We start from the raw sequence: 72,089 nt of genomic DNA, 5'->3' as shown, positions 1-72,089 counted from the left end.
CAAGAGATGAATACACTAAACAGACTCAGAAGGATGTAGGGTGCAGTAGCTACTTGGAGATGATGAAGCTTGCACAGGATAGAGTATGATGGAGAGCTGCATCAAACCAGTCTCTGGACTGAAGACCACAACAATAACAACATTTATTTTGTGAAAGCCAAGATCGCTTGATTTTGAGTAGAATGGATTAAAGGTCTTAAAATCAAGCGATCTTGGCTTCCACAAAAAATATATAAATAATATACCTGACAGCGATTTAATACCCATTCAGCTGAATGATGCCTCACAGCTGCCTACTCTCGCGCAGGCAACCTCACCAAAGAAATGTCGAGGGGGCAAAATCAACGCACCGAGGTAAGGATTGGTTTCATTGGCGCCTATTACTGCACCTTCTGGGGATTTTTCCTGTCGATTCGGAGCGGGTATGTCTGAAATGTTTTCCTCGGCCACCGCAAGGACAACTGCTTGATTTCGACGCTGAACATCACGGTTCTGACCTCCATCGCAGTGGCGTCAAAAGAGGGGTTAAACTGTGGGTAAGAGGGGGTGTGACGATCTTCCCATCGCGTGACACGTCCACTGTGGCATTGGTCAGATTTGTGGTGAAATTTGGTTCCAATATGACAGCATTAATCCACCTTACACCTCACGTGAACTTTTGAGCTGTAACATTTTTATTCCATGTTCGACACCTTGCCGTTTGAAGCGTCGCTGAGCCCGAGGATGATGTCGCAGGACGGAACGCTTTTTTACCATTACGGAGTTACAGAGATAGGTTGTACACACTTTTGGGACAAATTTCAATCTACTGCGCCGCAACGGGAGGCAGTTACGGGGTTTCGAAAAAGTGATACTTTTTCTTGCACAATGTATATGGTGATTAAACCAGAAATATGATTTGCTACCATATATCGTTTGCGTGGCTGGAAAAACGTCTGTTTGTATGCCTACGTATGAGCTTTATTATCTCTTATGTAATCTTCATGATTCTTACGCTAAATGGACGTTGGCGGTAGTTGAATCTTTCTGCAGTCAGCATCAAACGCCGGTTTTACAAATTTTGTCAATATAGTTTCATGAAAAGAACATTCTGTTTCCTCCAGGGATCCTAATTTGAGTTCACGAAGCATCCCTGTAATACTCACATATTAAATGAACTAACTGGTAACAAATCCTGCGTCATTACGTTGCAATACTGACTGCTGGTGTTCACGCAGTAGTGAAGACTATATGCACCACTTTCTTGATATATATGTACACACATAGTGTAAAGCACCATATACGCACCACAAAGTTTTGCCACATCGAAGGATGTGTGCAATGATTGCAACATCACAACTACAAATGCCAGAGAATTTCTCTCTCAGAGATGTTCCAGTAAGTACAGTTATGTGATAGTAGGAAATTCACGAAGTACAAACTTTTCATTACATGCAATTTATACGCAGTAAGAATTGATTACTATTAAGATAAAAAACAAAGAAGCCAATTTATTAGAAAAAGTCATAACGTAAATGTTACAATATACGTTTGAAACAAAGTAAATGATAAGAGATAGTTGTACATAAATAAATATTATGTCAGTGGACGTTATATTAAAGTGTGGTAACTAGTTGAAGATTAAAATTAATTAGACTATTAAAACAATGCATGACTAAGCAGGCTGTTATCTTTTACGTAATGTTTCATATTGTCTGCTTATTGTTGTCATGAAAGAGAATAGTGTTTATTTATGTTTCAAACTAAGAATCATCGGAATGAAATTTTGAATAAAAGCTTCATTCGCTAACTCAGTCTGTTCATTGACGAGATTATGTGACAATTTGATTTATGTACATATATTTCAATCTCTTTAACTAGATTCATGAAGCTACCTCTCTCATCATGACGCAATATCTGGATGTGGTTTTCAATGATTTTAACTCCACGATTGTTGAGAGCTGCGTACATTGCAAATATGGATTTCGATATGTTTTTCAAATTTATAGCATCTGTACCCTCTCTGAACAGAGTGTCAAAGCTTCTCCCATAGTCTCCTATTTACTAGGAGGTGCAACTTTGGCAACTGAGTTTGGGTGCGCCTGATCTTTTGAATGGGAAGTTATTATTCTTTATGTAGTGAATTGCTATATGTTGAAGTTTGTTGTTCGTGAGGAATGTTATTAAAATGTATCAGCTTCTAAACTGTTGTCTACACCATGAGAAAGTAAGTACAACATATTTTCTGCTCTTTCTACTGTATCTTGTAGTAACTGCATGGTTGTTTGGTCTGCAGCTTTGTTGTGTGATGGGTTTTGGAACTTTTGTGATACTTTACCTATCATAAAAGGGCTATATCCGTTGTTTGAAGCAAATGTAGTTAGAGTTTGTAGTCTCATAACTTTCTATCAGAAAAACATGTGTATGCCAAACATCTTTCTTTCCTTGTTGCATTATATCAGTTTTTGATTGCTCATTTTTTCTTTCATTATAACAACTCATAACATTTTTTGTTTTGGAATTTAATGTTTTTTAATTATTTAATGAAATTTAATGTTATTATGCGGTAATAACTTAACACATTGTAACACAAATGCTATGTTATAAGTTCTATAGCTGCCAAAAACCATTAGAAAAATCTTTGCAACTTGATTACAAAGAGAGTGACTTAGTGTTGAGCAATTTCTTACGTAGTTGTATGCAGATCCATCGCCGATTGTTAAATGTAGATAGTACTGGTAATGGAGCGCGGGCTTTCTTGCGATATGGATGCAAGTACCGGAAATTACTGACAGTGTTATTTGAGATCCTATGTCCAAAGTGGGCTTACTCTCTGGAATGGATTAGTTGAAGAGAAACTTCAGTAATAGGAAGCAGCGACGTCAGTTACCTTCTTCCAGGAACTCTGTCTACACTGTCAAAATGAGTATTATGAGTTTTCTTATCCTTACATAATTTAAAACTGGTCCACTCTAGAAGTAATAGTAATGCAAGAATCCACACAGCAGTTTTATACTTTTATTTCGTCTTTATTGTTTCAAGTAATTCAGGTACTGCTAGCTTGTGTCCGGATCACATTTTCGTCCTGTGACTCAGAGAAACTTCACCAGCAGATAAAACGCTCGAAAATGTTGCAAACCAGAATTTTAAATGAGTTAGTGGGAAAGATTTACTGCAAATTATTTCTTCTTTACAATTTAGTTATTGAGAACCTTGTTTGAACGAATTATTATGTAAGGTCAGAATATATGCTTCTTAATTGAAATTTCTCTAGATGAAACCAAGCTTGTAGCTACCGTTTACGTTACTAATATGGCGACCGTAAGATTCCCTGGAATAACTGCTGCCTAGATTTCAGTTTTTTACTTAGCTTATGGTAAAATGTTTATTTCCTTGTGAGTTTCCCTTTTATGTGAAGTTTTGCTGTGGCATACCACTAAAGTTTGTAAACCCGAACAATTTCCAGGAAACGTTTAATCAACTGTGTTATAATGTTCAGGACTGTGATATACAAATCTTAACAGTAAATACATTTATTCTTGGTAATGTTTTTGTCCTACAGTGTGCAATCAGTGACATTAGAGATATGATTAATGAGTTTATATCGGTTTATCCAACTGTCTATTGTTTAAAATTTGTCACACGAAGCGAGATACTGACGTATGAATAATGATAATTCACCTGCTGCTGTAGCTGAAAGATGTGGCAATTGTTAACAGCTATCGATTGTTCAATAAAAGTAATTACTTTTTTTGTTACACGGTAAGTGATTCTCATTCAGAGACGTAGCGAGTTTGGGAACATGTGTCACCTCATATTCTAAATTTGACAAAGTTATAGGTGAAATTCTCAGTGATATGTTCTTATCTTCCACTTACTTTGTAACAACGCATGCACAAAGACGCGAAACACACGCGTTATAAACACAAACGTTGAATTTCAGTTTTAATTAATGGATAATATTGTCCAAGAATCAAAGTAGTCCCAATCCAATGGTATCGCCCAAGATTTTTCGAAGGTTTTCTTCTTTATCAGGCGAATGCCGAAACCGGAGGTTCTACCACAAACATGTAATAGTAGCTTTATTTGTCCGAGGATCAACTTTACAAGAATATTGGACATTTTATGCTATTAATATTCAAAACAATAAAGCAACGCAATTCATATGTACAGGCCTAATTCGACGAGGATGGAACAGGTACATGGTCGTAGGCCTATAAGAGGAACTATTCCGGCAGTTTCCTCTGCCTTACCCTTCACAGTGATTTCCAGAGTATATATGTAGAAGCAGAAGTAATATAGGGAAATCGCAGCAAACCTAACTCATGATAACCGGGTGAGGACTGGAGCATTCATTCTTCAGAATACATGGCATATCTGTTTCACAACAGCGGTATCTCATTTTGTTTACCCCTAGTGTTCTGTTCATCAAAAAATTATTTAAACGCCAGTGCCAGAATTTTCACTCATTTATCACTACCAACTGCTGCACTACACTCACTATACAGAAATTATTTCATAAAATAATGTTGGCTGGTTGTGATTTGGATGGACGCTTGGTTCATCACATGTACAAAAACAGACTCATACGAAACGTTACTTCACTTAGCGCATTTCCCACCATCCAGCCTAAAAGTATTCTGTCCTCAAGTATTTTATTATACACAGTACAAACAATTTCAGACCATTACCTTTCTGGCGTGCATCGGGGATATTATTAAATTTTATTTCGATATTTTGACTGACAATCTTACAGCTATTATCAAAGTGAGTCACTTACCAGATTTTTAAATAACTTAACACAGATATAGCATGTTTGCTCTGACACAAGTGTGGTTACTCTGCAACACTGTGCGAAGCGAATTAAAATTTTGTAAGTGATTCACCTTGATAATGTTTTTAAGTTTTTCAACTGGTATGTCGGAACAAGAATTAATAATATACGGGATGTGAAGCATTACCTGAACAGACACACGCAATTTCATGAAAATTTAACGTCGCAAAAATGACGGAAAGCACAAACTTGTGCACGTATCTATTTATGTACTGTAAATAACTTTACCTGAATTCTTCAAATACACGCCTGTACATATTCGTGACGCAGCAGTTTAACGGCATACAGACAAGAGAAAGAGATCTGAGCAGGAACGCTCTTCACTTACTTTCTAAAACAAAAGAAAACAAAAGAATTACAACCGATCGCAATTAGCCTCAGGCTGACTGCTGCTATGTCTTTGAAATATTATACATGAAATGATAATAATTACATTTCACAAAATTAATTTACATAAATTATTTAGATTTCAAGTTATTTACGGTAAATAGATAAATAAGTGCTCATATTTGTGCTTTCCATCGTTTTTGCGACGTTAAACTTCATGAAATTACGTGGGTCTGTGCATGAAATGCTTCATTCGCCTCCAATGACAGCTTGAAACTATTTCACGTATAAATTACTTTCGAGGATTCGGCACATATAATTGATAAATGTTTCTTTTTAATACGGTTAAAATGACGTACTTCTGGCTGTACATGTTTGAACATTTAAAATTGTTTGTACATTGAAACTGTTGTATCAATACGTTCACATAAATGTCAATTAAAAAAGGACTTAAACATGCACATATATAGAAAATAAAACATTACATTAGTTGTATAAGCAGAGATACAGTAAATCGGAGTACATACGATACATGGTAGAAGGATAAATGGTTCAAATGGCTCTGAGCACTATGGGATTTAACATCAGTCCCATAGAACTTAGAACTACTTAAACCTAACTAAACTAAGGACATCACACACATCTATGCCTGAGGCAGGATTCGAACCTGCGACCGTAGCAGTCACGCGGTTCCGGACTACAGCGCCTAGAACCGCATGGCCACCGCGGCCGGTGGTAGAAGGGTAAAGATTGCATACAAACTGATATGTTTCATAGAACTATGTTGTTTGGTTATAGTCTCTTCTTTGTTGATTTCTGTAGATTTCGATGGTTTTCATTTTGTACAATGTTATGCAGACGCGTCGTCCTCTTCGAATTGGTTTACAAAGTTTTGGTGATGTCTTGAAGATCGATGGCTGTAGGTGTGGAGCCGTAGAATTTCGAGTGTATGAATTTATATAATGTTACGTAGACTCGTCGTTCTGCTGGTATACGGAATTACAAAGGTTTGTTTTGTGTTTTGTGGCTGCGTGACCCCAGACGTGGATGTGACGTTAATACGCAGGAGGCTCCCCGCCCCCTTGTGATGGAATGTTTCCATGTGCATCTCGCCAGCATGTGACTGGCTCAGCTGTCAGCTTGCTGTGACATCTGACTCTCGGGGCAACCTCGGCGAGAAATGAGCAGCTGCTCGTGCCGCCAACTCGTTCACCGGCGTCAGAGATTGTTTACGGTAAAGATAAAATAGCAGTATCAGTTGTTTGATAGTTGCTGCAAAACGCTAAGCTCCATAAACTGTAATTGCTGACTGACTGTTTATGTGCGTAAAGCGCATTCGAAGTTAGTTTCTGGATCACCATTTAGAGGTTTGTGTAAGCTGGTGTTGTTCATTTTTCTAAAGCTGGCAAGGCACCTGTCCGTGGCTAGTTAGACGACACAATACGAACTGATGTTTGTTTGTTCACTCCCATAGTTCGTTTTTCACAGTTCATACATTGCACTAACCTAACATTCACATTACGCACACGAGTGTCTTGTTACGTGTTCATTTAGTTACTCGCACACAGAAACAGTTTTAAATTTAAAACACACACTCGATGTCGCACGTTGACAATTAGGTTCTGTAGCACTCCACAGTGTTGGCGGCGGAAATGATTGGCGAGCGTTTATGGAAGCACTGGTTTGCACTAGTACGAGTCTTTTATGAATTGTGACTGTGATTTATAGCGTCCCGTTGATACCATGATATTGTATTTACTCTTTCATCATTTCTCTCTTCACGGCACACCTTGGCTAGGGTGAATACTGCACTGTTTACACTAGCCTCACTGGTCTCACTTCGGTTGCAAATCGTCACATTAAGTCTGTTCCGCTTTCCAAAGGAGCGATTTATTTGGCTGTTTACACAATTGTTCGCGCGGAATTTATTTTCGTACTTATATTACTACGCGTCATGAACCTTTGGTATATGCTCATCCCTACTTAGATACCATGACATACGTAGACATATGAGAAATGCAATAAATATACAACGAAAAATACAATGACACCTTCTTTCTAAGACAATTCGTAACAATGAGAAACAAGTAATACTTTTCTGTCCTAAAAGCAATATTTGCTTGCTGGCTTCTAAAGCTAACCACTAAATTCTGTGCTCTGTCTTGTGAACATACTCTTATTTTGAATCTGCATTTTACAGAAGTCTTTGGTCTTGTTGCGTGTATAGCACCTCGCTTTTGTACATTAAAGGAATTGTCATGGGTTTAACATGAACTGGATTTCTCTCGTTAGTCTCATGTGTGTTTAAAATTCTTTCATCTGATAACAATAAGAGCCTTACGTCTAGGTTTGTTCATGACATCAATAAATTCTTTCATTATAGCGTTTCATGTCCTCTCTCTGCTGATGGGACACACTTAGCCAACATTGCATAGCCAAGCATTCTTTTACACTATACAGAAAATAGTATCTTGTCAATTTATCGCAACACGAAATAGAAATAAGATAAAAAAACAGTAAGATACACACATACATACATGATAAAATAATTATACAAGAGCGGGTTATTGACAAGTTTTTCAAAATCCGTAAACATGTATCTTTACTGGATAAAGCTTTTCAGATCGCGATGCTGGAACAATCCTTCAAAATGTTCAAATGTGTCATCGGTCCCTAGATTTACGCACTACTTAAACTAACTTATGCTAAGAACAACACGCATGCCCCTGCCCAAGGTGGGACTCGGACCTCCGGCGGGAGAGGCCTCGCAATCCATGACATGGCGCCTCAAACCTCCTGGGCACACCGAGCGGCCGGTACAAACCTTTGATCTTGTTTGTGCTCCAGCTTTCCAACAAATATGATCCTTCGTGAGGTATTTTGATAATTTGAATCGACCGTTACACGGTGTCTACCATTTCTCGTGTTTTACTTTACACAAAGACTGTTTTGGATTGCTTCTGAGCAAAATTAAATCTTCTACAGGGTTTCCAGAATGAAATTTTCACTCTGCAGCGGAGTGTACGCAGGTTTTGAAACTTCCTGGCAGATTAAAACTGTGAGCCGGACCAAGACTCTAACTCGGGACCTTTGCCTTTCGCGGGAAAGTGCTCTACCAACTGAGCTACCCATGAACGACTCACGATCCGTCCTCACAATTGTACTTCGCCACTACCTCATCTCGTACTTTCCAAAACTTCACAGAAGTTCTCCTGCTAAACTTGCAGGACTAGCACTACTGGAAGAAAAGATATTGCGGAGACATGGCTTAGCCACAGCCTGGGGAATGTTTCCAGAATGAAATTTTTCACTCGAAAGGCAAAGGTCCCGAGTTCGAGTCTCGGGGCGGCACTTAGTTTTAATCTGCCAGCGTACACTCCGCTGCAGAATGAAAATTTCATTCTGAGCACTTGTACTTGCTTGACATATTTTCTCTTGCAATGAAGTACTATTGTTTGGAATCAGAGGAAGATTCCTCACTCGTTTGATTGTTCTTTGTCTAACATAAGATCGTCTAGAGTGAATCCTGTAGAAAGGTGTGGCAAACCATTCATAATCTATTCAAAAGGTGCGTAAAATCCGGTTAAACTCTCTAAAATATCCTTTCAGTACAATTTGTTTCGGGGTGGAAGCGGTATATTAAAATCTGTTTGATTTCATTTTCCTTCAAGAAAAAACACGAAGTCCTACCTGTGAATTTTGCAGAATTATCAGATACGGCGACTTTTGGTTTACCGAAACGTGGGAAATAATCTCTTCACGATCGACGCTGCTTTTCTTGACTTAGCAGTGTACAGACGAACGTATTTGGTAAATAAATCAAGTACTGCAACAAGATTTTTGATACCACCTCTACCTCGAAGATATGCTCCTGCAATGTCATTTACTGTGACCCCCCCCCCCACACTCGGATGTTAGAATGGAGTGTAGTGGTGTCTTTGTTGAGGAGTTTTTCGACTGTGCTCTCTGACACACGTAGCAAGTTCTTAATAACTGATGTACACGTATGTGCAGCTCCGTTACGTAGCAGTACACTACAATCTTCTGTTTGCACTTTTCTGCCCCCACATGTCTCCACGCTAATTGCGTGTACCAAATTAGGTTTCCTTCATGCGTCTGAGGTATTACGAACATGCCATACTTCACATACAGGACTAATTCTACGGACTAAAACATCATCATGTAATTTGTAAAATTTTACAGTCTTACGTGTAGGCTGATTTTGGATGATTTGCTTCATTTTATTCCATCTGGGATCAGCAGTCTGCAAGGTGCTCATGTTTTTACACATCTCAAGATAGTACTTGCGACGGGCATTAAATAGATCTTGCAATCGTTCCATTAAATATCTGGTGTACAAAATTGCATGATGGGAGAAAACTGAACGCCTTGTGGTTGCAAAATGACCATAGATGTAATAATTGAATTTACGAAATGACCACACGATGCTGAGTGCTTCTAATTGTGTTGTTGAATAAGCTCTTTCACACTCAAGTAATACACTGCTTCCAAAACTAATAATGTGAATCTCAGTTTTCCCATTATTTTCAGTCATCTGAAAGAGACATGCACCAAGTCCTGAATCTGATGCGTCAGATGTGAAGAATGTTGGAAGACACCAACTCTCTTTTAATATTGTCAAAAGCTTCCTAGCACTTTACTGTCGAAACTGAGGGAACATTTTTTTTCACACATTCAATAAGTCCTGATTGCTGAGCAGTTGGTTTGAACGAACTTTCTAAAGAATGAGTAGAGACCATAGAAACTTTTTAGCTGCCTTTTTGTAGTAGGACATGGAAAATACGCAATTGCAGATATCTTGTATGGATCTGGGACAATACCAGAAGAAGATGTGATGTGGCCCAGAATTTAATTTCAGCTTAGGCAAATTTGGGCTTGTCAAGGTTTATAGTAACACCTAACTCTCAAAACTTCTTTAGTGCCCGTCTTAATAAACAAACATATTCATTCCGTGTAGATGTAGCAACTAATAAATCTTCTACATATACAGTCACCTTATCTAATAAATCATGTCCTAGCACAGTGTCAAGGGCTGCTATGAAATCACCTGAAGTGACATTCAAACCGAAAGCCAATACTTTAATTTGGTATGAGCGTCTGGAAAAAATGAACACCTTGTACTTTCGAGATTCCTCAGAAAATTACACCTACCAAAACGATGATCCCAAGTCGATCCAGTATAGGTATTGTACTCGTTGAAACTTCTCAAGCAGTTGTTACAAAACCTCAGACCAGGTTCTCATGGATACAATACTTTCGTTTGTTTCGAGGGTCAAGTGCAAGATTTATGCTTCTACCTGCTTTATTTACTGCTAAAAGTGGATTGCTGTTAGCTGTATGGATGTTTCAATAATATTACAGGCAAGCTTCTTCTTTTTTTCAGTTTAACTGCCCACCTTTTCGACCATAGAATGGAATAAGTTTAACATGAATGTGGTTCCTGTGGAACAACATTCATCTTGTAAACGTATCCTTTGATGAGTACAGGGTTATAAGAAAACACATCTACAAAAGATAATAACAAATCAGACAGCTCATCTTTTTGCTATTTGCTATGCTATTTTGATTCCCGTGCCTTAGTGAAGATCAGGTAAATCATCATTTACTTAATTATATACAGGCTTGCCATGTACATAGTCACCAAGATGATTGTTTGCCCAGAACACCTTGCTGCCTATATTTTCAATTCACAGTTCTGGGGAAAATTTGCCTTGGAGTCAGAATAAACTCTTTACTTCCAACATTTATTGGCAGGTTCCACTCCGGAAGTCGACCTTTGCACCCCCCCTTACCCCTTCGTAGTCTGGACACAGAGAGCCTTTAACGATGAAAAACGTGCATTCTATAGCTCCGCTTTCAAATAATACTTCACTCTGTGCCTGCTTTTCAACCCTTCGTGTCCGCACGCCAGCGGCTCCAGAGGCAACATAATTCTGCGCAGGCAAAGTCGGAACCTTTCTGGTCTCACATATCTTATTTAAAAAATTTAAAACAAGTATATTTAATTTAGCCCCCGTGTCCATAATGACGGTAGTTGATATTCCACCTACTACAGCGTTTACTGCTGCAAAAACCAGCTGTTCTTAACATTCAGTACTCGACATTGGATCGTTATACAACTCATCCTTTATGTCAGTTCCTTCGTTATAACGAGTCATGTTCGTCATAATGTTATTCATTTCGCCTCCATTTAATACCGCGGCCAATATTCAGGAGCACTTTTAGTTTGACGCTCGATTTTGTTGTTGACGCTGTGATCGGTAACCTTAACTATCTGTATTGATTGGTTATTATATCTGACTTGAAACTTCTGGTCTTGCCAGCCGGGAGGCGGCTGTGAAAAGTATGCCGGCGATGGCCCCCGAAAATTACACAGCCACTGATTCCCGTTTTGTTTTTGGTTTTGTCCCCAGTATCCCTTATTTTGCGAGTGCCTGTTATTGTGATACCCGGGGTGATATCTGTGGTTATCATTTTTCTTTCGAAGCACAAATTCGGAATCGTTCTGGCTGTCATTTCTGTTCTCGCCGGTAGACGTGGCAACGCTGCCGTTGCCAGCGTGATTCCTACCATTGTGGTTGTGTTTCGCTTTATGTTGCCGGCTGTTACTGCGGTTGTCATTCATACTTTTCACGTATGCTTGCATTACGTCAAGCGAATCCACCACAGATAGAAAGTTTCTCGAAGTGTATTCGGGCAGGTGTATTAGCTTTTCCTGAATACTCACTGGCAGTTTGCTTTCTAAAATTCCTATCGCATACTTACCTGTGTTTTACCACGACGGAGTGTCTACGAATGGACTGAAAAATTCCGAAATGGTCGCGCAAGTGTTACGCACGACGAAGAAGCCGGACGACCGTTTACCGCCACAAATGAAGAAACCATTGAGCGTTCACGTGAAATGATTCTCTTAGACAGACGATTAACTATTGACCATGAGGCACATCGTCTGCAAATCGGTCACGGTTTTGCCTACGAAATCATCCACAACAGACTTGAGTTTCATAAATTTTGTGCAAGATGGGTCCCAAAACAACTCACACAGTTGCATAAACAAACGCGCTTGGACATCTGCAAAAAACATTTGGATCGCTATGGTAACGAAGGAGACAACTTCTTAGACGGAATCATTACTGGTGACGAAACATGGATCCATCATTACGAGCCGGAGAGTAAACGGCAGAGTATGGAATAGATACATCCTAATTCGCCGTGCAAGAAAAAGTTGAAGATACAACCGTCCGCAGGAAAACTGATGCTTACGGTTATTTGGGTCGCACAGGGTCCAATATTGGAACGTTATGGGGAAAGGGGCACAACAATAAACAGTGTACGTTACAGTGAGATGCTTACTGCCAGGCTGAAGCCTGCAATTCGAAGCAAACGCCGAGGATTGCTGTCAAAAGGCGTTGTTCTGTTGCCCACGCTGCTGGAACGCTCCAGAAACTCAAATTTGAAATACTGGATCATCCTCCATATAGTCCCGATTTTGCCCCTTCTGGTTATCACTCAAACAGGCATTAAGTGGCCGTCAATTTGCCTCGGACGAAGCAGTGAAAGAAGCAGTGCATTCAAGGCTCGCAGCTCAACCGAGAACCTTCTTTTACAAGGGCATCAGGAAGCTTTTACAACGATGGACCAAGTGCGTTGAAACGCAAGGAGACTATGTAGAAAAATGATGTTCTTGTAAGTTTCCTATTTCATTACAATAAAATTTTATAACTACTTTGCCGATAATAATTGACTTACCCTCACATAACCACTGCCTGTGTTCGACGTCGACGTGTAATAACCATCACATACGGCAGGTGACAGCACTGCAGTGGAGGGTATATAAAGCCCGTCGAAGGGGCGGAAAACAGTGCAGTAGTTGCAAAGCGGAAACGGAGCAAATTATCTGACATCCAAAAGCGCATGATCGTTGGCTTTCGGGCCACGTGCGAATCACTTCCAAAAAGGCCAAGTCTGTGAAATATTCGCGCTTCAGCGTGGTTAAAGTTATCTTGTATGGCAAAAGTTTGTAAGCTTTTCGCATGCCGCCGTGACTAATGTACACCATGCATGGCAAAATGGCGCTATCCAAAACCAGTTCTCAGGCAACTGTGGTGCACCATGGGCCATAGAGGAAAGGGGTGAATGACAGCTGCGGAGACGTACACCGGCAAATAGACGTGTAACTGTTGAGCAACTGACCGACCGTTCAGCAAAAGTTGGTGCATATGGGCTTCCGCAGTGGACGCCTGATTCATGCACCCATGCTCACTGCTGTTTATCGACTACGAAGGCTAGAATTTCCACTCCAGTAGTGCAACTGGGCGTCCACTGAATGGCGAGAGGTAGCCTGTTCAAACGAACCACGTTTTATGCTCCATCGGACAGATAACTATTAGCGTGTACGCAATGCAACAATCGTCGGAAGTGTTCATATCAGAGGAGGATGCGCTATCGTCTGGGAAATGTTATCGTGGCATTCCCTGGGTGATCTCGTCATTCCAAAAGGCACAATGGAAGAACAAAAGTATGCAGGTGCCCTTGAGGACCATATCCGCCCCTACACGCTCGACACGGTGGTATCTATCAGCAAGACAATGCAACGTACCACACAGCTCGCAGTGTAAGTGCTTGGTTAGAAGAGCACAAGGATGAATTTGCCATATCCCCTGTCCACCAAAGTCCCCGGATTTAAGCCGAATCAAGAATCTGCGGGACCATCTCCATCGTCCTGATCATGCCATGGAGCCTCAACCGAGAAACCTAGTGCAATTGGCCGAGGCAGGGAATCAGCATGGCTCCACAACCCTATAGGTACCTTCCAGAATCTCAACAACTCTCTTCCTGGGCGTCCACGCTGTTAATGGTAGTTATTCAAGCTTTTGACAGTTGATCACATTAAAGTGACTGGACTGAGTATGCTTTCTTAATTAATCGGATTTGATAACAGTTAGGAGGAAGCAGTTGGCGAACTGATGGAAATAATTATTAATTACAGCAAGTATGCTGATGTCGTAGGTGAAAGGTGTCAATAGCTTCAGATAATGCAGAACTGGTGGTGAAAATTGTCTCATAGCTATGGGATCCCGGTTTCCCGTAACTGAGGTGTTCATCACGAGTAATCTCTCACTGGATCTTGTAGGCTGCGGACGTAGTGACCATTAACCCCTTTCAGCGGTTAGTACGCTACAGTAAGTTAAATTCGTGGTGTCATGAAGAACAAGGAAGTCAAAATAATCGCGCCCGAACTGCACACACATGAGCATTATTGGGACGGTGAAACTTTATAATAATTCTTTGTTACGTAGGGCGTGGTAAATACATTATTTTAAGGTTGGTACACTGACAATTTCAATTATTGAGAGATTAAATGAACTGGAAGCACAGGTGGTGGAAAAAAATGTGGAAACACCAGAAACACAACGTGTTGGCTTTCAAGACAGGATCCAGTTGTCGCGGAGTGGATAAATGCAAGTCTTGAATCTTCAAGGTGACAGTATAGCGTTTTTTCTGCAAAGTAATGGTAAGTTCAGGTAACGATAGTGAAGGTGGTTAGCGATCAGGTCCACTTCTCTCCAAAGTATCCCACTATGGCTCAATAATATTGATATTTGGTGATTGCGTGGACAGGGGGGGGGGGGGGAGACGCGACAATTCATCCTTGGCTCACAAAACCAGCCATGGACGATGCAGCTGTGTGAAAAGGGCCCTATCATATTGGATTGCAGCAGCAGCACTGGAGAACAAATTTTGTGCCACGGAATGGACCTGATCTGCCAAAATGGTCACATAAACCTTGCCAGCGATGCGACCTTGCGGAGTAACCAGGAGGTCCATGGAATCCCACGACACGGCTGCCCAAATCATGTCCGAACTGCCGCTATATCCCACTCATGTGACGTAAGCTCGACTAGAAGTTGCAAGGAATGTGAAACAAGACTCATCCGACCACATGGCTGTCTTCCATTGTTCCATAGTCCTAACTCTATGGATTTTGCAACACGTTATCCTGTTACGGACATTGCATCCCTGATACTGGTCTTGGAATTCCAGCCAGCCCTGCAGTTCCCTGCTTCTGTAGCTCCCTTCGCATACTTTTGATGCTGACAAGGGTTCGCGAGTGCAACATTCACTTCTGCAGTGACTTTCACAGCTACCGCCCCCTTATTTCTCGTCGTGAACCTCTTCAGTGGCCGCCAGTAACGATCACTTCACAAACACTTTCGTTAATGTCGTGACTTAGAGGGTGGGCTTTTCGCTTTATCTGTGTACGGTGTAAATCTTCGGTACGTTGTTTCTTGAAACAGCAGTCACATCGTCTCCCTTGGTTACGAAAGCGTTCACCATGCGAACAACAACAATTTGCCTACGTTCGAACTGACTTAACTCCGACGTAATGCACTTACAGCTACTTACGCCGAACACTGTTTCGACCACGACTGACTCGTGCAACCAAGTGAGGAAATTACAAAGGCGCCGTTCGTGGTCAAATATAACAGCGCAACCAGCAGGCTTGGCTAGCATCTACATTTACGTTCAAGCATGTATTTCCCGCGGTGTTTCCACATTTTCGTCCAACTGTAACTGTAGTTGCCTCTTATATGCAAAATAACCATTTTGCTTTCTCGTAACTCTTTTCAACCTCTACTTGGAAAATATGATTGACCAATGCTCATTAGATGACAAAGGAGTAGAAATTGGAGGAAGAAGAGTAGGGTGTTTGAGATTTGCTGATGACATGGTCCTTCTAGCCACAGGGGAAAAAGAATTACAGGATTTGGTGGACACCATTGCAACTAACGGAAAAGAATATAGAATGAAAATTAACACAAATAAAACAAAAGTATTGGCACTAAGAGGAAATAAGGAAATAAAAATTATGCTGAATGGAGAAATACTAGAACAGGTGCAAAATTTTAAATATCTTGGAAGCAGGATAGACACCGACTGGAAGTGCACCACAGAAATTAAAACAAGGATAGCAATGGCAAAAGAGGCGTTTTATAAGAAAAGGAGAATTTTCTGCAGCGGTCTGGACAGAGAACTCAGACTCATAAAATGTCTTGTATGGAGTGTTCTTCTATATGGCGCTGAAACATGGACTATGAGGAAAAAAAGACAGAGAAAGGCTGGAGGCTTTTGAGATCTGGACATGACGGAGGATGGAAAGAATAAGTTGGATGGACAGAGGTAAAAATGAAGAGGTACTGAGAAGAATGGGAGAGAAAAGACAGTTACTAGATGTAATAAAGAGAAGAAAAAGAAATTGGATTGGGCATATATTAAGAAATAATTATATTAAGAAATAATTACGGACTGATAAAAACAGTTTTAGAAGGCTATGTAGAAGGGAAAAGGAAGCGAGGAAGGAAGTGGACGGTACAATATACAGCATCCTGAAGAAGGAAGCAATGGATTGCAGAAAATGGAGAGGCAAAGGACCTGCTAATATAGCAGATAACTGATGATGATGAGCAGAATCAAGACTATATATATAGTCACATATATTCTAAAATATAGCTCCTCGCATATATAAAGGAGAAATGTAAATGTAGATTGCCATTGGTGTGCAACGAACAGCTTAAATGCTGTCACACACTGTGGCAGTTTACTAACTGCATTACATTTCATACAGAAAACCATCCCTAACTGTTCAAAACGACACCTGAACACGGTTTTATATAACTTTTTGCACAGTCGAGATATTATCAGCTAAAGTATATTTTATTTTACTCCAGTAACTGAAATTCTTCAGAGCGTCTTACACATAGAAAGTTAGACCAGAACTACGATCGTTCCAACTTGTTACAATGATATCTATACCACCTATACTTACCTGCTATTTTAAAAGTACCGTTCTGTAAGAGAATGGATATGTTAAAACATTGCTTGTAGTACTGGTTCATGCATAGGGGGCCGGCCGGAGTGGCCGACGGGCGCTGATAACCTCGTTGTTGTGCGCCCTAAAACACTAATAACCATAATAACCGGAGTGGCCGAGCGGTTCTAGGCGCTACAGTGTGGAACCGCGCGACCACTAAGGTCGCAGGTTCGAATCCTGCCTCTGGAATGGATGTGTGTGATGTCCTTAGGTTAGTTAGGTTTAAGTAGTTCTAAGTTCTAGTGGACTGATGACCTCAGAAGTTAAGTCCCATAGTGCTTAGAGCCATTTGAACCATGCATAGAGGACTTAGGATGGTAATCACGTAAAAAATGGAGGGAAGTCCCTCCGAAGCGAAACTAGCTCGGCGGGGATAGGAAAAGTGGATTTGGCCGTAGAACTACAAGGTTCCTTTGTGGTAAAAGTTAGTTGGTGGCTAGTATGCAATGTGTTCGGATCTTGCGTGCTGAATGAAGCAAGAACAACAGCAAGATTATTTAATATAGCCACTGATGTGGAAGAATTTGAGCTCATTATTCGTGACATACATTGGTTAGCTCTCTACTACGAAAATCCATTGCTAACAAGAGAATTTTCAGAGCTCTTTTATACGCTATTAGCCGTGGATACTGTTGCCGTCTTTTTGAGTAGCAACAGGAAATCGCCACAGCCACCAACTTTGTCTAAAATAAGGTATTAAGAGCAGTATGATTGTACACGCCTGTTACATGGTTTGCCGCGCGCGATTAGCCGCGCGGTCTGAGGCGCTGCAGTCATGGACTGTGCTGCTGGTCCCGGCGGAGGTTCGAGTCCTCCCTCGGGCATGGGTGTGTGTGTTTGTCCTTAGGATAATTTAGGTTAAGTAGTGTGTAAGCTTAGGGACTGATGACCTTAGCAGTTAAGTCCCATAAGATTTCACACACATTTGAACATTTTGTTACATGGTTTCTTACACAATAATGAGTTTGTGTTCTTTGAACTTTGTGTTGAATACCCATAATTTATCCTTAGTCAGTTTCCTAGACAGCGTCCTATTCGAAGTCCTCCAATATTCCCGACTATCCTGTCACATTAAACTAACAAGTATTTGATTTCTGAATACCATTTAATAAAGTTTGTAGAGTATTAGATTTCTTCACTTTTCAGAGAGTTTTGTTTCTGAAATACTCGACGTGTTCCTCAAAAATTAATAGTTAAAGTTTGACTGAAGTATAACAGCGAAGAAAAAATCTAAAGTGCTTTATTTAAATATCATTCTTATTGAAATATCAGAGCAGTGTAAAAGTTACCTACATGAAACTGTATTCAATGAGAGTAGCTACTGGCTAGTAAACTTGAAGGGCCACCATGCGGAATAATTACTGTGCAGGTTTGTAATAATGTTTGTGTTTTCATGTGTTAGTAGTTAAAAGTGTTTTTCATACTGTCTTGAAACAGAACTATTTAGCCTTAATCTTAATCACTGATAGAACAATTTCTGGGACTTCATGCTAGTTGTTTAGCCAGTTTTTCATTCCATAATGCTATAACAGGTCGGTACTCTTAAAGTACAACTATCAGTTTTATAACAGTTGTTTGATTTAATAAATAACTGGCTATACTTGATGCAGCGACAACAGGTTTCGTTTCCGCTTTAGCTAATATAAAAAAAGTGAAGGCGCCTTGAGAAAACAAATAGTAATCGAACAGAATATAAGTATATCTGAAAACCGTTAAATGACAGTATTTCCCAAACATTAAGCTGATTAAAGAACCTCATGTCCAAGTTAATAGTGCTCCATTACCAGTAATACTTTGCATGCAATGAGCATTAATTTTTCTACTCCTTTATGCAGATAGTAAGTGTTACTGAGAGCCAGTTTGTGCCAGAACGTTTAACACTCCTTCAGTGTTGTTACTGCCAAATCAGTGGTAGAGTGTTTGCTAAAATGTACTACTGTCTCGTGTCCTATAAGCAAAAACGGAATTTCAGTATCAAGTAAAGTAAATAGCAACAGTTAACCTTCTTTATGAACGGTGCTAGTAGTTTGTACAACTTTGCCTAATTAGGACGGTGACCGTTTTCTTTTACGTAATTGCAGTTTGCTCTGTAACTAATAGAACCTTGATTCGTGTCCTGTTTTTTTCCTACCACTGTTCCTTTCATTAGAATTCTTTAGAGAAACGAAATTAAGTCCGATACCTTATTCATTACAAACGATCACGGCCATTCCAAATTCCCGTCGCAGAAGTAACATTATCGACATATTGCTAATTTAGTAAGAACTGGTAATGTCATTAACTTACCTCTTTGTCCATGTGGAATCTGCAACAGTTCCACACGTATAAGGAAGATCGTGCAACAGGCTCCAGTGTTATCTCCAGTCAATGCAGTAGCTGATTTTGCCTCAGCCAGGTTTTGCGAAAATCGTCAAACTCGATCTGCGCCATCTATTCATCTTAAAAAACGGCTTCAATCATCTCGTTTAGTCAGATCAGTGATATCACATTATTGTAACTGATTGGAAACATGTTAGCTAAAACCCAAAATAATTTCTGCCTCTCAGCACCATAAATGTTTTACAATGAAAACTTTGAAAAAGGCAATAATAATTTGGTGATAAAGACACCGGAGTTTAAACACTGAATGAATATTTTCCCATTTGGGAACTGAATGTGCAATTACTATAACGAAATATCATACATCACACAGAAATCGTCCCTTTTCATAAAACATCGAGCAAACTTTCTAAAATACCAGTATTTTATGAATAAACCACGTTTCGGCTATGTTAGAATAAAATTGACATTGTAGTCAGCGAGTTAAAAATCAAGTTGACAGAGCTATTAATTAAAGTACTACTAATGACCAAGAAATAGTGAAAACACACAATATTAATTCAAGTAATAAATTTGTCCCTAAACTAACGAGCTCATTTCTAAACACAGCATTCAGATACTCTGAGGTTACAGATTGAATTACCTAATTCTGCTTTATATATTTTTGCACTTACGTAACCATTCTTATCACTAACTACAGCAAAATAAATTTTCCTATACCATGTTTAATGTTAACAAATTATTGAAAAAATTACAAATTGTGTCTGCCACCAGTTCACTCAAACATGGCTCTCAAAAGAAAACTAATGTTTTACTACAAGTATGCTTTTAACTGACAATATCTAAATAGATTATTAGCGTTTTGCAGTAACTGAGTTCCAACATTAAAAGTCAACATCTTTAATTTCGCGTGTCATTTTTAAATTCCACGACTTTTGACTGTGTAGTTACACTGCCAGACATCTAGCGTTACTAGAGGTGAACTATTCTGTCCAGTGACAACAAAATGCGCAAGGGTCGGCTTCGCTTATTTCTTCAGGATATATTAAAATGAACAGAAAAAGGGATTGCGTTAGCATTTGCAGTTATCTGCAACACCACTGCATTTAAAGTCTACTGCGAAAAGTAATAAGTCTCTACGAAATACACGTTATTGAAGACAGATGAGCATTACAGTGAAATCCGTATGGAACTTCGAAAAACGTGACAAAAGTAAAGGAAAGAACGTTACCGTCCTCTAAAATGAAATTTAACCTTACAAGCCTATGACTTCGCCATAGTTTTTAGCATCCATACTTAGTACTTGTCAACAATATTATTCCACACTTTTGAAAATACCACAAAGTTGTTTACTTAGCTAAAGCATCAGCTCAGTTTTGTCAATGAGGTAAGAGTCCAAGTTGTATTTAAGAGTAACATAATGATTGCATGGCTTTTTCATTACACTATTCGCCATTTTTTGCAAAAACTGTAACAAAGAATGCAGTAGAAGAAGGAAACTGCGCTATGTTTGTGCATAATACGTCAAGGAATTTCCTCCGCAGGAATCTTCTGTGTTGATGATTTATGTAGCTCAGAAAATGATAACCTGATTCTAATTAGTTATTAGTGGCCAATATTATCCACACAGAGATGATGTTGATGATTTCATAATACACTCCTGGAAATTGAAATAAGAACACCGTGAATTCATTGTCCCAGGAAGGGGAAACTTTATTGACACATTCCTGGGGTCAGATACATCACATGATCACACTGACAGAACCACAGGCACATAGACACAGGCAACAGAGCATGCACAATGGCGGCACTAGTACAGTGTATATCCACCTTTCGCAGCAATGCAGGCTGCTATTCTCCCATGGACACGATCGTAGAGATGCTGGATGTAGTCCTGTGGAACGGCTTGCCATGCCATTTCCACCTGGCGCCTCAGTTGGACCAGTGTTCGTGCTGGACCTGCAGACCGCGTGAGACGACGCTTCATCCAGTCTCAAACATGCTCAATGGGGGACAGATCCGGAGATCTTGCTGGCCAGGGTAGTTGACTTACACCTTCTAGAGCACGTTGGGTGGCACGGGATACATGCGGACGTGCATTGTCCTGTTGGAACAGCAAGTTCCCTTGCCGGTCTAGGAATGGTAGAACGATGGGTTCGATGACGGTTTGGATGTACCGTGCACTATTCAGTGTCCCCTCGACGATCACCAGTGGTGTACGGCCAGTGTAGGAGATCGCTCCCCACACCATGATGCCGGGTGTTGGCCCTGTGTGCCTCGGTCGTATGCAGTCCTGATTGTGGCGCTCACCTGCACGGCGCCAAACACGCATACGACCATCATTGGCACCAAGGCAGAAGCGACTCTCATCGCTGAAGACGACACGTCTCCATTCGTCCCTCCATTCACGCCTGTCGCGACACCACTGGAGGCGGGCTGCACGATGTTGGGGCGTGAGCGGAAGACGGCCTAACGGTGTGCGGGACCGTAGCCCAGCTTCATGGAGACGGTTGCGAATGGTCCTCGCCGATACCCCAGGAGCAACAGTGTCCCTAATTTGCTGGGAAGTGGCGGTGTGGTCCCCTACGGCACTGCGTAGGATCCTACGGTCTTGGCGTGCATCCGTGCGTCGCTGCGGTCCGGTCCCAGGTCGACGGGCACGTGCACCTTCCGCCGACCACTGGCGACAACATCGATGTACTGTGGAGACCTCACGCCCCACGTGTTGAGCAATTCGGCGGTACGTCCACCCGGCCTCCCGCATGCCCACTATACGCCCTCGCTCAAAGTCCGTCAACTGCACATACGGTTCACGTCCACGCTGTCGCGGCATGCTACCAGTGTTAAAGACTGCGATGGAGCTCCGTATGCCACGGCAAACTGGCTGACACTGACGGCGGCGGTGCACAAATGCTGCGCAGCTAGCGCCATTCGACGGCCAACACCGCGGTTCCTGGTGTGTCCGCTGTGCCGTGCGTGTGATCATTGCTTGTACAGCCCTCTCGCAGTGTCCGGAGCAAGTATGGTGGGTCTGACACACCGGTGTCAATGTGTTCTTTTTTCCATTTCCAGGAGTGTACAATTTTTCTAACAAGTATATATTTTTAGCAATTTATGTGGGGATGTTTCTGTGCTCCATTTGACGTTTAGTCTACAATTAGATAATGTGAATCGCTGGAAGCTGTTTGTATGAATTTCAAGCTATCGAAGTACTCTTGATACTTGAATATATGATCCTTACTTGTTTTAAAAAAAAGTAAAGCATATCAGAGTTCCTGGCCCGACGAGGCCGGGGTCGTTACAGACGAAACAGAAGCTCGGATTGAAGAGTGATGGGACAGGTAAGAGAATATGGCGTTTTCTGTGGAACCCCCTGGAAATTCACCGTCATAGAAAACGAAAAAGAAAAATAATAATACACAGTTAACCGAGTTTGCTACTGACCATAACCTGAAAAACGTTTCAGAGAAAAAGTAAGACTTTTACTAAGTTTCCTTTGCCGTAATAGATGTCTCGTTTCGGCTGTTAATCGCTTAAGTTCTAAAAGGGTAGTGATAATGTTTTTAGTAAAACTTGTAGCGTATGAGACTCATAAATTAAGAATCAGCAAGCTTAGTTTAAAGTTACCTGGCTACTGTTCCGTAAAACGTTGCTCCAGCTACAATGTAGCTCCACTGTGCTGTATCAGGCACGGGATGAGTTGGCTGCTATTCGTAAGCAACGGAAAATCACCCTGACTACCATCAAGCGATTATGAGCTGCTAAAATGGGTTGTGTTGGCGGGCTTCCGATAGTCACTTACCAGAGAGACCATAGGTTCCTCATGTACTATTCTCACCTGTAGTTACTGTCTCTTCTGCGGGAAATAAATAATCCATCATTAATCATCCACTTGACTGTGAGCGGCGCTTCATTGGTTGGTCTAGACATCCTGTACAGGGAAGACAGGAACCAAGGAGAACTCAGGATATTCCACCCATTCGTCTGACCGACAAGTTAGAGGAGCTGTCATCCACTGAAACCAAAACTGAGCCAGTGAGACTCACTTCGCCTGATGGGAAGCCTATTGTCTCCTGTCTCAAGAGGAGATAAATGCAAATGGATAGGGGTCTATTAACAATCGGCAATTCCATCGAGTGGCGAATAATGGTACCCCCTAGAGAAATGGCAGCATGGGAGGGAAGAAACACCGGATGGACTCAGTGTGTGTGCCTGTAGGCCTCAATCAGCATGTTGAAGAGGCTATCCCGAAAGCCACAAAGGGAAAAGTGTGTAACCAGCTGCAAATTGTGGCACATGTCAGAGCAAATGATACCTGCTGTCTGGTCTCCAAAGTCATACATGGATCATTTTAGCGGTTACCAGAGAAGTTTGGGAATAGCAGCAGCCTTGCTCACGAAATTTCAGCGAAGATCACGATCCGCAGCGTTGTTCCCAGAATGGATCGTGGCCCGCTGGTTCTGTGTCGAGTGGAAGGCTTGAAAAAAAAAAAAAAAAAGGCTGCAGAGTTTTTGTGACAAGCTAGTCCATGACTTCGTAGACTTGCGCCATGTGGCTGAGGAGTGTAGGTCCCCCTAGATGGTTCAGGTGTGTACTACACATTATGGGCACCTTCCCAGGTTGCTGCCTGTGTGTGGCGTGAACACAAGGATATTTTAGATTAGAAGACTCTCCATCCAATCCTGATAACGATAGCTGTAGGTAACTTGGAAGTATCAGTGGAAGAACCAAAGAAACGCCCCCCCCCCCCCCGTCCACCCACCCACTAAGGAACACACACACACACACACACACACACACACACACACACACACACACACACACACACACAGGTGAGAGTATTAAAATCCCAGTAGTTAACTGCCAGAGCATTCACAACTAATTGCGAGAAAATGAAACACCCCTAAAAAGCAGTGAAGCACACATATAAATATATGCAGAAAGCTGGTTAAAACCTGAAGTTGGCAGCAGTGAAAGTTTTGGGGAATAGTTCAGCACATGCTAAAGGTTAGGCTAAAAAAAAAACGTCCGCACCAGACGCAGGATCACACGTCGTCATAAAAGTACAAATGGATCCTTCTTCGACCAACAGACTCATCTCCCGATGTAAGCGGAGGCTTCCGCGGCCGTTGTCACCGACAATAAAAGTCTTCTGGGCTGTTCACCGCATTGTCAATACATAAAATTGTTCGAGTTTTCGGTCGCTGTTGCAAGTAGACTCCCTCAGGGCTAAGTTGAGTGCTAAATAAGAGTGACTTAGGTCTTACACAGTAGCGGAGGAAGCAGTTTGCGTAATTTGATAGGATACTTACGGGTAGGAGGAGGAGTATTAGGCATCCTTTGTTAGTGTTTATACACTGAAGCGTCAAAGATACTCATATAGACATGCATATTCAAATAAAGGGATATGTAAATAGGCAGCCTACGGCGCTGCAGTCGGCAGCGCCTATACAAGACAACAAGTGTCTGGCGAAGTTGTTAGATCGGTTACTGCTACTACAGTGGCAGGTTATCAGTATTTAAGTGAATTTGAATGTGGTGTTATATTCGGTGCACAAGCGAAGGGACACAGAATCTCAGAGGCAGCGATGAAATGGGGATTTTCCAGTACGACCATTTCACGAATGTACCGTGAATATTAGGAATCCAGTAAAACATCAAATCTCCGACATCGCTGCTGGCGGAGAAAGATCCTGCCAGAACGGGACCAACGATTACTGAAGAGAATAGTTCAACGTGACAGAAGAGCAACCCATCCGGAAATTTCTGCAGGTTTTAATGCTGGGCCATCAACAACTCTCAGCGTGAGAACCATTCAACGAAACATCATCGATATGCGCTTTCGGAACCGAAGGCCCACGCGTGTACCGTTGATGACTGCACGACACAAAGCCTTACACCTCGCCTGGACGCGTCAACACAGACATTGGACTGTCGATGATTGGAAACATGTTGCCTGGTCGGACGTGTCTCATTTCCAATTCTATCGAGAGGATGGACGTGCGCGATTATGGAGACAACCTCATGCATCCATAGTCTGTTCAAGCTGGTGTAGGCTCTGTAATGCTGTGGGGTGTGTGCAGTTGGAGTGACATGGGACCACTGATACGTCTAGATACGACTCTGACAGGTGGCAAGTACGTAAGCATCCATTCATGTCCATTGTCCATTCCGACGGACTTCGGGAGTTCCGGCAGGACAATGCGATAGCCCACACATCATGAATTGCCACAGAGTGGCTCCAGGAACAGTATTCTGAGTTTAAACATCTTCGCTGCCCACCAAATTCCCCAGACGTGAACATTATTGAGCATGTCTGGGATGCCTTGCAACGTGCTGTTCCGAAGAGATCTCCACCCCCTCGTACTCTTACAGATTTTTGGATAGCCATACAGGCACTATTTCAGACATTAGTCGAGTCCATGTCACGTCCTATTGCGGCACTTCTGCGTGTTCGCTAGGCTCTACACGGTATTAGGCAGGTGTACCAGTTCCTTTGGCTCTTCAGTGTTTTATTCCTTGTCACTGATGGATAACGACGTGCTTGATTGATGTTTGCATCATTTTTTGCTATTGGCGGAAACAGACGAATTATAAGCGGATGGTAGCTGTGACGTAGCGCTGTTTCCTTATTGCCAGACAATTATCAAAGTACAGGCACTCACACATAATCAACTTCGCTCTCCAAAATTCCAGGACATGTTCAGATTTGCTTGGACATATGCAGGATATGACGGTCTACACACGGAAAAATTTGAAAACGCTAAAAACATATGTTTTGACAGAGCTCAAGGAAAACTGTGCGTCTGTGAAACTGTTGCATTCATTTGTTGCAGTTCATGTGACAAACTCTTATGTTTTCATCACTTTTTTGGGAGTGATTATCACCTCTACAAGAAAATCTAAATCGGGCAAGGTAGAAGAATCTTTTTACCCATTCGCCAAGTGCACAAGTTACGTGCGTCGACAACATATTCCTGTCATGTGACGCACATGCCGTCACCAGTGTCGTATAGATTATATCACACGTGTTTTCCTGTGCAGGAATCGGTTAACCTATGATCTTGCCATCAAATGTTTTCGGTTCCCATTGGAGAGGCACTTCCTTTCGTCTAGTAATCGCAAAGTTTTGCGGTGCGGTCGCAAAACACAGACACTAAACTTATTACAGTGAACAGAGATGTCAGTGAACGAACGGACAGATCATAACTTTGCGAAAATAAAGTAAACTTTTCAAGGGAAGACTTGAACCAAGGATCTCTCGTTCTGCAGCTGCTCACGCTAACCACGAGACCACGGCGCTCCTGGGCTCAGACATTTCTTGACGTTTCCTATCTTGCAGTAGACTACTCAGTTTGTATATTTTGCTTATTTTTTTCATAGTTCCACACAACTTCTTCCTGTTTTCTCGATTGATCTGTGTTCAGTTTTTCAAGCCCTATCCACTGTGCCAACTTATAACTAAATCTGTGGGGGGGGGGGGGGGGGGGTGCGATGGGGAGGTTCCCTTGTGAGGCAGATAGGCCCTCCGCGGTCTCCCGCGCGCCTGTGTGAGTTGCTTTGCGCTTGCTGTCCTCCCGTAGTGTTGTCACCACTGTCAACCAGGACGACGGAAGCTTATACCCGTCCTCTCTATTCATGTTGGTGGATCGTTTGGCTACTTTTATCCCTTCCCTAATCTTCGTCCTCAATGTAAATGGCTGTTCCTCCAGTACGCGGGCTTCACGGAACATTTTCTCTTTATCGCATCCAGACGGATATAGCTTTCATACTTTGCAATTCGTGTGATGATAGGCCAAACCGTCTCGCCTACACACACCAGTCCACATTCGAAACTGATTTCGTAGACTCCTGCTGTGTTTAGCATGTCGACCGCATCTTTCGTCGAGCCTAGAACATCTTTTACTTTGTTATTGCTGCCAAAGATTGGCTTGATGCCGACTCGGCGCTGAATTCTGCCCACACGTTCAGTGACCCCTTGTACATATGGTAATAGGGCTATGTTCTGTGCCTCTTTTTGGTCTTCCCTATTGCCTTCATCCCTTGACGTCATAGTTTTATGCGTCATATTCATGGTATAAATATTGGGTCCAAAAATGGATCTGAGGTTTCATAGCTCCGCCTTCAGGTGTTCGTCATCACTGATCTGTGGGATCTCCTGGTCGACGTGTGAAGCCGGCCGATGTGGCCTAGCGGTTCTAGGCGCTTCAGTCTGTAACCAAAGACCACTACGGTCGCAGGTTCGAATCCTGCCTCGGGCATGGATGTGTGTGATGTCTTTGATTAGTTAAGTTTAAGTAGTTCTAAGTTCTAGGTGACTGATGACCTCAGGTGTTATGTTCCATAGTGCTCAGAGCCATTTTTTTGAAGTGTGAAAGGCCCAGGACATACTACCCTGTTTGCGCACAAGTTTGCTTTGTCAGGCCTGAGGCTCACTCCATATCTCTGGAGTACCGCCAGCAGCTGCTTTATGTTCCACATGTGTTCTTCAAACGTTGCAGACGCGACAATTATGTCGTCGATGTACGTAACACAAAATCCCCTCATCTCTGGAGTGATATACCTTTCAGAGTCCTCACAAATGCTGAACTGGAGTCTTTCAGCCCGAATGGTACTCGGTTGTACACGTACTGTTGCCCTTGGAACAAGAAGGCAATGTAGTTTCGGCAGAATTGATGGAGCGCAACTTGATTGAAACCGGCTGTAATGTCAAAGGTTGACAGCCAAATTTTTCCAGAGAACTGGCTCAGTGTGTCCTGGATAGGTTCTGGCCTTGTTCCACCTGCCTCAATATGATCATTTAACACCCTCGCGTCGGGGCAACAGAGTACCGACCCATCTTTGTTAGGCACAAACGCGAGCGGTTTCACATATTGTGACGCGGCCCGCGATCTGACTCTGGCTGCCTCCATAGCCTGTATCGCTTTCCTTGTAGCTTTCCGGTGCTTCCATGCCACTGGGTACGTTATACCTGTCGGCGGCAGGTCACACGTTACTCTAAACTTATGGGCCGCTCCCCGAAATCTTCCCGGTAGGAACGAGAATGTATCCCTGTATTTAACGATTGTTTTCTCCACCTGTTGTCTGTGATGCAGGTTCAACCATAGATTGGCTTGAATAAGTATCAATCTCTGCGTTACCCAGGCACACTTCTGGCTGATTGTCTCTACACAGGGCCGCATCTACTGTGTACCTTGCTTCTGAGTGAGAAATGATAAATTTTTCTCGCCACTTAGACGCATGAAAACACCTGCAGTCCTCCGAAAACCGTCTTACTTTTGCATATTTTGCGACCGTGGAGGGAACAACATCGCCTTCTAATGCTGGCGAGTGAGCATTAGTACTTCTATGGTGCACTTCACAGTGCTTCTCTGTCACTCTTCAATCGCTTTCACATTTTACACTCGACATGAGGTTCTCTGTGGTTGTGGGGGCTTCACTTCCAACTTTTTTTATTGTCTCTGAGCTCTTGTCGTAACGGCATTTGACTGTGGTCTCTCTCTGTATATCATTATGTTCCGTGTTGGGCGTGTTACCTATATTCGCACGGGCGACTTGGGGTGACACGGGACCGTACTCGTCTACGGCCTCTGGCCCTCTAAACCCTAATAGAACATGTGCGAAGGCCTCTAACCCACGACCAGTCGCATCATGTTCGTCAGATTCACTTTCATCGGCTATGTTCGTGAATTTCTCATCACGACTTGCAGACGATAAACTGACTTCATCTGGAACACCTGTTCCCTCTAATATATCCCCTTTTAGCTCCCGTGGCCCATCTACAAAAATTTCCTCGTTCTCCCTACATTTTACGAAATTAACTGTGCCCTTTGTGCCCTCTGCAACCCACGCGATCGGATCTTCGAATAAACTGACCACGGTTTTAGTGGGCCACATCATGACCACCGCTCTACTCGAGAGTATGTCGTTCCCGATTATAAAATCGAGCGACAACCTAGAGATGACCACTGCATTCACCTGGAAGGTACTTCTTCCGCCGCTTAACGACACCAAGATCTGTTTATCTTTTTTTCTTTTCGCCTCAAAAGCGGGAATTAGTGAGACTCCTTTTACTGATACCTCAGCAAATTTATTACCACTTTCTACCAGCTTTGAGTAAAAAGATGTTGAAAGTGCTGTCACTTCCGACCCAGAATCCAGACATGCTCTCGTCTTAATTCTTTCCACAGTTATTTTAATGAGGGGACGCCGATTGTTCACGTTTTCCGGCAACTCAGGTTCATCACAGTACTGGTCAATGACGTCTACCGCTTGTGATTGCCAGTACCGCACATTGCGTATGTGATGACCCTTCTGCCGGCCGGTGTGGCCGTGCGGTTAAAGGCGCTTCAGTGTGGAACCGCGTGACCGCTACGGTCGCAGGTTCGAATCCTGCCTCGGGCATGGATGTGTGTGATGTCCTTAGGTTAGTTAGGTTTAACTAGTTCTAAGTTATAGGGGACTGATTACCACAGAAGTTAAGTCCCATAGTGCTCAGAGCCATTTTTGATGACCCTTCTCTACAGTGGCTTCCCCTGCAATATCTCATTTTCTCAGATTATTCATTTGTGTGATCTTACGCTCCTCTGCCTGAGGTGGGGTCAGAGGTGGTTAACCTGCATTAATCTCACGGTCTCGATCCATAATGCGACGCTTGCACGCAGTTCACGTGGCGTCTTTGGTTTGGCTCTTCGTTCCTGCCTTGTTCTCCATGGTGTGGACCATGACGTCTATCTCGCTCTCGCCTATTCCTCTCTTCTCTCCTTCGTCCGTTATTGCGCCAATTCTGTCATTGCGGTGCACAAACCCGTGCGTCGCTTCATTTTCGTTCCTAACTGAGTGTATTTTGCTGTCCTTTTCTTCTCTTGCTCTATGATTTCGTCCAAGGACCTTAAAATATTAAGGAACTGTTCTCTCGACAGTACCCCGACGAGTACACGCTGTACCTGAGCAGGAAAATGTGAGTGCATTGCGCTGCACCTTTCCTCATCAGACTTTTGTCATACAAGTATCCCGCCAGAACGACAAAGTGAGCAGCGTAGGTTGCCAAGGATTGACGTGACTGTGGCGCATACTGTCCCTGATACACAGGGTGGTCCATTGATCGTGACCGGGTCAAATATCTAACAAAATAAGCGTCAGACGAAAAGACTACAAAGAACGAAACTTGTCTAGCTTGAAGGAGAAAACCAGATGGCACTATGGTTGGCACGCTAGATGCCGCTGCCATAGGTCAAACGGATATCAACTCCGTTTTTCCTTAAATAGGAACCCCTATTTTTATTACATATTCGTGTAGTACGCAAGGAAATACGGATGTTTTAGTTGAACCACTTTTTTCGCTTTGTGATAGATGGCGCTGCAACAGTCACAAACATATGGCTCACAATTTTAGACGAACAGTTGGTAACAGGTAGGTTTTTAAATTAAAATACAGAACGTAGGTACGTTTGAGAATTTTATTTCGGTTGTTCCAATGTGATACATGTAACTTTGTGATCATTTCTGAGAACGCATGCTGTTACAGCGTGATTACCTGTAAATATCACATTAATGCAATAAATGCTCAAAATGATGTCCGTCAGCCTCAATGCATTTGGCAATACGTGTAACGACATTCCTCTCAACACCGACGTTTTTGAGATTCCCGATTCTCGCGCAATTTGTCCGCTACTGATGTGCGGATTAGCCGCGAAAGCAGCTAAAACACCTACTTGGGCATCATCATTTGGTGCAGGTCGTGGTTGACGTTTCACATGTGACTGAACACTTCCTGTTTCCTAAAATAACGTAGCTATCTGGCGAACGGTTCGGACACTTGGATGATGTCGTCCAGGATACCGAGCAGCATACATAGCACAGGCCCGTTGGGCATTTTGATCACAATAGCCATACATCAACACGATCTCGACCTTTTCTGCAACTGGTAAACGGTCCATTTTAACACGGGTAATGTATCACGAAGCAAATACCGTCCGCACTGGCGGAATGTTACGTGATACCTTACGTTTGTGACTATTACAGCGCCATCTATCACAAAGCGATAAAAGTGGTCCAACTAAAACATTCAAATTTCTTTACGTGCTACACGAATATGTAATAAAAATGGGGGTTCCTATTTTAAAAACGCAGTTGAAATCCGTCTGACCTATGGCAGCGTCACCTGGCGGGCCAACCATAGCGCCATCTGGTTTCCCCCTTCAAGCTAGACAAGTTTCGTTCTTTGTAGTCTTTTCGTCTGATGCTTGTTTCGTGAGATATTTGGCCCGGTCACTGTCAATGGGCCACCCTGTATACTCATCTTTGCACTCGCCTGTGCAGTCAGATTCTAGTACGTTGCCAGAAACTTGGTGCAGAAATCCTTGTAACTACTGTTCTCGCAAATTGTAACGTCAAACCAGATAGCCTCCTCCTGATCGAACGTGTGGCGTACAACGAGTAACGCATTACATTCCGCCACTCCTTTCGAACGAAGATACGCGTCTAAATTCTTTAGGTATGCCTTCGGGTGAGTACTGCGCGTTCGGCCGAACTTTGGCAGTGGTATGTACACCCCACGCACTGGTAGTGCGGCCTGCAAATTCGTTGGCGGGACCTGCGTTACAAGGACATTACCTTGTCGCATTGCAGATTCTTCTTGCTCGAGAACTGACACTCGTCTTTGTGCTTCCTTGGATGATTTACTTTCCTCATCTAGGCGCACAGAGATATCAGTCATCTTTGCGTTTACCCGCATTCCCAAGTTGTCAACCATCGTTTCACACACTTTCCTCACTTCGTTTAGGTTGTTGATGACTTCCGTCCGTGTCTCTTCGTTTTCGGTCTCCAGTTCGTGCCTAACTTCAGCAATCTGCCGATCAAGCTTTTCACTACCAAGGCTTAGCTCCGTTTCGAGTATTTCAAACCGTGTTTTATTCTCCTACCTTATGGCCGTTAACTGTAATGTGTGGTTTTCTAGTATTGAGAGAATCCGATTCAGTGTACTCTGACTTTGCGTATTCCCCATAAACGTGCCTTGTGTTTCCTCGCACACGCCCGAACTTTCCTCAACTGACTTGACTGTTTCCATATTTAGCAGTGTCCCAGACCTCAGTTGCATAGAGAAACTAAAATAAAAACTAAAAGCAACGGGCCGGCCGTTGTGGCTTAGCGGTTCTAGGCGCTTCAGTCCGGAACCGCGCTGCTGCTACGGTCGCAGGTTCGAATCCTGCCTCGGGCATGGATGTGTGTGATGTCCTTAGGTTAGTCAGGTTTAAGCAGTTCTAAGTTCTGGCGGGCCGCATCAAACCAGTCAGTAGACTGATGACCAAAAAAAAAAAAAAGTTCTAGGGGACTGATGACCTCAGAACTTGAGTCCCATAGTGCTCAGAGCCATTTGCACCATTTTATAAAGGCAACCGAAGAACAAACATAGATAGTACAACGCTGATGACAACGCTGGTAACAGCAAACAGAACATTGGAAATCGTGGAAGAGAACAACAAACTACACATTCAAAAACTACTTCAAAAATTACGAAGAGGCTATGGGAACCAAAACTTACTACACTAGCTACCGCTATATCTAATTTATATGCTCATTTGCAACGCACTTACCACACAAACACTCCATCCGTGAGCCTGACATCTCACACAATGAGGTTAACATATGGTAATAATGGAATGGGTATTCTTCCTGAGTCGTGTCTCGAAACGTGGAACTTCTCGCACTAACAACAACAACGTGAGAATGAGGTCAGATATAAGCCACACTTTGGGCGACAAATTTGTAGTAAACTCGAGAAATTATTTTGTGCTATCACATACCAGGAAATTTACCAATCAGGTGGCCCCACGTTGGGCGCGAAAAATGTAGTGAACTCGAGAAATTATTTTGTGACATCACATACCATGAAAATAACCAATCAGGTGGCCCCATGTTGGGCACCAAAATTGTAGTGAACTCGAGAAATCAAATTAAATAAAACACGAATGGTTCGTAGTTAAGGGGTTCATGTATGAATGTAAAAGATAGCATATATGATCGGAACATGAAAGAAATGTATTTATTTTTTGTGCTGTTTATACAAACCAAAATAAAATTATAAATCTCAGGGCAGAGTTGACTGGGCGTGGACCTAACTCAGTTATTAAGGAGAAGGGGGAGGAAATGAATCGTCTCACCATTCTTCGTTACCGTTCGTCGTATACTGCTGTCGGCGGCAGGCGCTGCGTCGGTGCGGCGCGACGCGTCGGAGATGTGCTGCACGGGTTCGCTGCTCTCATCTGCAATCGCGGCTTTGCGGCGGGGCCCAGGTACGATCTCCGCGTTGTCTGCCCGTTGTCAGTTGCGTGGCCGTAGCTCTGCTCTCACGGCGTCGGAAGGCGGATGTTAGCGATTGGTGGCGGAGCGCCTATGTCCTCTCGCTTCCGCAGTGTCTCCACGACTCCCCCTTTTCGCTTCTCATCCATCTCTCAGCTCAACTCCTCTTCGAAACATTATTCCTTTCGCCGTTGTCATTGGCGGACGAAATTTTCATTGCAGCCCAATGACAGATCGCCGTTTCATTGCCATGCCTCTCCGTGCAGGGTGGAAATTTTCTGTCTAGCTTGGGCTGGCGTGTGCCTCGTGAACTGGCATCTTTCTCACGATTTCACATTCATAAGGTGTTTTCCTGCATTCAGAGGCTGTTGGGAAAGCAGCTGCATAACTCTTCATTATAACCGCTCTCTCTGCGTGAGACCTGGACAGGCTCATGTTTGGGCTCCGTCTCAAAATCTGCCGGTGTCCGTCATTTACGAGGAATCCTCACTGTCGAGGAAAACATCTTCTCTTTGACTCGCCTCCCTGCGCCGATTCCCCTCGCTTTTTCGACGCTCCTGTTTTCTAAGCAGGTAAAGTGACTGCCGCAAGGCCGGAAGAACTCAGATGCTTTCACGCTTACATTCTTGGCATTCCGTCCTAATGGATGCAGGTGTCCATCAGCTCTCGGCACGCTTCTCGTTGTCAGAAGGGCTCTTCTCATCGTGTCCCTTCTTGAGCGAGGCGAGGACATTGGCCCAGCCACCTGCTGTGTGCTTGCAGAATGACTGCACCCGGGAGCTTGCCCCAGAGAGTCCGGTCCTTCCTCCTTCACGGCCGCTCGCGGGATTACACAACGGACCGCTGTGAACTGACGTAAAGGTCTCAGGGTCGAAAGGTGGAATGGATATTTCTATGACTATTGCCTGGGTTTTTTGTGCGCTTGATTGAGAGACACCACTGTTTACAAAGAGATAAAAATGTTAAAGGTGAGTTGAAGGGATCGTTGAGATAGTTGAAGGGTGAGGCAGATGGCGAGGAAAGCAGTAGTTTTAGCTTATGGGAGCAGATCCTCAATACACGGGAGATAAAGATGCACCAGCAGGACAGATCCTTGGCGTAGTCTTGCAGGTGGGTGGAAAATATGGATTGGTATGATTTTTATTGTGTCATAAGATGAACTGTTAGTCGGAAAGGAGAAAGTTAGGCAGATGCAGTTGATTACAAGTGCATTCCAGTGGAGTTCGAAATGAAAATCAAACTGTTGCACACTTTTCATTATCTAGGGAAGCAAGAGGGTGGGTCGATGCCCATGGAGTAGTTGGTCGTCCATGGAAAAACGGGAATGGAAGCCAACTAAGTGTTGAATATCTTTATGGATGTGTTGGATAAAGGTTAATTCCGGCACCTTGCTGAAGAATGAGGTAAGGCTGATGGGTCGGTAGGAAAAGGTTTATCTGGGTGTGTTAGCAGGTTTGAGGAAATGAAGGATTTTTGAGGACTTCCACGGCGCTAGATAGAAAATAACATAAGGAATGGTGCTGTACTGGTATGATAAGGTTTCAAATAGGAGAAAGGACATTCCTCAAGTGGATGGCACATGCTAGAGTCATGGCCATACGGTGTGTGCGATTTATCGTATGCTGCATGTTCGCGGTGTAGAATGTAAGTATTGCCAGAAGGTAGTGGCAGAGGTGTCAACGCACATGTCGAAAGGGGCCATGGAGTAACCGAAACTCGGATTGCGAGGGGTGATGGGGTCTTTTAGATAGGAGGCGAAAAAATTAGCTTTCTCAAGTTTTCGGGAGGAATTGGTTATTGTGGAAGAGGGTGGTGAGGTCTGAGTTGCTCGAAAGCCTTTCAAAACCTACTGGAGGTTATTGGTAGTATTGTAGGATGTTTTGTGCGTGTTTCTCGGCATTCCCAGCGTCTTTTTGTACATAAAAAGATTTGGACGCGTCTCTGCAACAACCGGTGATGTGTTGGAGTCTCCCCGTCATTGGCGTGAAGGGAGGAACAATAGAGTCGCAGGTTTCTCAGAGTAGCTTCAATGTGCGTGAGAGAAGGGAAGGTCGGTCGATTTACAAAGATAGTTCGAGTGGGTATGTGTGTGCAGATGATTATAGAACCTTTTTGTTGTAGACAAGAAATAGTAAAGGGTGGTGTCTTGTGGATTGTATTATAACGTTACTGTGAATATTTAAGTAGCACAGACTCTATGAAGACGAGAGACCGCTTTAACCAATTACACAGAATGTAACAGAACCATGATAAATTTTATGTGGCCATAACGCTTGTAATTAAAAGTATTAGTGACATTTATGTAAGCAGCTTTAACACACATTATGTTATATTTTTACTACTTATGAGATGTCATTAATTGTTTGCAAATACTGTGGTCACAGGACTATAGCTCTCTCTGCTGACATACATCTCTGAGTGCTGCCGTTTCTGAGTTTTTATTACGTATGTGATTACTTTTGTGGAAGCGAAAAGGCAGACTGTGCCGTTAAATACCTTAAGCAACGATTTGCAGACCATCAGTCAACAGCAATTCATTTACAGGACGCGCTACACAATTCATTCATTGCAGTATAGAATATGCAGATTTTCGATGTGTCTAAATATAACGAGACACATTTCGCCGATGTAGTTCTAAGTGATGTAACAGGAGCTATCATTTGCAAAATGCAACGACGTTAAGCGAGAGTTTTACCTTACTTGTTTGTATTCACTCCTTGATTTTTGATACAGAAGGCATCTGAAAGTGGCCACAGGCCGAAATTCGTTAGTAAAATAATAAAGCACAATCGCATAAAAAGTTTCTGGCAGTCTCTGGTGCACACAAAAATTGGTTTTACTATACATAAAGCACATAAAATGAAAATATGAAAGAACAAGTGCAATTATGCAAAACTATAAGTGTATGTAATGAAATTATTATATTTGAGCGTGGAAACATTGCAACACAGAATTGTTGGATCTTTAGTTTAGCGGGACGTAAGTCGAAAAAGGAAATCAGCTGTCTGCTTTTCAAAGCAATCGTCCTAGGATTTGCACGGAAAGCCCAAACGTGTATGCTCGTTCATTTTGAATAGAAATCCAGTGCCGTAATCACCCTGTTGTATTGATGGGTCGTCTCAGTTGAAACATCCCCTTAGAAAAATAATGAATTACTGTGCTAATAAACCTCTTACGTTACTTGATTTTCAAACAGCTGAGCAGAACTGAACGTACTCAGACATTTCTCTCTTTACTAATTCTGATCAACACTAAACTGACACACAATATTTTTAGCTCAACGCAATCTGACTTTCAACAATCCCTACAAAAGAATGTCCCCGACTAACAATAACCTATACCTTTCATGAATCACTTATCTCACAAAAATCTTCGTTACTCGAACTACTGCAATACAGTGAGTGCCAATACTGCCAGCTAAATAAAAGATTCTAACTACTGAAGGCACTAACTACTGATAGGCATAGTTAGCAAATGAAAGATTTTGATAGAGAACAAACAATGTATTTATCTTAATAATATTCAAAAGTCATCATATATATATATATATATATATATATATATATATATATATATATATATATATATATATATATCAGTTCATGATATACAATATTACAAATTTACTCTTTCTGATGGACACACGTCCAGATCGTCCGCTCTCAAAATTCTACCATCTCTCTCCCCACATCCACCACTGCTGGCGGCTCACCTCCAACTGCGCAACGCTACGCGCTGTTCACAGCCAGCTGCCTAACACTACAATGGCGAGTATTACAACAATGCAAAGCAGCCACGGACTGCACACAGCACAGCCAGTGATTTTCATACAGAGCGCTACGTGGCGTTACCAACATAAAAACCTAAACAGCCTACTTACACAGTATAATTCCAAAAACCAAGACACTACGCCACCTTGCCCTGTACAGGTACTGGACCAATATTGACGGAGCGCTTTTAAACTTACACTTTTTTGTGAAAGAGCCTTGTGTCTACAGTGAGGTGACAAAAGTCATGGAATACACTCAAATATCATGTCGTACCTCCTTTTTCCGGCGTAGAGCAGAAACCCAATGTGGAATGGAGACAACAAGTAGTTGGAAGTCCACTGCCGAAATACTGACCCATGCTGCTTCTAAGCCGTTCATAATTGCGAAAGTGTTGCCGATGTCCGATAAACTGCACTGTTATTTTAACTCCTCTAAAATGGGATAGGGCGACAGCTGAAGAGTTATTGTTAGTTTTTACTGATCTTTCGTTTTGTTTTCCGTATCAACAGTAGTGATACCGTAGTCTGATGATTATCTATTTTCATGGGTTGACTTCAGTAATAGAGGAGCACTTTTGTGTTTTATATTGCAACATTGCACCAGTACATTTCTGTTCAGTTAGAATTACCGTATTTTCTGTGTTGAAATAGTCTTGAATTGACGTCGAATAGGGTTTTGCATAGCATTTTACAATTATTGGTCAACATATGGCGTTCTTTTAGTACAGACCAGATCGTCCTTCACATGATTGTGTTTGCCAGTGGAGCCGCTATCCGTAGTCCAGCGGGACTGTTTTGCAGAAGTGCTTGTCATATAAGAGAGCGATCTGACCTACAATAGGGCACGGAGGTGTCATGATTTTGGTTGTCAATACCTAGATAGTTGTCACTGTTTACGCTCCCGTCATTTCATTGACGATGCATGTTTGCCGACACTAGGCTTTGAAGCAGCATCACAATGATATGGTCGGTTCTGTGAGTGAGACATATAGTTTATTAGCCACTCATTGTATTCCAATGGGGCGATCTTTGTCATAACTATAGTACAGTTTTAGCTAGAATAACCCATGATTATTTTCGTATGTCAGTCTCAAGTCATACGTCATTTCTGGGGCTTATTTTAATAAATTTGTTATTTTTGAGGGCTTTTCTTGGGATGATAGATGTTACTTTTGTTCAGCAAGATTCATGTACCTCTATATCATTTAAGCACTTATATGTTTGACCGTTATGTTTCCGACATTATATATATATCTTCTTCTATATTTTGTTGTCTACGAATCTTAGTATGAATGTAATTTTTCAACCTTACTATAACGCCCTGATTATTTAGCTGAAGCATACAATATGTCACCTTCTTATGAGCTCGTAGATCTTGTTTTCTACAAATCTTGGTATTCGCTTTATAGCAGTCTACTCCCTTCGTAGGCAGCATATGTTTATTAGTGGCCATGTTTTCGGTTTCTTGGTATCTCAAACGCTACTTTAACACTTAGGACAATGAAGCAGTTTACTGCTTCCTTATAGTGGAGAGTGGTGTTATGTGTTGTCAGCTACTACCCCCTAGCCAGTTGCATTTTTAGACCCAAATTGACACATTCCCCAGGTCACTTGTGGGAATTCGGTATGTCTTGACTACTCCTTATTAATATGATTAGGACACAGTTAGTTTATCAGTGTGTCAGCGTTGTCCTTACCTCCCCATACAGCTTAGGGGGAATGTTATGATGTTCTTACTAGAGACGAGTTTTGGTGTTCTCGGAGTTACTCCCTTTGTGGGCTTCAACATTGACGATATGGTGTTCTTCGCACACTCATTTACCTTTCATTTTTGCCGTGCCCACTTTCCCTATCACTACACAACTTGCTATGTGTTATTATTTAGATGGTTTGTCATGTATAGATAGGTCGTTAAGGTAGTGCTTTATACTCCCAGTAAGCGTGTGACGCTGCCGGCTGAGAACTTAGAGGACTCGCCTTGCTTAACTAGGATTTGAGATCCTTGTTGGTTTGTTTCACTGTAGTAATGTCGACTTGTTAACTGATATAAAGGAAAACAAATAATATCTCTTTTTTTCGATTTGCTGTATAACCTAGGCCACAAAGTAGTTGTGAACATTCTTAGCGTTTGCTTTTCACGCTATTTTCTCTTAATATTTCAACTGCCGTTGAGTTTTGCGTCACGTTATTTTTGATGCTATGACAACTAATTGTATAACTCTCTGTGATAGTGCCTAGACAGTAAACATGCATACTGTTGTACTTCATAGCTTATTGTGTGACATTTTACTTTAAATGAAGATTGGTCCTCATACACACTAGGTGCTTCCTCATCTGTAAGTATTTTATAGTATTATATGTATATATTTAAATATAAAGAGACGACCTTTGTTTCAACTGAGCTCTTGATTGTATATTTCTAATGCTGATCTTTTTAATGTATTTACATGTTCCCTTGTAAATCTGCGGTGTTAAATAGTTTTATGATTAACAAATGTGCACACATGCTTTGTTCTATTGTCCTGGATGTACACAAAGATTTGATTTAACGTCACTACTTTCATTTTTATGCTAAGCGGTATTAGGATTACCCATCACTTTCTCTAAGCTTGCTTTATACACCCTTACATACTACATGTATACTCTTTTATTATGCAGGGGCCTGAAGATGGCAAAATGAAATGCCGAAACTGGTTGCTTTCAGAATAAAATAAAGTATCTTAAAGTATACGGCTGTTGGTGACCTTTACTGACATTGAAAATTACTTACCAGCTGATGTTCCCTGGCCATGATGGATCAACGGAGAACTTGGGTCTATGGTTTTGTGGGCTCTGTGCCTCACTCGAAACCTACCGTCAGCTCTTACAAACTGGACCACGGCCACGGTTTTCCATTTGCCTGGGGTGCAGCCAATATGGTCACGAGCCCAGAAGAGACGGTGCAGGCGGTCATGCTGTTATCGAAGGAACTCGCCGTCATCTGCTATCAAAGTCCATTAACGCCAAACTCCTTTCGTCGTACTCCCACATTGATTTGTGCGGCTGCTTCACGCAGTGTTGCTTGTCTGTTAGCATTAACATGTGTACGAAAATGCCACTGCTTTCTGCCGTTAGGTGAAGGCCGTCGGCCACTGCGTTGCCCGCAATGAGCGGTAACGACCGAAATTTGGTATCTTCGGCACACTCTTGAAACTGTGGATCTCGGAATATCGAATTCCCGACCGATTTCCTAAATGGAATCTCCGATGCATCTAGCTGCTTCTGCTACCAGAGTCTGTTCATTCCCGTCATGCTGTCACAATCATGTCGCAAATCTTTTCACACGAATCAGCTGAGTGCAAATGACAGTTCCGCCAACGCACTGCCCTCTTATACCTTTTGTATTGATACAACCGCCACCTGTACATGTGGATATCGCTATCCCATAACTTCTTTTCACCTCAAAGTATAGATTTATCATGATCATCCTGTTTAATAAGCCACGGCTGCAAAATACTAAAACTAATTCTTTACAGACGAATTGAGAAACTGGTAGAAGCCCACCTTGGAGAAGATCAATTTGGATTCCGTAGAAATGTTGGAACACGTGAGGCAATACTGACCCTACGACGTATCCTAGAATCTAGATTAAGTAAAGGCAAACCTACGTTTCTAGCATTTGTACACTTAGAGAAAGCTTTTGACAATGTTGACTGGAATACTGTCTTTCAAATTCTGAAGATGGAAGGGGTAAAATACAGGGAGCGAAAGGGTATTTACAATTTGCACAGAAACAAGATGGCAGTTATAAGAGTCGAGGGGCTTGAAAGGGAAGCCGTGGATGGGAAGGGAGTGAGACAGGGTTGTAGACTATCCCTGAAGTTATTCAATATGTATATTGAGCAAGTAGTAAATGAAACAAAAGAAAAATTCGGACTAGGAATTAAAATTCATGGAGAAGAAATAAAAACTTTGAGGTTCGCCGATGACATTGTAATTCTATCAGAGACAGCAAAGGACCTGGAAGAGCAGTTGAACGGAATGGACAGTGTCTTGAAAGGTGGATATAAGATTAACATCAACAAAAGCAAAACGAGGATAATGGAATGTAGTCGAATTAAATCGGGTAATGCTGAGGGAATAAGATTTGGAAATGAGACGCTTAAAGTAGGAAATGAGTTTTTGCAATTTGGGGAGCAAAATAACTAATGATGGTCGAAGTAGAGAGGATATAAAATTTAGACTGGTAATGGCAAGGAAAGCGTTTCTGAAGAAGAGAAATTTGCTAACATCGGGTATAGATTTGAGTGTCAGGAAGTCGTTTCTGAAAGTATTTGTATGGAGTGTAGCCATGTATGGAAGTGAAACGTGGACGATAAGTAGTTTAGACAAGAGGAGAATACAAGCTTTCGAAATGTGGTACTACAGATGAATGCTGAAGATTAGATGGATACATCACATAACTAATGAGGAGGTATTGAACAAAATTGGGGAGAAGAGAAATTTGTGGCACAACTAAACTAGAAGAAGGAATCGCTTGGTAGGACGTATTCTGAGGCATCAAGGGATCACCAATTTAGTATTGGAGGGCAGCGTGGAGGGTAAAAATCGTAGAGGGAGACCAAGAGATGAATACACTAAACAGATTCAGAACGATGTAGGTTTCAGTAGGTACTGGGAGATGAAGAAGCTTGCAAAGGATAGAGTAGCATGGAGAGCTGCGTCAAACCAGTCTCTGGACTGAAGACCACAACAACAACATGATAACCCTGAATATCCTTGCTCTCTGGCAGGCGTTACATTACCCAACAACCCAGCCAGTTAGCCATCCGAATGGTGATAGTGCCACTCACTCCATCAGACTCAGCCCCGAACAACGGCCTCGGTTCGGATCCGCTAGGAATGAGCAGCGCTTTATAGAATCTGGTAGCGGCAGCCAGTGGTGGCGACTCGCCGCCGGAGCAGACCGTCGTCGGTAGAAACAATAGGGATTAACAGGACGCGCGGAGGCGCCGTCACAAGAGGAAGACCGCTCGCTCTAATGGCTTCAGCAGGGCGGCGGCGGATCCCGGGTGATAAATAGCCGTCTGCAGCGGCTCGCGGCAGCGGAATACACAATCAGCGGCGCCGCTCCATCAGCGGTCGCAGCCCAATTACAAGCGGCGCTGCGGCCCGCGCATAGCAATCAGCCGATGGCGGACGGCCCGCTTCCTGATTAGCGGGGGCTCTGTCAGCCGACGGCCACCGCGGTCGTCAGCAATGAACGCCGTGCGGGGCCTCTTCCGTGTGGTCGCGGCGGTGCACAAGATCCTGACAATCTGTCGTCCAACAGCATTAATCGATGTTCCTTATCGTTACGGAAATCCTTGGACACGATACACACACGGAATACTGCGGTTGATAGGAATTCATTTAATTTTCTTCGTCATCGCATTACGCTCACCGTACTAAATACTAGGGGCTTTCAGTATATAATGCGACTCATTTCTTTTTTGAAAGCAAGTTAGTTTTATTCAGGATTCAAATACACCATGTATTTCCCGTTCTCTTGGCTACAAAGCCCTATTTTTCAACTTAATCTTCTTCAAAGAGAAGACCGTACGCCACCATAGTGAGAGGGCCTGTACTGGTCGATGTCGGAGCAACGTCTTGTTCCATAAGTAACCTCTCAATCACCCACGTACTGTTACCCAAGAAGTGCATTCGTCACTAGGTCAAACTGATGGAATTCAGAAGTTGTGAGATACAGGTTGCAGGGTTGAGGGCTAAGAACAGTCCAATAAAGTTTTGTGAGCTCCTCTCGGATGTGCAGATTTGTGTGAAGCGTTGCGTTGTCTTGTTTGCATTTTAGTGATGAGGAACACACTGAAGTCGTTTCTTCAATTTCTGAGAGAAGGACAATGCACTTCAGAGTTGATCGTTGCTCCATTTGGGAGGACATCAAACAGAGTCACAGAAGACCGTCGCCCTGACTTTACCGACTGATGACGAGACTATGAACTTTTTCTTCGGATGAGAGACGGTTTGGCGCCTTTCCGTGGATTGCCGTTTTGTTTCAGGTTCGAAGTGATGAATTCATGGCCGGCCATGGTAGCCGAGTCCCATAGTGCTCAGAGGCATTTTTTTGATGAATTCATGTTTCATCGCCTGTGACGATGTTCGACAAAAATTGCCACGCTCAGCCTTGTAACGCGCAACCAACTTCACACAGACGGTCCTTCGTTGGTGTTTATGGTTTTCTGTTAGGAAGCGAGGAACCCAGCGGGCACAACCTCTGTGTATTCCAACTGGCGTACGAGAGTGTGTCGCTACACAGAGACATCCAGTTGAGCAACGGGGTGTTTGACTGTGATCCTTTGATCATCACGAATGAGAGTGTCCGCACGTTCCAACACTGCAGGAGTCACAACTGTGTGCGGCCAGTCTGGACGCGGAAGATCGGACAGGTTTGGGGAACCGTGTTGCGATGATGACAGACGCCTCACCCAACGACACAGCGTCCTTTTATTCACTTCCAGGTCTCCGTAGACTGTCTACAAACGCCTATGGATAGCTGTGATGCTCTGGCTTTCCGTCAAAAGTAACTCAGTGACAACTCTCCGCTTGAAATGAGCCTCCGTTCGAGGCGCCATTTTCAAGGCTATGCGTAGCACCGCCACTTATCGGAACTTCATGAAACTATAGGGGCTGAAGTAGGAATACTCCACTATGTCCCGCAACAATTTCAGAATTTTTTCAACCGAAATGGGGGAGAAAAATTGTCTTATTGGACGCACCTCACACGTCACTCCCTTAAAAAAAGTATACGATTCTCTTATAAGAGCGGTGGATCTCAAAGAACTGGTACCAGGTGGACATGTGACCCTATATCGACGACAAAGTCGTGCCAATGAAGAGGAATGTTGCAGATGGTTGTAAGGAATCGGCGCTGCAAGATGTGCAACTTGGTGATGTGATAGGATGAAAGCAAGAACAGCCGGCCACTGTGGCCAAGCGTCTCTAGACGCTTCAGTCCGGAACCGCGCTGCTGCTACGGTCGCAGGTTCGAATCGTGCCTCGGGAATGGATGTGTGTGGTGTCCTTAGGTCAGTTAGGTTTGAGTAGTTCTAAGTCTAGGGGACTGATGACATCAGATGTTAAGTCCCATAGTGCTCAGAGCCATTTGAACCATCTGTTCTGGCTTCCGTTTTGCTTGGTTCTAGTGTGTCTTACGGCGTGGAAAGAGACATGGCTGCTCTGAAATATACTGACAAGAAAACCGAATAACGTACGAGTGCAGCCTAGATTGTATGCGTCATATTACAATTAGATTTGCTAACAGCACTTGTCTGTGTGTAAGCGCTGGCAAATGAGGTAACAAAGCTGTAAATACGAGCCTGGCGATTCATATCGAAACGAGAGGGTTCTTGTCTGTCAGGAAGTTTTATGAATGACACAGTGGGACTTTCATTTCCTATTAATATGGTCCAGTTCTCTTTTCTCTACATGGTACATTAGTGTAATAAACAAGACGAGCAAATATGCTCTTCATTCACCTACATTCCTTTTCATTTTCGTTGGGTGCAGAATACTTTGTAAACGAGATCTTTGTGTTGCAGTGAAACAGCCGCCACGTGGCTCTTGAAACATTTATTATGGTATCTCACATTAATTAACTGGTTTTCTTTTGGGTTTCAATAATCACCAAGTGATAACTGATTTTTAGGTAGTGTGGGATTACTTGCAATATTCTTAGGAGATCTCTTATAGGTTCCAGAAGGCGAGTTTCCGTCGACATCTTCGGGTGAGCACTGTTCCATGCCATGTTCTGCCAATAATCAATAGTATCAAGTTCTTTGTAGAAAAGCATTCTGTATTACAGAATGAGCCAAGCAAGCTTAGTGTACAGTTTTGCCTACAAGACGGAACAGAGCAAACTTTTATATGTTCGAATACGTCTGTTAGTTCACTTAGTAAAAAAAAAAAAAAATCCTCATTACACAGAGATAAGTAATCTAGACTAGTTTTTGTTGTGAAGTTATCCATGAATTCATTTGTGTTAAGTTATTCATGAAATGAACTGAGATTGCAGTATAATATTATTTTATGGGTCAATATTCATACAGAAAACAGAGCATTTCCATTCAACATAATTTTCTGTGGGACTTCAGTGTCCAACAAGTTCAATTCCGTAGAACACACAAGCAGCTTACAACCTCTTTGGCATGATCACAGTGGACTTGTCTCAAGGACGAATATTTTGAAGAGCAAAAAATTCACTACATGTAGTGACTAACTACCAACTCTATCTTATCTTAAGGATGCTCTAATTTGCAGAGGAAGAGAAAGGGGGGGGGGGGGGAGCAGTGGCGAGCTCAGTTCATGCGATGTGCTTTCCTAGACTCTTGTCGACTTTTGTGACCAGCAGTGCAAGAGTAACAGAATTCATTTCCTATCATATGCTATAGGTTTCATACAAAATGCCAACAAATTGTCAAACATCCCTCCACGTCTTCTCAGACTAATAACACCTTGTGCTCAAGCGACTTGGGATACACCTAGTTGTTCTGTTTAGCATATTCCAAACCATTTCCAGTTACAAACATATACCCATTTCTGTTTAGCCAAATTTATATCATTAGATATTTGTGTGTGACGTATGAACCAACACAAAGCAAATCCAACTATACCAAAAACTATGAGCAACCTATTTCCTTTTGGTAGTAGGCTCCACGACAACTCCTCTAACAATTACTGTAGAATACCGACTGTCTAGTAATTTTTAACAGGTGCTTTCTTTCCTCAGTGACACATCATTGTACAAGGTCTGACAAGATAGATTCATTAACTTTATACTGAACGTTATTTATGCAATATGCAATAGACAAACGGAAATGATACCATGTGTCGTAGATACTAATGATTTTGGACATTTTCCATATTTTTCCGTGTTTTCGATACCTATCAATGTTTGACCACATTCCATACCTAAATATAGCCAACGCTCATGCGGCAACACCGGTTGCCGCAGGTCAGCGAAGGGCTAGGCTAGTACTTGGATGGGTCATCGTCCAAGTCCGCCCATCGCTCTTGGCAGGTGGGGTGCACTCAGCCCTTGCAAAGGGAATTGAGGAGCCACTTGACTGAGAAGTAGCGACTCCGGTCACGAAAACTGACAACACTGACTACAGTTGGGAGTCCGGAGTGCAGACCACATGCCCTTCCATATCTACGTCCAGTGACGCCTGTCGATGAGGATGACATGGCGGCCGGTCAGTACCGTTGGGTCTTTCGAGGCCTCTCCGACCGAGGCAGATCAGTAAATATGGAATCCTATACATGCTCTTGTTGCTTACATTACCAGGACTGCTGTTTTTTTTACCATCCAACTGTGATATATAGCCCTATCTAGCAAGAGTGTCTGCAAACGTCAACGCTAAGTCTCAAAGCCAACGCTAAAACACACATGTGTGTACATGGATTGCTGTGGGGTTCCAATTTTGACGTTATTCTATTGTACACACACACACACACACACACACACACACACACACACACACACACACACACCGCACACTTATGCATTGCCTCCCCCCCCCCCCCCCCACCAAAGCCAGTGGCGTTAATGGATGGCGCCAGCGGCGGGCCAGTGGAGGCTACTAGTGGTCGGAGTCAGCAGAGCTGTACCTAAAGCAGGAGGATCCACATCTCGGCTGCTACATTGGATTGGTGGATCCATACCAAACATTATCTGCGAATTATTGCACAGATGTATGCACCCAGAAGCGTTACCACAGATAACACGTTGGTGGATCCATACTGAACATTATCCGGGAATTACTGCACATACTGATCCATCCCAAACGTTACCCAGGATCATAAGTTGGTGTACCTGTACTGCAGACTTTTTTTTTTTTTGAGTCGTCGGTCTTTTGACTCATCTAAAACGACTCACCACGAATTACTCACCTGTGTCAACATTTTCATCTCAGGGTAGCGCTTTGCAACCTATGTCCTCAACTATTGGCCGAATGTACTCCAATCAGTCATCCTCTACAATCTTTACCATCTAAAGCTCCCTCCAGTACCATGGAAATTATTCCGTGATGTCTTAACATACTTCACGTCCTATTGTCCGGTCCCTTCTTTTTATCAGTGTTTTCCATATATTCCCTTCCTCTCCGATACTACTGAGAACCTCCTCAATCATTACCATACCAGTACACTAATTTTCGACGTTTATCTGTAGCACCACAACTCAAACGCTTCAATTCTCTTCTTTTCCGGTGTTTCACTACCATGGTATGGCTCTGAGCACTATGGGACTTAGCATCTGAGGTCATCAGTCCCCTAGAACGTAGAACTAATTAAACCTAACTAACCTAAGGACATCACACACATCCATGTCCAAGGAAGGTTTCGAACCTGCAACCGTAGCAATCACGTGGTTCCGGACTGCTGCGCCTAGAACCGCTCGGCCACCACGGCCGGCTTCACTACCATACAAAGTTACATTTATTTCTCAAATTAAGGCTTGTATTTGACACTAGTAGATGTCTCTTGGCCGGGAACGGTCTTTTTGCTAGTGCTACTCTGCTTTCTACGTAATCCTTGCTCTTCCATCATGGATTATTTTGCTGCCTTTGTAGTAGAGATTCTTAACGTCGTCTACTTCGTAATCACCAATTCTCAACTTAAGGTTTTTGCTGTCCTCTTTTTTGCTGCTTTTAATTAATTTCGTGTTCCCTCGATTTACTCTCTGTCTACAGTCCGTACTCATTAGACTGTTCATTCAGTTCAACATACCCGACAATTCTTCTTAATTTTTACTCAGGAATGCAGTGTCGTCAGCTTATCTTATCACTGATATCGTTTCACATTGAATTTTAATCTCACTCTTGAACCTTCCAATTATTTCCGTAATTGCTTCTTCAATGTATAAGTTGAACAGTAGCGGCTAAGGACTACATCCCTGTGTCACACTCTACTGAAACCGAGCACTTTCTTCTTGGTCTTCCAGTCTTATTATTCTCGTTTCTTGTGCGTATTGTATACGCTGAGGTGAGAAAAGTGAGGGAATAGCGATGTGTACATATACAAATGCAGGTAATATCGCTTACACAAGGTACAAAATGGGAAGGCATCGGAGGAGCTGTAATTAGTATTCATGTGAAAAGCTTTCCGACGTGATTTTGGCCGTACGACGGGAATTGACTGGCTTTGAAAGCAGAGTGGTTGCTGGAGCTAGAGGTATGGGACATTCCGTTTCTAAAACCGTTAGGGAACTCAATATTCCGGAAATACCACATTTCAGGCGTTACCTCTCAATACATACAAGACAACAAATCGGCAGACAGCATTCACTTAACGATTGAGAGCAGCGGCGTTTGCGTAGAGTTGTCGGTGCCAACAAACAAGCTATCCTGCGTGAAATAACCGCCGATATCAATGTGGGAAGGATGACTAGCGTATCCGTTAGGACAGTGCAGCGAAATCTGGCGTTAATGTGCTACGGCAGCAGATGACCGACGGTAGTGCCTTTGCTAATAGCACGACATCTCCAGCAGCACCTCTCCGGAGACCGTGACCATATCGATTGGACACTAGACTACTGGAAAACCTCGGCCTGATCAGATGTGTCCCGATTTTAGTTGTTGAGAGCTGATGGTGGGATCTGAGTGTAGCGCAGATCCTACGAAGCCATTACCCAGGTTGTCAACATGGTGCTGTGCAAGGCACTGGAGCCGGCCACGGTGGCCGAGCGGTTCTAGGTACTTCAGTCAGGAACCGCGCGACCGCTACGGTGGCAGGTTCGAATCCTGCCTCGGGCATGGATGTGTGTGATGTCCTTAGGTTAGTTAGGTTTAAGTAGTTCTAAGTTCTAGGGGACTGATGACCTCAGATGTTAAGTCCCATAGTGCTCAGAGCCATTTGAACCATTTTTTTGCAAGGCACTGGTTTCTCCATAGTGTAACCTATTCTTGAGTGCTGCTGGAGTATTTGGGATCCGTACCACGTCGGATTAAAGGAAGACACTGAAGCAATTCAGAGGCGGGTTGCTAGATTTGTTACCGGGAGGTTCGAACAACATGGAAGTGTTATGGATATGCTTCAGGAACTCTAATGGGAATCCCTGGAGAGGAGGCGATATTCTTTTCGAGGATATCTATTGGGAAAATTTAGAGAACCGGCAATTGAAACTGGCTGCAGAACGATTCTTCTGCCTGCAACATTCATTGAGTGTAAGAATCACGAATATAAGATACGAGAAATTAGGGCCCATTTGGAAGCATATAGACAAGTCATTTTTCTGTCACTCTATTTGCGAATGTTTTGCCGGGTACCGTATGGCGGACTGAGGAGTATCGATGTAGATGTACACGTTAACAGCGAAGGCCATATTCGGATTTTCCTGTAGTTAATATAAGAGACTTATACTAATGGCGCATTTACTAATAATATTGCAGATTGTATTTGGTTTAGATATCTTTCCACTTGCGGGTTCTGTCTGGCAGAATATGTGGTCGGCCACGCATAAGAGCTAGTTTTGAGAACCTCATTCTCATTGTTCTAAAGACAAAGATTAAGGGAAAGGGAGTGTTTGGCCCTAAAACTGTTTCCAACGACTATCTGCAAAGTCGTCCACAGATTTTCGCTGGCGACCGTGAAGGCGACTGCGAGATACTACTGGTTCACTGTAGGGAGGTGTTGTCTACCTGAATAACTGACTTCGTAGCACTGCCTTTTGCGCCAGCAACCAGATCAATCACTCTGGAGATGATTACACATACTTTTTTTTTTTTTTTGGTCATCAGTCTACTGACTGGTTTGATGCGGCCCGCCACGAATTCCTTTCCTGTGCTAACCTCTTCATCTCATAGTAGCACTTGCAACCTACGTCCTCAATTATTTGCTTGACGTACTCCAATCTCTGTCTTCCTCTACAGCTTTTGCCCTCTACAGCTCCCTCTAGTACCATGGAAGTCATTCCCCCATGTCTTAGCAGATGTCCTATCATCCTGTCCCTTCTCCTTATCAGTGTTTTCCACATATTCCTTTCCTCTCCGATTCTGCGGAGAACCTCCTCATTCCTTACCTTATCAGTCCACCTAATTTTCAACATTCGTCTATAGCACCACATCTCAAATGCTTCGATTCTCTTCTGTTCCGGTTTTCCCACAGTCCATGTTTCACTACCATACAATGCTGTACTCCAGACGTACATCCTCAGAAATTTCTTCCTCAAATTAAGGCCGGTATTTGATATTAGTAGACTTCTCTTGGCCAGAAATGCCTTTTTTTGCCATAGCGAGTCTGCTTTTGATGTACTCCTTGCTCCGTCCGTCATTGGTTATTTTACTGCCTAGGTAGCAGAATTCCTTAACTTCATTGACTTCGTGACCATCAATCCTGATGTTAAGTTTCTCGCTGTTCTCATTTCTACTACTTCTCATTACCTTCGTCTTTCTCCGATTTACTCTCAAACCATACTGTGTACTCATTAGACTGTTCATTCCGTTCAGCAGATCATTTAATTCTTCTTCACTTTCAATGAGGATAGCAATGTCATCAGCGAATCGTATCATTGATATCCTTTCACCTTGTATTTTAATTCCTCTCCTGAACCTTTCTTTTATTTCCATCATTGCTTCCTCGATGTACAGATTGAAGAGTAGGGGCGAAAGGCTACAGCCTTGTCTTACACCCTTCTTAATACGAGCACTTCGTTCTTGATCGTCCACTCTTATTATTCCCTCTTGGTTGTTGTACGTATTGTATATGACCCGTCTCTCCCTATAACTTACCCCTACTTTTTTCAGAATCTCGAACAGCTTGCACCACTTTATATTGTCGAACGCTTTTTCCAGGTCGCCAAATCCCATGAAAGTGTCTTGATTTTTCTTTAGCCTTGCTTCCATTATTAGCCGTAACGTCAGAATTGCCTCTCTCGTCCCTTTACTTTTCCTAAAGCCAAACTGATCGTCACCTAGCGCATTCTCAATTTTCTTTTCCATTCTTCTGTATATTATTCTTGTAAGCAGCTTTGATGCATGAGCTGTTAAGCTGATTGTGCGATAATTCTCGCACTTGTCAGCTCTTGCCGTCTTCGGAATTGTGTGGATGATGCTTTTCCGAAAGTCAGATGGTATATCGCCAGACTCATACATTCTACACACCAACGTGAATAGTCGTTTTGTTGCCACTTCCCCCCATGATTTTAGAAATTCTGATGGAATGTTATCTATCCCTTCTGCCTTATTTGACCGTAAGTCCTCCAAAGCTCTTTTAAATTCCGATTCTAATACTGGATCCCCTGTCTCTTCTAAATCGACTCCTGTTTCTTCTTCTATCACATCAGACAAATCTTCACCCTCATAGAGCTTTAAATGTATTCTTTCCACCTATCTGCTCTCTCCTCTGCATTTAACAGTGGAACTCCCGTTGCAATCTTAATGTTACTACCGTTGCTTTTAATGTCACCAAAGGTTGTTTTGATTTTCCTGTATGCTGAGTCTGTCCTTCCGAAAATCATATCTTTTTCGATGTCTTCACATTTTTCCTGCAGCCATTTCGTCTTAGCTTCCCTGCACTTCCTATTTATTTCATTCCTCAGCGACTTGTATTTTCCCGGAACATGTTTGTACTTCCTCCTTTCATCAATCAACTGAAGTATTTCTTCTGTTACCCATGGTTTCTTCGCAGCTACCTTCTTTGTACCTATGTTTTCCTTCCCAACTTCTGTGATGGCCCTTTTTAGAGATGTCCATTCCTCTTCAACTGTACTGCCTACTGCGCTATTCCTTATTGCTGTATCTATAGCGTTAGAGAACTTCAAACGTATCTCGTCATTCCTTAGTACTTCCGTATCCCACTTCTTTGCGTATTGATTCTTCCTGACTAAGTCTTGAACTTCAGCCTACTCTTCATCACTACTATATTGTGATCTGAGTCTATATCTGCTCCTGGGTACGCCTTACAATCCAGTATCTGATTTCGGAATCTCTGTCTGACCATGATGTAATGTAATTGAAATCTTCCCGTATCTCCAGGCCTTTTCCAAGTATACCTCCTCCTCTTGTGATTCTTGAACAGGGTATTCGCTATTACTAGCTGAAACTTGTTACAGAACTCAATTAGTCTTTCTCCTCTTTCATTCATTGTCCCAAGCCCATATTCTCCTGTAACCTTTTCTTCTACTCCTTCCCCTACAACTGCATTCCAGTCGCCCATGACTATTAGATTTTCGTCCCCCTTTACATACTGTATTACCCTTTCAATATCCTCATACACTTTATCTGTTCATCTTCGGCCTGCGACGTCGGCATGTATACCTTAACTATCGTTGTCGGTGTTGGTCTGCTGTCGATTCTGATTAGAACAACCTGGTCACTGAACTGTTCACAGTAACACACCCTCTGCCCTACCTTCTTATTCATAACGAATCCTACACCTGTTATACCATTTTCTGCTGCTGTTGATATTACCTGATACTCATCTGACCAGAAATCCTTGTCTTCCTTCCACTTCACTTCACTGACCCTACTATATCTAGATTGAGCCTTTGCATTTCCCTTTTCAGATTTTCTAGTTTTCCTACCACGTTCAAGCTTCTGACATTCCACGCCCCGACTCGTAGAACGTTATCCTTTCGTTGATAATTCAACCTTTTTCTCATGGTAACCTCCCCCTTGGCAGTCCCCTCCCGGAGATCCGAATGGGGGACTATTCCGGAATCTTTTGCCAATGGAGAGATCATCATGACACTTCTTCAATTACAGGCCACATGTCCTGTGGATACACGTTACGTGTACTTAATGCAGTGGTTTCCATTGCCTTCTGCATCCTCATGTCGTTGATCATTGCTGATTCTTCCGCTTTTAGGGGCAGTTTCCCACCCCTAGGACAAGAGAGTGCCCTGAACCTCTATCCGCTCCTCCGCCCTCTTTGACAAGGCCGCCAATGCTGATTGTTTATCAAAATTTAGGCAGTGGCGGGGATCGAACCAGGGACCGAAGACGTTTCGATTATGAATCAAAGACGCTACCCCTAGACCACATACATATTGTTTAAATAATGCAGATGTGTCTGTCATTCCTGGTGAGATGGTCTGATGTTGTTTTGGGCCGACATGCAGTGCTCTCTCGTTTGAGGCCAGGGCTTCGATGCAGGCACCTTATGTTCAAGGGCCGGCCGGGGTTCTAGGCACTACAGTCTAGAGCCGCGCGACCTCTACGGTCGCAGGTTCGAATCCTGCCTCGGGCATGGGTGTGAGTGATGTCCTTAGGTTAGTTAGGTTTAAGTAGTTCTAAGTTCTAGGGGACTGATGATCTCAGAAGTTAAGTCCCATAGTGCTCAGAGCCATTTGAACCATTTTTTCTGTTCAAGGAGTTCCATTCTCCACTGACACCTCACCTTGGCTCGTTCGACCTGGATTTTCCGGAGAATGCAGGGGGTTTTTATTTGAAGCAGTCTTCGATATTTACGCCTACATTTGCCATTATTTTCGTGGGCTGGATGTTCCTCGGCCAGAACTGATATAGCAGCAGTGTCTTTTATACTAGCAACCAGGTCGAAGACGATTACACATATTATGATGCAATTTTTTTATGACATTGCTGAGTTGGAGGTCAGTTTTAGCGGCTATGTGCCAAACGTTGAGTTAGAGGTGTGGGCTACCCTGCAGGCGACATACTCTTCTCTGCGGTTGTTGCAAATACTGCTCAGTTGTCTCATTCTAGGGACTTCTTTTGCGCTGTTCTCCATAGGATCTTTGTCCGGAAGCGTCAGTATTTTGCTATGATTTTATAGAATATAGTAACAAGGTGTGGCTTAGCAGGGCGTTTACCGCGGTGTGTTATTTCTCGTACATGCAGTATCTTCGATTGGAGATCGGTAGTGCTTATAGAATTTGATATGATGCTATTTTTGTGATGTTCTAACGCATAAGCTACGACGTCACAATAACCTAGTAATGAATTAATTCGGACGCATGCTGCATCGTGTTTGGCTGAGAGCATCATGACGTTGATACGACGAGATGCGATGCGGTGCTGACATAAAACACAAACAAAACAAAAATCAGAAAAACGAGTGAATTGTGGAAGAAAAGGGAAATACAAAAATGGATGGAAAATACCTAAAATTCGGAAACAAAGGAGTACTTACATATCTCCCTGGGTGCTGCAGTCTCTGTCGGTGCGCCGAACGACGTGACTTCACTTTTGTTATTAACAGATACAGCTTGCTCGTCTCCCTGTGTTGTCCAGTTCCAGAGTAAAGCCCATCCACTCAAGTGCTACAGTTATAAGAAATGAAGATGTTGCAAGGGGTGAGGAATGGTAGCAATGGAGGTGGGGGGGGGAGGGGGGCTGGATGTGAGAGAGGGAGAGGGGAGGTACGGTTCTTGTCGGCGACCTTGATCAGTTCCCAGTGGTTCCCCAGGAGGAGGGAGCGAGTGTAGCGTTGAATGTAAGGCGACCGACTGTGTAACTCGACACTAGATGTGTAAACTGACACCAGATGTGATAAGACCTTTGTCTGGCTCTGAATTTGAACTGTTAACCTAGTTACTGATATATACTGCCTTCCTCCTCCACAGTCGTTTCTAGGAGCACTCTCGGTGGCCGTTCCCAAACCAGGAATTTATGACAGACTTTGCCAATGTGGCAAGCTCTACGTTGGCCAAACAATTAGGACAATGGACACCAGATACCAAGAACATCAGAGGACATCTAGCTGAGACAGGTAACTGAGTCAGCTAATGCTGAGATCTATCTGGATCTTGATGATGCCATGATCTAAGAGGAACGAGGATTCTGGCACAGACCACAGCCGCCAGCGGGGCTCGGTCCGCAGGGGCATGGAGCAGTGTCGTCTGCAGCGGCTCAGGACGCCGCGCGGCGGCTCTGCGTCGGTCATCCAACACGAACACTGGCATACGTTAAGTTTCATCTGTTCAGTCAGGCAACAACAAGAAAGCACCTCTAGCTGCTATATTGAAAGTGATGAAGAGTAAAATTCCCCACGTCAGCCCTTCGGTGCTACGACACTATCGAGGATTCTATAACGACTTTCTGCAATCTGTTCAGGAATAACTGGGGAAAAAGAAGTGCCCATGGCGTCCTTGGCGGCCTACTACCCGTATTAACTGTCCTGTGTTTGTGTTCGCACGTTGCTGGGACGCCAGAGAGCGCCTGGCCGCAAGAGGTTGCAAATGTGGAGTGGACGGTGATACGGAAGCGCTCGGCTAGTTACTGTAGTGGACGTCAGTATAAAGGCAGGGTGGCTATGGAAGTAATAGTAACAATGTCTGTAGCATACGGTGTAGAATTTACTATGAAAGTAGTAGCCTCACATACACTGAGGAGCCAAAGAAACTGGTAGATCTCGTCTGAAGTAGTGCTGGAGGGAACTGACACCATGAATCCTGCAGGGCCCTCCATAAATCTGCAAGAGTACGAGGGGTGGAGATCTCCTCTGAACAGAACGTCGCAAGGCATCCCACATATGCTCAATAATGTCCATGTCTGGGGAGTTTGGTAGCCAGCGGAAGCGTTTAAACTCAGTAGAGTGTTCCTGAGGCCACTCTGTAGCAATTCTGGACGTGTTGGGTGTCGCATTGTTCTGCTGGAATTGCCCAAGTCCGTCGAAATTCCAATGGGCATGACTGGATCTAGGTGACCAGACAGGATACTTACGTACGTGTAGACTGTCAGAGTGATATCTAGACGTATTAAAGGTCTCATATCACTCCAGTTGCACACGCTCCACACCATTACAGAGCCTCCACCAGCTTCAACAGTCCCCTGCTGACATGCGGGGTCCATGGATTCATGAGGTTGCCACCATACCCCTACACTTCCATCCACTCGATACAATTTGAAACGAGACTCATCCGACCAGGCAACATGTTCCCAGTCATCAACAGTCCAATGTCGGTGTTAACGAGTCCTGACAAGGTGTAAAGCTTTGTGTCGTGCGGTCATCAAGGGTGACGAGTGACCCTTGGCTCCGAAAGCCCATATTGATGATGTTTCGTTGAATGGTTCGCACGCTGGCACTTGTTGATGGCCCAGCATTGAAATCTGCAGCATTTGCGGAAGAGTTGCACTTCTGCCGCGTTGAACGATTCTCTTCAGTCGCTGTTGGTCCCGTTCTTGCAGGATCTTTCTCTGGCCGCAGCGATGTCGGAGATTTTATGTTTTACGGGATTTCTGATATACACGGTACACTCGTGAAATGGTCGTACGGGAAAATCGGCACTTCATCGTTCTGATATGGTGTGTCCCATCGCTCGTGCACCGTTAAAACTCACTTAAATCTTAATAGCCTGACATGTAGCTGCAGTAACCGACCTAACAACTGCGGCAGACACCTGTATTATATAGGCTTTGCCGACCGCAGCGCCGAATTCTGCCTGTTTACATATCTCTGTATTTGAATACGCATGACTATACCAGTTTCTTTGAGGCTTAGGAGAACTGTTGCGTGCCCACATTGTGGACAACACCGTGAAGCCTTCAATAAAGGGCAAAAATTTTGTTCTCAACCTTCGTATGAGCCACTGAATTCTGGTTGTTTTTGAGCGTGCCTGATATTTATATCGTTCCTCCAGCTAACTGTTGCGAGTCGCTACTAGGCTGTTGTGGCGAACGTGAAGTGCGAGTAGATTTTGCTTTTGTTGTCTACTCGAGACATTACTGAAAAATGTGATTTGCTTGTTTGTGTGTGCGTGACGCGCCTCCTGTCAAATCATGTACTTACGCCACAGTTGCCACCCATCTGTAAAATGCTTTTATTTTATTAAAGCACTGTTTAACGCACTTACTGTTTAAAGTTAACTGTTAACTAGCTGCACGTATCATTATCCACTCTCATGAATTTTATGAAGGTCATGTTTATTCAGTATTCGTCGGTCTTGTAATTCATTGACGGTTTAGTGCTTGCCTAATTTGCTTAATTCATTGACATACTGTTCAAAGCTTTCAGTGCTTGTCAGAGTTGTTTTATACAACGGTGTTGTATACAGCGTGTTCGGAAATTCCCGTTACAAACTTCTAGGACTTGTAGAGTGGAATGAGTACATAAAATGTATTGCTTGAGGCTTTCCCGACGGACATGTTGTATATATGGTTCTCGGGCGAGACTTCGGATGTCATAATGAAAACTCCACAATATTTCATCAGCGCAACTGGCCGACATCTTCAGGTGCGACGAACACACTGCTACGGCCGGTTTTTTTTTTCTTTATTGTTATTTCACACTTAACATGAGGTGGGCTGGCAGTGGCACAGTACGCCGCTCTTCATCCACAGGTATTACAAGAGAAAAACAATGGAGACACAGAATGAACATAACATAATGGGGGACAAAAAACAGTAGACACAGTAACGAAAAAACACGAAGCCATTCACTCGTGAAGAAAACCACAGAAACTGTTAGCACTGAACATGGACACTGATGGTGGAGATGACACGTGAACGATGGAGCGTGGGCGGCGAAAACACTGAAGCACGACGGCACACACACAAAACTGATGGCGATGACCTCTGGCGCGCGAATGTCCACTTAACGTGTGCGAGTCCGGGGACCTGCCAAGAGGGGAAAAGGTGGGGGGAGGGAGAGGGGAGAGTGGAGATGCCAATGGCAGAGGAGATGGGGGGAGGAATCAAGGTATGGAGGGTAGGGGAAGCCCAGGGGAGGAGGGGGAGGAAGGGAGGAGGGAGAGAAGGGAGAGAGAAGGGAGAGAGGGTGCCCTGAGGAAAAAAAACAGGAAGTGGGAGAGGAGGATCAAAGTTGATAGGAGGGGTAGATGGAGGGGAGGAGGCATCGTAAGGGAGTGGGAGCTGGCAGAAGCTACCTTGGGAGAGGGTAAGGAGAGTGGAGAGATGGAGAGCAGGAGGGACATGGAAATACAGGCATGGCAGTGGAGGGGGGTGGGAGAGGATGGGAGAGACAAGCAGGTGAGGGGGATCTAGTTTATGGGAGGTGTAGAGGAGCCATATCCGTTCGAGGAAGAGGAGGAGGTGGAGGAACGAAATAAGGTCGTACAGGATCCGCATGGGGAAGGGGAGATGGATGCGATAGGCGAGGGGGAGAGCATGGCGTTCGAGGATTTGAAGGGATTTGTAAAAGGTAGGAGGAACGGAGATCCAGGCAGGGAGGGCATACCAGAGGATTGGACGGATGAGGGATTTATAGGTGTGGAGGATGGTGGAGGGGCTCAGACCCCATGTGTGGCCAGAAAGAAGCTTGAGGAGACGGAGTCAGGAGTGTGCCTTGGCTTGGATTGTCCAGAGATGGGGGGTCCAGGACAGGCGACGGTCAAGGGTGACGCCAAGGTATTTAAGGGTGGGGGTGAGGGCGATAGGATGGCCATAGATGGTGACATAGAAGTCGACGAGATGGAAGGAAGGCGGTGTCATCGGCGTACTGGAGTAGGTGGATGGGGAGTGAAGGCGGTGGCATGTCCGCCATATACAAAAGGTACAAAAGGGGGAGAGGATGGAACATTGGGGCACACCGGCGGATGGGAGAAAGGTGTAGGAATCCGTGTTATGGATGGTGACGTAGGAATGACGTTGGGAAAGAAAGGAGCCGATCAGATGGACATAAGAAGGGCGAAGGTTTGGAGCTTGAAGAGGAGACCAGAATGCCACACATGGTCATAGGCGCGTTCGAGGTTGAGGGAGAGGAAGATAGCGGAGCGATGGGAATTTAGCTGTTTGGAGAGGAGATGAGTGAGGTGAAGGAGAAGGTCATCGGTAGAGAAGGACGGCCGAAAGACACACTGGGTAACGGCAAGGAGGTGGTGCTGGCGGAGATGCTGGTGGATGCGTTCTGTAAGGATGTATTCCAGGCCAAGGCAGGTTTTTTTTCCTTTATTGTTATTTAAACACCTTTACATAAGGTGGGCTGGCAGCAGCATTCTACGCTGCTCTTCAGCCACAAGTTTGACAATGAAAATACAAAGAAGACACATTAGATACTGAACAAAGTGGCGGGCAAAAAACAGAAACAAATAACACAAAGCCGTTTACACTCGACGAAAAACACACTAAAAAACTGTTGGCACTGCGCACAAACACTGACGACATAGACGGTACAGGTGAACGAAGGATCACGATGGCGAAGAACACTCTACCAAAAGTACAATGGCACACACACGAGAAACTGATGGCGATGATCTCCGGACTGCGAATGTCCACTTAACGTGTGCGAGTCCGGGGACCTGCCGAGAGGGGAAGAAGGAGGTGAGGGGGGGGGGGGGGAGAAGGGAGAACAAAGATGCATATGGCAGAGGAGATGGTAGGAGAAATGGAGGTATGGGGGTAGGGGAAGCCCAGGGGAGGAGTGGGGAGAAAGGGGAGGGGAGGGGGAGAGAAGGGAGAGAGGGTGCCCTAAGGAAAAAACAGAGGAAGTGGGAGGGGAGGATCAAAATTGACAGGAGTGGTAGATGGAGGGGAGGAGGGCATCATCAGGGAGGGGGAGCTGGCGGAAGCCACCTTGGGAGAGGGTAGGGAGGGTCAAGAGATGGAGAGCAGGTGGGACGTGGAGATACAGGCGTGGCAGCAGACGGGGGTGCAAGAGGATGGGAGAGACTAGCGGGTGAGGGGGATTCTAGTTTACGGGAGGTGTTTAGGATCCGTAGCCATTTGAGGAAGAGGAGGAGGTGGGGGACCGTAATTAGATGGTACAGGATCCGTGTGAGGAAGGGGAGACGGATACGATAGGCGAGGCGGAGAGCATGGCATTCACGGATTTGAAGGGATTTGTAAAGGGTAGGAGGGGCGGAGATCCAGGCAGGTTGGGTGTAGCAGTGGATAGGGCGAATGAGGAATTTATAAGTGTGGAGGATGGTGGAGGGGTCCAGACCCCATGTACGGCCATAAAGGAGCTTGAGGAGACAGAGCCAGGAGCGTGCCTTGGCTTGGATTGTCCGGAGATGGGGCTTCCAGGAGAGGCGAAGGTCGAGGGTGACGCCAAGTTACTTAAGGGTGGGGATGAGGGCGATAGGATGGCCATAGATGGTGATATAGAAATCGGGGAGGCGGAAGGAAGGGGTGGTTTTGCCTACAATGATCGCCTGGGTTTTGGAAGGATTGACCTTAAGCAACCACTGTTTGCACCAAGCGGTGAACTGGTCAAGATGGGATTGGAGAAGGTGTTGGGAGCGCTGCAGGGTGGGGGCGAGGGCAAGGAAAGCGGTATCATCGGCGTACTGGAGAAAGTGGATGGGGGGTGAAGGCGGCGGCATGTCCGCCGTATACAAAAGGTTCAGAAGAGGGGAGAAGACGGAACCTTGGGGCACACCGGCAGAGGTAAAAAAGGTGTAGGAATCCGTGTTATGGATGGTGACGTAGCAAGGACATTGAGAAAGAAAGGAGCCGATCAGACGGACGTAGTTAATAGGAAGGGCGAAGGTTTGGGGCTTGAAGAGGAGACCGGAATGCCACACGCAGTCATAGGCTCGTTCAAGGTCAAGGGAGAGGAAGGTAGCGGAGCGACGGGAATTAAGCTGTTCGGAGAGGAGATGAGTGAGGTGAAGGAGAAGGTCATTGGAAGAGAAGGACGGCCGAAAGCCACACTGGGTAACGGGAAGGAGGCGGTGCTGGCGGAGATGCTGGTGGATGCGTCGGATAAGGATGGATTCCAGGCTAAGGCAGGAAGTGCACATGCGTGGAGGTGCCAAATTCGATGGCCAATAGTGACGATATCAACCGATAGCTGGAAGGACAGCAACTCGCCCCACAGGATGAAACACCAAAGACCTCGGCGCACTCGCGGAGGCTGCTGCTGCTGCTCTGCGCTGCCAGCGGCCGCCCCGGCGACCTCTGTCGGAAGCCGCAAGCAATAATGCGCGCCCGCGTAGGCGCGTGACTATCCTCCCGTTGTCAACAGAATATTTATGTTGCTGGAAAATCGTCATCCGTCGTATAACCAATAGCAGTCCTCTCTGCTCGATGCGACTTCAATACGGCCACTGCTGGATCCCAAGCTGTACTGATCTGAAAGCCCGTGTGTCTGTTTACAAGATTCGTCGAGCTACGTATTTCCACTGCTTCCTTAATAACACTGTCCCTGTACGAACTCGTCGATGCGAGAATTTTGGTGTGTTGATAATTCATAGAATGGCCTGTACTGAGTCAATGCTCGGCCACTGCAGACTTCTCTGGTTGCTCCAGACGAGTGTAGCGTCGGTGTTCAGTACATCTCTCTGCTACAGTGCGACAAGTTTGTCCGATATACGAGATGCCGCAGCTACAGGGAATCTCGTAAACACCGAGTCTTCTTAGGCGAAGGCTGTCCTTAGATGAGCCCAAGAGAACTCTGAGATTCGCCAGCGGACGAAAGCCACATTTAACTTTATGCCTCTTCAATAATCTTCCTATTTTTGAAGAGAGACCGCCGATGTATGGCAAGATGACCATCCCCCTTTGTTCTTCGCCTTCTTCCAGTTCCTCACGTTGGGTAGCCCGCTTCGGGTGTAAGGCATGGCAAATCTTCCTTTCGGGGTATCCATTTCGTTGGAAAGTGGTCCATTTTGCTGGAAAGTGGTACGCAGATGGAGTGGCTCATTGGATAAGCTGTTTCTGATATGGCTCGTGCTCTGTATATCAACGTCCTAAGTACGCCATTTCATTGCGAAGGATGGTGACAGCTGGTGGCCTGTAAGTATAAGTCCGTGAGTGTTTGAATAGGAACTTATGTCCGGTAGCGTACGTTTTCGTTCTACAATGGTTCCAATTCAGATGTGTAACGCGTCCACTTCTGCCGAGGGAATGAGAAAAGTCTCAGAGTTGTTTGTCCTGGTATGTAACAGGGTAGACAGGATGATGTGTACTACTTCTTTTGGGGTCCATGCAAAGTTTAATTTACGATCTCCTGCTGAGAGAGAGAGGAAGATCTGCTGGAACGACTTCTAGCCGCTGCACTAGAAATTAAAGAGACACCAGGTTGGATGTAGAGAGTGTACCAGAACATACGTCGTCGGTACAATGTCGGTAGTCGTCACATCGAGCCGCTGTTGTAATGCATCAGTACTGTTCTGTAAGTGCAGTACGCTGTATTATTTTTCGTTTTGGAATAATGTAAAGACGTAATATTTAAGTGTCAATACAAATAAATATGCTTAATTGATAACTGGACGTTTCGTTACGTTTCCTTTGGTATTGTTGCCTGATACTTGCACTGTGTCACGCCTAATTCAGTTCCTCAAACAGAATTGGATGAGTAAAACATTTGAACTGAAACCATCGTAGAACAGAAAAGTTACGTTTCCGGACAGAATATTATGTACTCATTCCCCCCATACAAATCCTAGAAATTTGTAAAGGGAATTTCCGAACACTGAGTATTTAGTGTTCACAGTATTTAACTCTACGCACATGTGCATGTTACAGGACAGATTAGCCATCATTTAATGCTTTATTTATCGGGAATCTCATTGTATGCTTTTATCAATCTGATGGCCTGTACGGAATGATTTTGAAAATTACTCATTCATCTGTGGAAAAGGCATGTATTTTGGTAAGGCAGCTGGCCAGCTGATTATAGCAAGTCCACTTTATTTCTTATTTGCTGTTTCTGAACTAGCAGCATGTGTAATATAATTATATTGTCATTTATTTATTTACCGTTTCTGCCTACCGGGCTTAGTTGATTCAGTCTGCATATTTTGTCGGTAATTGTAGTTGTTTGCTTTCCTGTAACTTCTGAAATCAAGCGCTTCCCTTGTTTTGGTTTTGTACGTGTCAATTTTGTATCCTTTAATGTAACAGATTTACTCAAACGAGATTAGAAAAAAATCAAAGCCACACCGTGCAGAGACGGTCTTTAGTACAAGTTAAGTGTGATTTTTGTTCGGCCATTGTGCAGAGACGCTGTCTGTGTTAAAGCTTAAGATTCTTCAAGATAGTTACTGATTTCTTTAACAACTGAAGTGCCTTCACCAACTTTAAAGTTGTTGCACGGTCACAAGCCGTTGCATCGTATCTGTCGTAAATGCTATTAGGGTTCCTTGTAGAACAATTCTGTCCGTTTACGTTTGGTCGGTGTTATCGGTAAACTGCCCTTTATGGTCAAGGAATCGTGTTCCTTAGTTGAAACTGTATGTAAAATTGTATTACTCATGGTAGATGAGCTGATGCGTTTCTGGCGCCAGTTCCCATCGATTCTCATTTTCATCTTTGAGTCGACTTCGATGATGATTGCTCTTCTTCATGTCTTTGGCGGCGGGCATTTAACTGAAGCGCGTGCGTTCTGCTGGACTCTTGTGTGGGGATTCGCGGTGTGAGATGCCGTGCGTGGGACTGTGGACGCAGGCAGCACGCGGAGAGGCCGAGTCGGCACGACGAAGGAGCGTGGCCATCCGCTACGGCGTATTGAATCGTGCAATGCCGATCCATTGTTCGTGGTGATTTGGTTTCCCTAGAGGTTGAAAGGACAAGTTCTTTCGAGTCTGTTACAAGCTACAAGGCCGAATGGATTGGAGTCGTCGCGTTGTATCGGTGGGTTGCGTGCATCTTAACTAAATGTGCCAGTGTACTGAAAACTACTTGGAATTGTTCTAGTTGGTTATCACGCAACTAGGTGTCGTCACTTGATACTTGACGGCAGTTAAGGAAGTGTGGCTACGTCAAACAAACCGACATGAAGCATGGCTAAATACGCAGCTAGAAGTCGGTGTCTGGCGTTCCAAGCCATGCCAAGATATTTTTTCCATTCTACCTTGTAGTTCATTATTGTAGTTTGGCGTTTAAATGTGTGCAGCGATAATTCTTATCATTTTAACTTTAGCACATTATTTCAGTGGTCCTTTTCTGAATTGGTTGATCAAATTTTAAGGGCCGTCACTGGCCAAGTAACTCACGGAGGCTGATTTCATTGAAAGTATTGTAAGTAGGCTGTTTAAGTTTTTTTATTGGTAACGCCACCTCTGTATGAAAATCACTGGCTGTGCTGTGTGCAGTCCGTGGCTGCTTTGCATTGTTGTAATACTCGCCATTGTAGTGTTAGGCAGCTGGCTGTGAACAGCGCGTAGCGTTGCGCAGTTGGAGGTGAGCTGCCAGCAGTGGTGGATGTGGGGAGAGAGATGGCGGAGTTTCGAAATTTGTCATGAACTGCTATATTTATATATGATGATATCAAGGTAAATACATTGTTTGTTCTCTATTAATATCTTTTATTTGCTAACTATCCCTATCAGTAGTTAGTGCCTTCAGTAGTTTGAATCTTTTATTTAGCTGGCAGTAGTGGCGCTCGCTGTATTGCAGTAGCTTGAGTAGCGAAGATTTTTGTGAGGTAAGTGATTTGTGAAACGTATAGGTTAATGTTAGTCAGGGCCATTCTTTCGTAGGGATTTTTTGAAAGTCAGATTGCGTTGCGCTAAAAAAAATATTGTGTGTCAGGTTAAGCACAGTCTTGTATAATTGTTCAAAGGGGAAGTTTCATATGGTAGGCTGTTTAAGTTTTTTTATTGGTAACGCCACCTCTGTATGAAAATCACTGGCTGTGCTGTGTGCAGTCCGTGGTTGCTTTGCATTGTTGTAATACTCGCCATTGTAGTGTTAGGCAGCTGGCTGTGAACAGCCCGTAGCGTTGCGCAGTTGGAGGTGAGCCGCCAGCAGTGGTGGATGTGGGGAGAGAGATGGCGGAGTTTTGAAATTTGTCATGAACTGCTATATTTATATATGATGATATCAAGGTAAATACATTGTTTGTTCTCTATTAATATCTTTCATTTGCTAACTATCCATATCAGTAGTTAGTGCCTTCAGTAGTTTGAATCTTTTATTTAGCTGGCAGTAGTGGCGCTCGCTGTATTGCAGTAGCTTGAGTAGCGAAGATTTTTGTGAGGTAAGTGATTTGTGAAACGTATAGGTTAATGTTAGTCAGGGCCATTCTTTCGTAGGGAGTTTTTGAAAGTCAGATTGCGTTGCGCTAAAAAAAATATTGTGTCAGGTTAAGCACAGTCTTGTATAATTGTTCAAAGGGGAAGTTTCAGTATTGATCACCTGTTCTCTAGACAAGATTGTTTACCTTATACCTCAGAATATCGTCCGCCGCTGATGTGTTTTGTGTTGCAGATAATTGGCAGTGGTCGACGCGAGCAAACTGCGAGCAGAGTTCCTCGGTGGCAGAGTGATATTTAAGGCCCTGTCCCCACCCCTTTAAATCTCGGTTTATGTTGTTACTGTCTTGTGACTCCATCCTTCCCGTGAAGAGTTATGGTCTCTGAAGTTCAATTGCAGTGCAAAGTTGAGTACATTTCTATTTCATTTGCTGTCTCGGGGATCTCTTGTATTGATTAAAATCCTTTGGTGTGCTCGCGTCTGTCACTAATTCACATGTGGCCTCGTTTTATGGGCTATTGTCGTATGGCCATGTTCTAGTATTAATGATTTTAACAACATTGTTGATTAATCAACTGAGTTAAGTAAACTTTAAAATTTATTTGGACAAATTAAAGCACCTCCTTAGTCGTAGAAGAGATTATTATTGTAATAAAGCTTTTAGAAATAGTGTTTTATTAAGGAAACTTCCTAGCCAAACCTTACAAGGTCTGTGTACTGGCACTTAACGTATTCTTTAGCTGATCGGAAGTCATTAGAGTTCTGATAGGAATCGTGTAGAGATTGGTTCCATCCAAGTAATGAAGTTTATCTGAGTTAGTTTAACTAGTTATATTCAAGTTTCAAGTTGTTATGGGTCTTGTTCTAGTTAAAGAAATTTGATCATCATTTACCCAAGTGATCTGGCTTTATAAGGCAATCGCCTTTATTATTGTGATTGTGATTTGATAATGATTTATGATTGAATAAAGTGTGTGGCAACTACAACGGATTACTTCTGTGATTTCGGTGTGTCCTTACGACCCGCACCTCAGTAGATATTCATCATTGACCCTTGTGCAATGGTCAATAACAATTATTTGATTGGTCTTCACCTGGAACTCTTTGTTAAGCAGTAATACTGCAGTAGACGAAATTCGTGATAGTGATACTTTTAACCACCAATTAATTATTGTGGATATCCTCATGAACAATTGTTTTCATCCAAAAAGTCAGCATTTCTGTGGGTATACGGGTATATCGAAATGCTTTCAGACCTCCACCTACTGCCCATAACGCTAACGTTAATCAGTTTACTATATTTGCGAAGATTTGTAAAGTCAATGTCGCTATCTAATAAAAGTGAGCATCAGAAACTTCTATTAACTCCACTTTATTCGCTAATTTTTCCGCTCGTAATGTGGTATAGGATGTAGTGGTCTAAAATAGCGCTGTACTGAATTGACTATACTGCGTTTTATGCTGAATGTTTGATGTGGTTCAACAGCAGAGCGTTAGATTAGATTAGATTAGATTAGATTAGATTTTCGTTCCATAGATCCGTGCTGACGAGATCCTCGTGGATGTAAGCTGAAATAACAATACTAATAGTATGAATATATATACAATACATCATTTGTTTCAATTAAAAAATTCGTCAATGAGTAGAATAGTATGAATATATATATATATATATATATATATATATATATATATATATATATATATATATATATATACAATACATCATTTTTTTCTATTAAAAAATTCGTCAACGGAGTAGAAGGAGTTGGCCACTAGTAAGTCTTTCAGGCTCCTTTTAAGCTGATCTTTATTTGTAACTAAATTTTTTATGTTTGCTGGCAAATTATTGAAGATGAGTGTTCCTGAGTATTGGACCCCTTTTTGAACTAAAGTAAGTGCTTTTAAGTCCTTATGCAGATCATTTTTGTTCCTGGTATTGTATGTATGAGCTGAGCTGTTTGTTGGAAAAAGAGATGTATTATTTAAGACAAATTTTATTAAGGAGTAAATATACTGAAAGGCAGTAGTTTGTATACCCAGTTCTTTGAAGAGGTTTCTACAGGACGTCCGTGAATTTACTCCACAAATAATACGTATTACACGCTTTTTGACTCTGAAAACTTTTGTTTGACTTGAAGAGTTACCCCAAAATATTGTACCATATGACATAACGGAATGAAAGTAGGCAAAATATGTCAGCTTTTACATTTTTATGTCGCCTATGTCAGCTAACACTCGAATTGCAAATACAGATTTGTTAAGGCGTTTCTGCAGTTCTGTGGTGTGCTTCTCCCAACTGAATTTATTGTCAAGTTGTAATCTCAGGAATTTAAGACTGTCAACCTCTTCTATCTACCCTTCTTCATACTTTATGCATATGGTGGGTGGAAACCTCTTACAGGTTCTGAATTGCACGTAGTGAGTCTTTTCGAAGTTTAATGTCAGTGAGTTGGCTTTAAACCATTTATTAATATCCATGAAAATATCATTAGCAGATCTTTCTAGAACTACACTCGACATACTATTTATTGCAATACTTGTGTCATCTGCAAACAAAACGAACTCTGCTTCTGGCAGTGTAACTGATGAGAGATCATTAATGTACACAAGGAAAAGCAATGGCCCTAAGATGGATCCGTCGTATTGCCTGTTATTGGTGCAAATTAAGGAAAAGATTCGCAAGGCAGGGGCAAGAGAAGAGGGGAAGGTCTGGTTATCTTGAAAATTTGACGTCTGAAATAGGAAACAGACTCCAATTTGAGAATAGCTACAGCAGAGTGAAGGAAGCGAGGTTGGCAATAGCTGCTACAGAAAAGGCGAGGGTGACTGTCAAAGGGCACGTGGCAGCTGGCGCAAAACAAAGCTCTGGCAGGCGATGCATATCGAATGGCAGCGCCAGGTGGGCATCGTGACCCTGATTAGGAGCAGGGGCGCTGACTGACAAGGCAAACACGTCGCCAGTCGCCAGTCGCCAGCCGCCACTGTTTGAGCGTCTGCTCGCTCAAAGTGCAACTGGACCCACGGCGCGGCGCCGGCCGCATTTGTTAGCCAGTGCTGGCTGCGTTCGGGAGACAGCCCGCCTTAATTAATGGTTTTACAATAATTAGAAGGGACGGCGCTCTTCTCCCACCTGTTCCCGGCCGCCCGGCATGCCGCACTGCAGCGCCGCGCGCGGCGCGCCAGTGAAACACAAAGCGGCCTACCCCCTCTGGTATCCTGTTCGCCACCCTCCGCACCGCCCCGCGCGACCCCTTCAAAGCGAGCAAATGGCTTGTAATTCTGTAGGTAACTGGAAAACGCGCATAAATGGCGCAAACTATGGCTTAGTAATTACCGCGTCGTAATTTTCTAAATTATAGCACGACGCTGCGCTTCTCCGGTTTTGATTTGTATTTGCGATGATGGTTGGAGGGTGACAATTGTTATTTATGTGAGGCAGCAAAGTAATAGGCTCTGATTGAGTCTTGTTTCCCTTACAGTTGCCCTCAAAACCTATTTCCATCGTAGCAATCGCAGTGTTTCATCAGTTAAATCTTGTGCTGCCATTTTGGGAAAATAGTCCCTGAATCAACAGCTGAGGCTGAGGCACTTGCTCAGAGCTAATTACTAAACGAAGCAACCGTACCACGGATTAAAAAAGGATGGGAAAGGTCTCAAGGAAACATTCATTTCTGTAAACGTGGTTTTAAACGAGTACACCAGAAAGAAACGTCAAGTTACGTCTAGAGGAACATGAGAAACAGCAGCATCGCACAATAAACCAGCGTGGAGCCAGCTACCGAGAAAATTACGGAGGCCACTTGTAAGGCCGGCCGTGCGGGATTAGCCGAGCGGGCTGGGGTGCTGCAGTCATCGACTGTGCGGCTGGTCCCGGCAGATTTTCGAGTCCTCCCTCGGGCATGGGTGTGTGTGTTTGTCCTTAGAATAATTTAGGTTAAGTAGTGTGTAAGATTAGGGACTGATGAGCGTAGCAGTTAAGTCCCATAAGATTTCACACACATTTGAACATTTTTGTAAGGGTGTCTAGAGTGAGATGTACAGGGAACAGGGCACACAACCGACAGATGGATTAACTTAATGTAGACAAGCAAGCTCTCATCTTTGATGCGACGGGAATTATTCTACGTTTGTCCACAAAGTAAGTTTACTTGGAGTTAGCAGCTCCTGTCTTGTTAAGTGAGTCTTGCTTTTAAACCATGAAGCCGTTCATTCATACCTGGAAATACTTGACAAAATAATCAACGTCATTCATTCCTGGACAACTTGTGGTGTCACCGCCAGACACCACACTTGCTAGGTGGTAGCTTTAAATCGGCCGCGGTCCATTAGTACATGTCGGACTCGCGTGTCGCCACTGTGTGATCGCAGACCGAGCGCCACCACAAGGCAGGTCTGGAGATACGGACTAGCACTCGCCCCAGTTGTACGGACGACTTTGCTAGCGACTACACGGACGAAGCATAGCTCATTAGCAGAGCAAATAGTTAGAATAGCCTTCAGCTAAGTCAATGGCTACGACCTAGCAAGGCGCCATTAGTAACATTGCATGTATATATGGAGTCTCACTTATATCGTCAATAGCGATGTACCAAGGATGGATTAAAGTATTCCAGAAGCTACGTACTTTTCTTTATAGCATTCATTACGTCTCCTGTTTCAGACCTCACGCCATCCTGCTTTAGCTTAGCGCGTGCCTTTCGGCTTCCTCTCATTGTGTCTAGGCTGTCTTGTCTAGACACAACACAACTTGCAGGAATCCTGCCGTCTACGGGTTAGCGGGAGTCCTCGGATAAATTCTGACAATTTCATCGACTATCTTGAACTGCTTGTAACACAAAATAGGTGAAAAATCTACCAGGTGGTCGCAGCTGTCAAACGACAAAGACGAGTTCTAATTTCACCCACTAATGTATTCCGGTATATTATCCCTTGGTCCAATGAATTTCTATGAAAAACCAAACGCTTCGTCTTCGCCTGCGGCGGACAGCATCAAGTTGGGTTGTAGCTTGTTTTTGTGTCCGATTTAGGTCCTGGCTGGCTATTAACTTCAATAAAAGTTAGTTTCCATTTTACCTAAAGCAGATGCGTGCTGTTACATGCTTTATTTTTTGTTTTATTTTTATTCGTGTGCAGTTGGCCGTTGTCGATTGCTGTTGTGCGCTGTTGCTATCACCCCATGGTGGAAGACTGGAACACATCTTCTTTAGCAGCGGAATTTACATACCACTCAATTTTACGCGCTCCAGCTTCTGATTACAATTATTTTTAACGATCTCCGTTGGTAGATGGCAGTCGTGGCGGTCGGTCGCACTCTCCAAGCGCTCTGACATCAGCACCGGCAGTTGCGGAACGCTATGTGTTGTCCTGGATCCACTGCAGTGCTTCTCGTAATTTCCAAATGGCGTCTGTTTAATATTATTGTTACAAATATTGTGCTTTTTTTTAGTTGTCATTCATTTCGTGTGTTTTGTGATTTAACACTTACATTTCGTCAATAGCTACTGGGTGTTTACATTCTAGTAATCCGCACACTGTCTAGTCGTTATGTTGTTTTTGGATACATTACAATGCTTGTTAGAATTTCCTGAAGGTGTCAGTTTAAGATTTTCGTTACAAATACCGTACTTTTCATTTTCATTCATTTCGTGTCTTTACAGATATCTAACAAATATCTGTGTTGTGTTTGCATTCTCGTGTTTTACGTCATCTTGCTGTCGGAAGTTAGCTCCACAACTCGTCGGAAGATAAGTAATCACTAGTTTTTACATAACTGCATTAAAAGTCCGTATTAGTGTTTTTTCGGTTTACTGTAAAAATAGCGTCATGTAAGATAAAAGTGCATGTTGCTATAGGTTAGTTAATATGGAAGAAACTTGTCAGGACCTTGGGTTGACGTTTCTGTGGTGTCATTGTAACGGGGAAGCCAATAATGTATCAGATGAGGTTCTTCCTTGGAGTTGTAGATTATGCAATCGAGACAAGAGGATTATGGGAGAGGGACGAAAAATTTGTGCCATTTAGAGAGAATTACTATGGCGTATTTTGAATGAGATAGTTTGAAGGGGAAAATAGAAACTGGAAAATGGGAAAAACTAGACAAGTAGTAGGCAAATGAAGGAAACCTCAGGAATCACATTTCAAACTCCGGTTAGCAATCAGCTTGACTTTTAATCTGAAATAACAGAAGAGCCTCAACCAATTTTTGAGCAAAGTACGGTGTAGCAGACTCTCAAAAAAAACTTTAAGGGGTCGGTAGAAAAGTATGTAGAAACAAAAAAATCCTGCTGCTAGGTAGTAGCCACCGGAGAGGCGCGGGCGAAATGCTACCGGAAAAGTTGCGTGTAGAACACCAGGTCTTAAACAGTATGAAACGTAGTGCCAAGCTTATCCATATGACAGAGAACATAGGGATTTCGTGTAGAGAGTTTTGCTGAAAAAGGTCAAGTACCTATAGTAGCAGGAGCAGGAAACAGCCTGGCTAGCAACTTAGAGGAAAGACGACCTGTAGGAAACAGGAGCAGCAGCTGTATGCATTCAGTATGCATTCGTGTGGAGTTTATGGAGGTTTTACAGAGCCACTATCAGTCTTGTGTTAACGTAACTGTCATTTGTGTAAACAGATAGCTAAGTGAATTGCTTGTGACTGAAACAGAGTGTTATAAATTATTTGGGCTGTACCTGTTGCTGCAATTGGGAGATGGGGATACACAAATCATGGTCTCCACTCAGCACCTCAACTGTAGCAGCAGGGGGGTTGGGTAGGGGAGGGGTGGGGGAGAACAGTGTAGCTGAACACCTGGCAGAAATTGAAAGTAGTAGAGGTGAGGGTCATTATGTAACATTTTCCAGAAA

Source organism: Schistocerca serialis, chromosome 1, assembly GCF_023864345.2.
Source record: "Schistocerca serialis cubense isolate TAMUIC-IGC-003099 chromosome 1, iqSchSeri2.2, whole genome shotgun sequence".
Lineage (NCBI taxonomy): Eukaryota > Metazoa > Arthropoda > Insecta > Orthoptera > Acrididae > Schistocerca > Schistocerca serialis.
The sequence above is the reverse complement of the archived record's forward strand: the minus strand, read 5'-3'. Positions refer to the sequence as shown.